Source organism: Nicotiana tabacum, chromosome 12, assembly GCF_000715075.1.
Source record: "Nicotiana tabacum cultivar K326 chromosome 12, ASM71507v2, whole genome shotgun sequence".
NCBI classification, from domain to species: Eukaryota; Viridiplantae; Streptophyta; class Magnoliopsida; order Solanales; family Solanaceae; genus Nicotiana; species Nicotiana tabacum.
Genome location: NC_134091.1, coordinates 30,381,910 through 30,453,998, shown reverse-complemented (window position 1 = coordinate 30,453,998; position 72,089 = coordinate 30,381,910). Strand labels below are relative to the sequence as shown.

At 38.2% G+C, this 72,089-nt stretch overlaps 2 protein-coding genes across 3 annotated transcripts; one reads left to right on the top strand and one right to left on the bottom strand.

Moving 5' to 3' along the window:
* The first annotated feature begins 16,366 nt into the window (after positions 1 to 16,366).
* LOC142166824 (uncharacterized) lies at positions 16,367 to 32,246 on the top strand. Of its 2 annotated transcripts, XM_075226286.1 has the most exons (6): positions 16,368 to 16,885; positions 17,182 to 17,561; positions 24,468 to 24,666; positions 24,865 to 24,957; positions 31,621 to 31,790; positions 32,010 to 32,246. In XM_075226286.1, exons 2-6 carry the CDS (start codon positions 17,473 to 17,475, stop codon positions 32,017 to 32,019), a joined length of 561 nt encoding a protein of 186 aa, XP_075082387.1. In that variant the 5' UTR covers positions 16,368 to 16,885; positions 17,182 to 17,472; the 3' UTR covers positions 32,020 to 32,246. The 2 variants fall into 2 exon arrangements, 1 of the variants encoding a protein (XP_075082387.1); XR_012697240.1 differs by lacking the exon at positions 17,182 to 17,561 and having other exon boundaries at positions 16,367 to 16,885; positions 24,345 to 24,666.
* A 9,805-nt stretch (positions 32,247 to 42,051) lies between these two features.
* LOC142167073 (uncharacterized) lies at positions 42,052 to 43,041 on the bottom strand. Its single transcript, XM_075227229.1, has one exon. It carries the CDS (start codon positions 43,039 to 43,041, stop codon positions 42,052 to 42,054), a length of 990 nt encoding a protein of 329 aa, XP_075083330.1.
* Between the last annotated feature and the right edge of the window lie 29,048 nt (positions 43,042 to 72,089).

Genomic DNA, 72,089 nt, shown 5'->3' with positions numbered 1-72,089 from the left:
TCCATTTCTATTTAACATGACGATCGAGGCACTGACCCGCTACATTCAAAGGGAGGTGCCATAATGCTTGTTATTTGCATATGACATTGTACTGATTGACGAGACACAAGGTGGTATAAATGAGAGGTTAGAGGTTTGAAGGCAGACCCTGGAGTCTAAAGGTTTCAAGTTAAGCAAGACCAAAATAGAATACATGGAGTGAAAGTTCAGTGGTGCGATTCAGGTAGTGGACAAAGACGTGAAGTTTGATTCACAAGTCATCCCTAGGAGAGAAAGTTTTAAGTACCTTGGGTCAGCTATACTTGTTGGGTCATCTATACAAGGGAATAAGGATATCAACAAGGATGTCACACATCGTATTGGGGCGGGATGGATGAAACGAAAGATTTCTTCCGGTATTTTGTGTGATAAGAATATGCCACCAAGACTTAAAGGTAAGTTCTATAGAGCGGTGGACAGATCGATTATTTTGTATGGGGAGGAATGTTAGTCAGTTAAGAACTCTCATGTCCAGAAGATGAAGGTGGCTGAAATAAGAATATTGAGATGGATGTGCGGGCATACCAGGTTAGATATAATTAGAAATGAAGTTATCCGGGACAAGGTAGGCGTGGCCCCTGTGGAAGAAAATATGTGGGAGGCGATACATAGATATTTTAGGCATGTGAAGAGGAGAGGCACAAATGCACCAGTGAGAACGTGTAACAGGTTGACTTTGGAGGGCCAACGGAGAGGTAAAGGCATGCCGAAGAAGTATTGGAAAGAGGTGATTAGGCAAGATATGACGTTTCTCCAGCTTACTGAGGACGTGATCATGGATAGGAAGGCGTGGAGGTTGAGAATAAAGGCAAAAGGTTAGGTATCCGAGTGATGTCCTTGTTTGTTACAGTATCTCTAGTACATCACTTAGTGACTTTTGTGTATTTTCGTCTTTTTAGACTTCTGTTATTACTTGTTGCCTTCGCTTGGGTTTTTTGATTGCATTACCTTGTGTTAGTTTGTATTTTCGCTTCGGATTTCGATTGGTTTGCTTATTATTACCCATTCCCTTTATCTTTCCTCAGCCAACGGTTTATCAGAAATAACCTCTCTGCATTCTTAAAGGTAGGGGTAAGTGTAGACAATCAATTGATTTCAAGTAATATGAGTGTACAATCTCTATGAATCATCTGATTCTTCTTTCCAATAGTAAATAAATCTAAGGGTCTTTGATCTTGATCTTGAATATGTAGTTGTTGCCATGAACAATGATCTTGAATTCAACTAGCACGAACTTTGATTTGAATTCGTACTCCTTGAATCTTGATCTGTTATTCGTTCTTGAGCTTGAACTTGATTTCTTGAAACTTGAAACTTGTAGAAAAATTTGCGGCGTTTGATCCATGAGCTCTCTCTTGCTTCTTGTTATAACTTCTGGTATATTTTCTGGGTTATGAAGACACCTATTTATAATTGTTGGAGGAAAGAGTTATGATAAAAATAAACTCTTTCTGACTAATCAAATTGAAGTATGACAAGGATGCATTTGATTGGCTAGAATATGTCACTTGCACACATGGCACAGTTTCATTGGCCTTTTAATGTGACTTGGCATACCTTGTAATTTTGACATGTGGCGTGATCCTATTGGATCTTCCGTTTGCTTAACGTGCTACGTCATTTGACACATGGCATTAAACTAGACCTCTAAGAAGATGGCATATTGGGCCTAATGAAGTCGGCTCATCATTTGTAGACCAATCGAATGGACTAGCCTAGTAGATTTAGACTCATTTATTTAACTCATATGCATTTGACTAATATAATTAATCTAATTATATTAGCCTATAATATTTATTTGGACTAATATATCTTGAATTTAATGTACAGTTCAAATAATTTTATGGATTTAAATCCAATAAAATTTAAATGTCTACAGTAAGGTCTACGTATACACTACCCTCCTCAGATCTCACTCGTAGGACTACATTGGGTATGTTGTTGTTGTTGTTGATGTACTCTTTTTTCCTCTCATTTCTATATATCTTTCAATCCTAAAGTTCCATTAGTACTTTGCCTCCTACATTATATGTTGAAGACCTTTCCATTTCAACTTATTTCGTCATTTTGGAGCCCAGAAGTCAAGTTTTCATTTGAATTAGTTAATAGTTGAGTAGTTCTAAATGTTTGCTGTCATTTCATATAGTTTATAGTTACGCTAATGAAATAGTTGACTTGCTTTTTTATTGTTAAAAAAGTTGAACTTGTTTCATTCCTTTTTCTCATTTCTCTTTTTTGTTTTTTATTGCTTTAGGCAATCGATCCCTAGGATAACCACCAATTTCCCTAAAAAAGCTTTTGCTATGCCAGAAATTAAGGGTTAAACTATCAGCCACCTTGCTAGGAAGTGCCACTAGATAGCTGGTAGCATTTTCAGTTTTCAAAATAGCAGATGACACAGAGATATCCGCTCTAGATCAAGGGCGGCGCCCTTTCATAAAGCAAGTAAAACAATTATTTTAGGCCCCACGTAAAGGCCCATTTTTCATTACAACTAATAGGCTATGTATAAGTTTAAAAAAGGTTATTTGAAGTGAAAAAGTTTGATTTCTTTCTTTAACAAGTATAGAGAGGATTTGCAACTGGTATGATTTCTGCCACGAAAATTGTACTTGAAATGAATATCAAACCCGAATTTCGTAAAAAACGTATGATATATAGGAAGTAACGATTTGATGAGAATATAGATAATAAAATCTCAAAATCTTTCGAATAGTCCTTTGGAGTTGATTACTTTATACATAGTAGACAAGACTATTTTTTTCAATTCAAAATAGATTTGAACAATTCGAAGTATATTAAAATATTTTTAATTTTCTATTTAGCGGTAAAAATTAAGATCACTAGATAATAAAAATTTGAAAGCATACTACATTTTGCAAAATATACTGCAGAGAATCATGCAATTTACTGAAGGATTCCGTAGAGGTGTTTACACTAAATAAACTCAGAAACCACTGCAAGGGCCTTTTAGATTTATGCCATATGGACCATAATATAATCCATGGCTGAGATCTATTCAAATCTCATAATTGTCGAAAGAACTAAAAAGGGCAATATTTATACTAACGGCACTAGTTAAAAATGAACCCACGTTCTCTCTTCTTTTTACTGCAATACTAAATAAAGCACCACATGAATTTTCTCAACAAAGAAATTAAGATGGCGAGCATCGGCTTCCCTACTTTTTTGACCCGTCAAAGAACCCATTTGCCATACTAAGCATTTTATAAATGTACTTAATTAAGTGAAGTACTGTTGTTACTCATGACAGTACTCCTATTCCCACAACAGTACTTTGTAGTGTGGCAAAACATTTTGGTTAAGTATGAAACTTTAATTGTGTTTTACATTAGATTTGAATACATTGTAGCCCGAGTACAAGTCTTTGTGACTTATGATCATCTGGAGGTTTTTCCATCATGTGAGATGGCAGACATTTCTTGAGTTGATATTAGTAAAAAGTAAATAAATTTAGTACTGATTTTTGTAGTTGTTTGTTTGGTACATTTGCTTTAGTTTGCAGTTTAAACGTAAGAAACGTATTAAAAAGAAAAAAAAAGATAAAAGAACCATGGGATAAGTATAAGATTTGGATAAATCTCAAGCCATGGATTATATTATGGTCCACATGGCGTAAATTTAAAAGGACCTTGAATATTACTTGAAGTAATTGTACTTGAATGGATCTTTTTCCCTAATGATTCTTGCTTTCTCTCAAATTTTTGTGCTGAAATGGAAAATGGAGCTCCTATTTATAGGAGACTTGCCAAACTTTGGGCCAATGAGAATGCTTGATTTCTTTTGTAATTTGCTTTGCAAATTGCCACCGTTCAGACTTGGTTTTGGTTTCAATAACGTGTTGCAACTTGCAAGATTCTTGTTTCTGCCGTTATTGCTATCTTTCATTTTTATTATTTTAATTATTCTAATTGGGATCCCACACATATGCCAACAAATCCCAAACTCGTATTTTTGGCATGCGAGAACTATCTACACTTCAAAGAAATTTCAGATCTATTGCTGACTTCATGGGTAAAATAAAATCTCTAGCAGATGAACTGACAGTGATTGGCTCCCCTCTTACTTGTGAGGAGTTGACTATTAAAGTTCTTAGTGGTCTAGGTTCATAATAAAAGAAAATCTTAGCAGTCATCCGAGCCCGGGACACACCCATCAGCCTTGAAGAACTATATGATAAACTACTTGGTCATGAATGAAGATGCCAAAAAGGAACAACTCAATATCACTGCTCAACTTAACCAGAGAAGCTCCTCAAACAATCGACATCGTGGTAACAATCTTAATACCAACTGCAGATCATCCTCCGCAAATGGATAGTTAGGCAATCAATCAAGACAACAAAATGGATATCCGCCAAGGCAATGTCAACTCTATGACAAATTCAGCCATATCGCCAAAGTTTAGTCGCTCAAAGTCTCACTCAGCTGCTAAAATACAAGACAACTTTGCTGCTCATATCAACTCATCAAATAATTATTGGGTAATTGACTCGGGTGCTTCCCACTACATAGAAAATTATCCTCAAAACCTCATGTCTGCATCAGACTTCACTGGAATAGAAGAGATCATCATTGTGGATGATAATGGTATCCCTATTTCACATATCAGACATACTACCCTCAAAGTCTAATTCTAATAGTCTAGTTGTGCTTAATAATATTTTGTGTGCACCTCACACACCAAAAAATCTAATTTTAGTAGCCTTGAATTTTTTTCAAATTGTGTTCTTGTGAAGGATTGAGAACGAGGGCATCACTTCTTCAAGGTCAGATTAACGAGGATCTCTATGAATGGTCATCACCATATTCCACTCAGTTTACAGTATCAACCACCCATACACCACTACATCTGTGGCATGCCCATTTTGGTCATCCTCAACCTGGCATCACAAAGTTGATGGTCTCCACATTGAACGTTCCAATCTCTACATCCAAGTCCTTTACCTTTTGTGATTTGCTTTTAATAAGAGCCATAGCTTCGCATTTGGAATTAATACTTTACAAAGTGTTCGACCTCTTGACATTCTTTATTCGAATGTTTGGGACCTTCTCCTATTCTATCTTTTGATAAATCTCGTTACTATATTGTGTTTTTCGATCACTTCACTAAGTATTCTTGGCTTTTCACAACAACAACAACATACCCAGTATTATTCCACACCATTGGGTCTGGAAAGGATAGTGTGTACGCAGACCTTACCCCTACCTTATGAGGATAGAGAGGTTGTTTCCAATAGACCCTTGGCTCAGGAAATCATAAACACCGCATTATTTAAAATATAGACAAGAAGGGAAAGTATCAAAAAGCCATATAAAAGCTAAATAAAGACAACAAGATAGTAAGGTGATAAACAATGAAACAAAATGACGGTTAGTCATAAAAACATACTACCAACAGAAAGCGAGACTACGTGCCAATACTACTGTTATGAACACCCCATACTACCTACTCTACTAACCTAATTCTAGACCTACATACCTTAGTGTCATGTCCTAGGTCAGCTGAAGTTGTGCCATATCTTGCCTAATCACCTCTCCTCACCTCTTCTTTGGCCTACTTCTACCTCTCTGTAAGCCCTCCAATGTCAACCTCGCATACCTCCTCACCGGGACATCTGTGCTCCTCCTCCTTACATGACCAAACCACCTAAGCTGCGCTTCCCGCATCTTGTCCTCAATAGGGTCCACACCCACCTTGTCTCAAATAACCTCATTCTGATCCTATCTAACCTAGTGTGCCCGCATATCCATCTCAACATCCTCATCTATGCTACCTTCATCTTTTGTACATGAGCGATCTTGATTGGCCAACATTCAACCCCATACAACATCATCGGTCTGACCACCACTCTGTAGAACTTACCTTTAAGTTAAGGTGAAACCTTCTTATCACACAAAATATCGGAAGCGAGTCTTCATTTCATCCATCCCTCCCCAATACGATGTGTGACATCTATGTCAATCTCCCCATCCCCTTGAATAATAAACCCAAGGTACTTAAAACTTTCTCTTTTAGGGATGACCTGTAAGTCCATCCTCACCTCACCTTCCCCTCCTTGAGTCTCACCACTGAACTTACACTCTAAGTATTCTGTCTTGGTCCTGCTCAACTTGAAACCTTTAGACTCCAGGGTCTACCTCCATACCTCTAATTGCGAGTTCATACCATCTCACGTCTCTTCAATCAATACAATATCATCTGCAAATAGCATGTACCATGGCACCTCCCCTTAGATGTGGCGCGTCAGTACGTCCATTGCCAGAACAAACAAAAAAGGACTGAGTGTCGACCCCTGATGCAACCTCATCATAACCGAAAAATGGTCTGAGTCCCCACCCACCATCCTCACTCGGGTCTTTGGTTTATCATGCATGTCCTTAATCAACCTAACGTAGGCAACAGGGACACCTCTAGCCTCCAAACATCTCCACAAAACCTCTCTAGGAACTTTATCGTATGTTTTTTCTAAGTTGATAAACACCATATGCAAGTCCTTCTTTCTCTCCCTATACCGCTCCATCAATCTCCTAACAAGGTGGATGGCTTCTGTAGTTGAACGCCTCGGCATAAACCCAAATTGGTTCTCAGAAATAAACACACACCTACTCACCTTTAGCTCTACTACTCTCTCCCAGACTTTCATAGTATGGCTAAGCAACTTGATACATCAATATTTATTGCAATTTTGGATATCACCCTTATTTTTGTATACATGAACCATCAATCTGAGTCTTGGCCACCGAACTCCTAAAGGTGACCAAGTGCTCCCTCTTCTTCAGGAAACTCGAGTTTGCTATCACCAAATCAAATGCTCTAGCAAAGTCCAGCAGAGACGTTCTCCACCGTTTCTATCTCCAAAACCAAAGCCATTATGCACATTATCATACCCCACAGTCGTCGCCCCAATATGGTCGTTGAAATCTCCTCATATGAAAAGCTCCCCAATGTGGCCGTTGAAATCTCCACATATGAAAAGCTTCTCGGTATGCAAGATACCACGCACCATCTCATCCAAATCCTCCCAAAACGCCTCTTGACTTTCTCATCCAAGCCTGTTTGGGGTGCGTACGTACTGATTATGTTCAAAGTAAAACCTCCAACAACTAGCTTAATAGTTATTAGCCTTTTCATTCACCCTCCTAACGTACTGGTTGGAGCTCTCTCGCCCCAACCAGAACCATAATCACTTTCTAAGCCGACATTCAATATTATCATTTCGAATATACCGTAATCAAACCTGATAGTACCGATTCTAGGTCCAATGACCTTTTATTATTAACCACAACTATCCCACAGACATGCCGCACCAATATAACTCAAGCCACAACTGCGCAATCCGTTTACCCAAAAATGGAAAATGTCTCAAAGAAGAGAATCGTATTGCAAGTTCAACAAGCACCACCACAACTGCAATGCTATAAGCTCATTATATAAAGTAGAACCAAGACACACGAATTTAATAACAGTAACCAGCTCTTCTAGAGCTCACATTAACATCATTCGCACGGACAACTCACCTGCTACAATATCAATATCTGGACCCGCACGAACAACTCACTTGCCAATAATATCAGTATATAGATCCGCAAGGACAACTCACGTGCCAATAATATAATCCGCCTGGCATTGTCACAGGCCTCTAGTCCAAGCATATCATACATGAGCAATCAAATAAGTTCACACATATATGATAAATGAATTAAGATTCTCATGCTCCTGGACTGGTATAAATAATACGCCATAGAGTAGGCAGGTGCAAAGTGCGTTATCACAACCCAATTCGGCAAGTTAATGCAGAAATAGCAATTATCAAGTTTATTCAGGGAATTAGCCTCTCTAAAACCTCAAGTATAGCCCAGGTAGTTCTCAACAAGGTACGGATATGAAATTTCACTCAAATCCGACTTCGAATCGACATTCAAATCCCAAATTTTTTTTTAATGAAATTTCTACAATTTTTCCCAAATTTTTATCTCAAAATACTAATTGATTGATGAAAATAATGATATATTCATATATATTAACCAAATCTGAGTTAGAATTACTTACCCCGATGAATTTCTTGAAAAACCCACGAATAATCATCACAAACCGAACTCCCAACGTCCAAATGTGAAATAATACCCTAACTCTCGGCTATATAGTACCACATCTTATCTCCTAATGTGCGGTCCGCACATTTTCAAGTGTTGTCCGCACATTTCTAAGCTCTGTGGCCGCAATCCAAATTGTGCAGTCAAACTTCACAATGGCTGCACTACCAGGTTTCAGTAAAATACTCATAAATTTTTGTACAAATGTTCAAATGATTAATTCTATATTTTTCTGGAAACTAGATTCAAAGGGCTACAACTTTTGTTTTTGAATCATCTCCCAATTCCTTGTAGATTAAAAGATATAAGCTTCCGAACTCGGACCAGCGAACCTGCGAAATCATCTTTTTGCGGCCGCGAGAAGAATTCTGCGGACCGCACAATTTCAACTGCGGTCCGCACATCTTCAAGTGAGGTCCACACAATTCCTACTGTCCCAGCACTTTAGGATTTTGCGGCCACACTTCTGCACTCTAAAATGTGCCCTCCGCACTTCAACTGTTCCATAACATCGTCAGAGTGCCGAAATGCCCGGACTCGCTCAAAATTCACCCCGGAACTCATTCAAGCCACTCGGAACTCTATCCGAATATACCAACAAGTCCTAAAACACGATAAGAACTTAGTTGGGCCCTCAAATCGCATTAAATACACGAATCACATTCCAATTCAAACCTATTAGAACTAAGAAAATTCCAACTTTTACGATCGATGCCGAAACCTATCAAATCAAGTCCGATTGACCTCAAATTTTGCACACAAGTCATAAATGATATAACAGAGCTATTCCAATTTCCAAAATCGGATTTTGACCCCGATATTGACAATTCAACTCCTCGGTCAAACTTTCAAACTTAACTTTCTATTTTAGCCATTTCAAGCCAAATTCAACTACATACTTCAAAATAATTTTTCGGACATGCTCCTAAGTCCAAAATCACCATACGGAGCTATTGAAATCATTAAAACTCCAATCTAAGGTCAAATACTAAAACTCAAACTTGGTCGACTCTTCCACCTCAAAGCTTCAACATAGAAAATTCATCCTTCCGAACAAATTCTGAAACACATTAAAACACAAACCGACAATTCACACAAGTCATAATACATCGTATGAAGTTATTCAAGACTTTAGATAGTTAAAAGGTGCGTAAATACTCAAAACGACCAGTCGGGTCGTTACATTCTCTGCCACTTAAACATACGTTCGTACTCGAACGTGCCAAGAGTTGTTTTCAAGCCATCAGTTCACTATCCCACCTTACCACGCACATATCCGGGGGTGATCCCACGCCACCTTATTCCATAGACCTAACAACACAACTCAATTGAGGATCATTACGTTAACCTTAGTTCGTAAAACTTAGAACCTAATTTCCAACATCCAGAATTTCTTACAAGACTTTTGTCTCACATCTACACACTTTATAAGTTTGAAAAAGTTGTATCAAGCCATAACCATAACCCAAGATACAATCACATAACATACTACACAACTTGCATATTAGCAGCACCATTCCCGATCATAGTAACTACTCAAAACCAGCCTAGTACTAGTATTAAATCCCATATCAAACAAAACCTCATTCCAAAACCTTCATACACTGCTGATAATGAAAGAAACAAGCGGAATCTCATGACCCCTTATCAGATAAATAAGTCATGGAGCTCTCTCGCCCCAACTAGAACCATAATCACTTTTTAAGCCGACATTCAATATTATCATTCCGAATATACCGTAATCAAATCTGATAGTACCGATTCTAGGTCCAATGACCTTATATTATTAACCACAACTATCCCACAGACATACCGCACCAATATAACGCAAGCCACAACTGCGCAATCCGTGTACCCAAAAATGAAAAATGTCTCAAAGAAGAGAATCGTATTGCAAGTTCAACAAGCACCACCACAACTGCAATGCTATAAGCTCATAATATAAAATAGAACCAAGACACATGAATTTAATAATAGTAACCAGCCTCGAACAGACAACTCACCTGCTACAATATCAATATCTGGACCCACACGAACAACTCACGTGCCAATAATATCAGTATATAGATCTGCAAGGACAACTCACGTACCAATAATATAATCCGCCTGGCATTGTCACAGGACTCTAGTCCACCCAGCATATCGTACATGAGCAATAAAATAAGTACACACATATATGATAAATGAATTAAGATTCTCATGCTCCTGGACTGGTATAAATAATACGCCATAGAGTAGGCAGGTGCAAAGTGCGCTATCACAACCCAATTCGGCAAGTTAATGCAGAAATAGAAATTATCAAGTTTATTCAGGGAATTAGCCTCTCTAAAACCTCAAGTATAGCCCAGGTAGTTCTCAACAAGGTACAGATATGAAATTTCACTCAAATCCGACTTCGAATCGACATTCAAATCCCAAAAATTTATTTTATGAAATTTCTACAATTTTTCCCAAATTTCCATCTCAAAATACTAATTGATTGATGAAAACAATGATATATATATATATATATATATATATATATATATATATATATATATATATATATATATATATTAACCAAGTCGAGTTAGAATTACTTACCCCGGTGAATTTCTTGAAAAACCCACGAACAATCGTCATAAACCGAGCTCCCAACGTCCAAATGTAAAATAATACCCTAACTCTCGGCTATATAGTACCACGTCTGATCTCCTAATATGCGGTCCGCACATTTTCAAGTGTTGTCCGCACATTTCCAAGCTCTGCGTCCGCAATCCAAATTGTGCGGCCGTACTTCACAATGGATGCACTACTAGGCTTCAGTAAAATGCCCATAATTTTTTGTAAAAATGTTCAAATGATTTATTCTACATCTTTCTGGAAACTAGATTCAAAGGTCTACAACTTTTATTTTTGAATCATCTCCGAATTCCTTGTAGATTAAAAGATATAAACTTCCAAAGTCGGACCAGCGAACCTGCGAAATCACCTTTCTGCGGCCGCGAGAAGAATTCTGCGGATCGCACAATTTCAACTGCGGTCAGCACATCTTCAAGTGCGGTCCACACAATTCCTACTGCCCCAACACTTTGGGAGTTTGCGACCGCACTTCTGCACTCTAAAATGTGCCCTCCGCACGTCAACTGTTCCATAACATTATTAGAGTGCGGAAATACCCGGACTCGCTTAAAACTCACCCCAAAACTCATTCGAGCCACTCGGAACTCCGTCCGAATGTACCAACAAGTCCTAAAACACGATACAAACTTAGTCGGGCCCTCAAATCACATCAAAAACACGATTCACATTCCAATTCAAGCCTATTAAAACCAAGAAAATTTCAACTTGTACGATCGATGCCGAAACCTATCAAATCAAGTCCGATTGAACTCGAATTTTACACACAAGTCATAAATGACATAACGAAGTTATTTCAATTTCCAGAATCGGATTTTGACCCCGATATCAAAAAGTCAACTCCCCGGTCAAACTTTCAAACTTAACTTTCTATTTTAGCCATTTCAAGTCAAATTCAACTACGCACTTCAAAATAATTTTTTGGACACGCTACTAAGTCCAAAATTACCATACGGAGTTATTGAAATCATCAAAACTCCAATCCGAGGTCGAATACTAAAACTCAAACTTGGTCGACTCTTCCAACTCAAAGCTTCAACATAAAAATTCATTCTTCCGAATAAATTTCGAAACACCTGAAAACGCAAATCAATAATTCACACAAGTCATAATACATCGTATGAAGCTATTCAAGATTTCAAATAGTTGAAAGGAGCGTAAATACTCAAAACGACTGGCCTGGCCGTTACAGTCCTAGAATCAAACTCCTCTTTAAATGACAATTATGGGGGTCATTGAAGGTTGTGTAATAGCAGGCTATGAATGCCATACTCTCTATAACGGACTGTATTTGATACTGCAGAATATTCTCAATTGAATGCTACCGGATGACAAATATTTATTTGTCTTTATGAGCAATATTCCATTCGGGGACAATCAAAATTGCTGCTCTCGGACTTGATTTCCACCTGCCTCGCTTTCCATCTGTCTTCGGCTCCATGTGTCGCTCTATTATACGAGCATTTAATGCGAACATATTTTATCCTATACAAGGGTGTAAAATTTGCACCTACCTTTCTTTTGGAAATCCCTTTTGCCCAATCTTTTCGTTTGGAGATGGAAATTTCAGTATCCATTAGTAGAATGAAAAGATTAGAGATAAATTTTCTATTTTCATTCCCTGCAATTCCTTAATCTCTTTATGGAGGAATATCTTTGTTAAAGAAACCACGTTGCAAAATAAAATTGGTTAGATTTAGTTTAATCTTCGATTGGTGGGTTTATATTTCCGATTATAATAATGAAATTGGTTAGTTTTGTTTAAGCTTTTGATTACTGGTTTACATAATTAACAGAGGATGTTGTTTGAGTTTAATGTTTAATTTGGAGCTTCTTCTTAGGGAGGAGGAGTCAAAAACGATACACTTTAGTTTTTGGATTAATATTAATGGAGTTTCCTGTAAAGGAGTTAAAATCGAAATTGCATTATAAGGAAAGCAAAGATTTGATATTCTCTTTCTGAAGAAATTCTGGTGCTGGATGGAAAGGAGAAAGAAGAGAAATGGACGAGTGAAAATTTGGAAGGATAAAAAAAAAACCCATTTGTTCATATGCTGCTGATATGATATTAGGAGTATTTATGAGAAAGCAAATATGTAACAACGCTAGTAAATTAGCAAAATCCTATATATATATCAGATATATATATATATATATATATATATATATATATATATATAAAACATACCCTGAGTCCCTGACATTGAAATTTGGTTCGGAACAACTTTGGATTTAAGCTTCATGTGAATATGAATGTTCTTTAAGTTAATGTTGGATTAGGACTACATTTCAATGTCGTTTTTAGGTGGGAAATTAATTTGAGATCTAAAATAAGTACAAATTAGGTGTCGAAACAATTCACATTGCGTTATTTAGTTGTCTAAGTGGGATTTGTATAATATCGAAACTTCACCTTTCATGACAAATTGTTATTTTTACTTGACTTCAAATCCTCATTATTAGTTACAATTTTATCCAACAAACATAATCTCTTTGAAAAAAAATATTTTAGTTTCAAATTCTATTATTAGTTGACTTTAAAACATCATTGTTTGTTAAAATTTTTGAGGGGAGGTTTGGTTGGTGAGATAATGAATAATAAAATATGGAATTATTATAATAAAAAATGTAAACCCAGCAATCAAAGATTAGGACTATATTTCAGTGCCGTTCTTAGGTGGGAGATTAATTTTTGATCTAGTAGAAGTACAAATAAGGTGCCAAAATAATTCACATCACGTTATTTAGTTGTCCAAGTAGGAATTTGTGTAATATCAAAACCTCTTCTTGAAATATTTTAAAAATCCTATTTTAACTTGACTTCAAATCCTCATTATTAGTTACAATTTTATCCAACAAACATTATCTCTTCGAAAAAAAAATATTTTAGTTTCCTCTCTCTATATATATATATATATATATATATATATATATATATATATATATATATATATATATATATATATATATATATAAAATTACCTCCATAAGGTAAAGCAATAACATTGTTTTCAGAGGATATGATGATTCCCCTGCGCTATGATCAAAAATAATAATATTACAGTCCAAAATTTGTCTAGAGAAAACAGTTCCTGCGATGTCTGCTCAAAAGCATGATTTGCAAACACCGGAGGAATTATCGTTAAACTAAGGCTATCAGAAAGTTCCTTCTTAGCACCCTCTTTTGCCATCAGGTCAGCTACTTTGTTCGTCTCCATGTAGCTGTACTTCACCACCACGTCTCATAGTATTAGGATGATTGACCTGCATTCAAAAATAATTGAGTCAAATACATAGTTTCCCGAGTTAAGCATTCTTATTACCTCAGTAGAATCTATGTTGATTTCTAGTGGTGTGAGCCCTCTTTGTTCAGCAATCTGCAATCCTCTTAGAACAACAAGAAGTTCTGCTTGTGTATTAGTGGTGTGTTGCAGGCTTCCCAGGAAACCTAGGACCTAGTTTCCGCTAGAGTTTCTGAAAACTCCCCCCACGCCTCCCTTTCGGGGATTCCCAATAGCAGCCCCATCAGTGTTGAGCTTATACTGATCTCTTTTGTGGGTGTTTGTTTAGTGAGATAGTGATATACTCAGTAGCATTTGCCAAAACAATGGTAGCAAGGACCATATCTTTCTTTTTGTATTATTATTCCTAGTAATTCAGATCTGCCAGAAGCTAAACGGGAATAAATCTTTCCAAGTGAGGATGTTATTGAAAGGCTTTCTTTTGAGAGTAGCCCATGTGGCAGGCCGTCCCTGCTATTGAAGGTGGGGTTTTGGATTTGTGATGCACTGGTACTCTTTGAGGGACGCGGCTCCCTTCCATTGCAGTATCCCTACAGTTTATCAAGTGCACCTTTAATTTTTATTACACCTGGCAACTTCTAGATCTAAGGGTCAATACTTGTTTAACGAATACACTATCTTAAACCATGGTTAAGACCCACTAATTATAAATTTTATTCTTTCCCTATTGGCACATAATATCTAGGCTAAAAATCTTGTTGCTCCTCCCGGAGATTCACTACTTACCAGCAAGAATAATAAAACTCATTTTCATGATTTTTTTTTTTTTTTTATGGTTCATGTCTCCAAAAATCAGTAAACCCCCCCACCCCCCACACACGAAAAAATAAACCCATTGATCCTTCTATATTCAGTTACTAGATCAAATAAAAAAAATATGGAGTAGGCTCATCAAATTTATGATTCCCAAGGAAAATTTTAATACATTATTATTCTTAAACTTAATATATAAATATATTTTTCACATGTAAATTTATTTGGTACGGTTCGGTATTTTTTCGGTTTATTTTTATAAAATAAAAAACATATCCTAATTATCGGTACGGTTATAGATTTATATAAAAATCTACGGTTTTATTAAAAAAACCTAAAAATCAGTTCGGTTCGGTTTTAAATATCCATAGGTTTTTATATAAATCGTAGGTTTGTACCGATAATTAGGGAATATTTTTTATTTTATGAAAATAAATCGAAAAAATACCGAACCGTACCAAATAAATTTATATGTGAAAAATATATTTATATATTAAATTTTCACTACAAGAATCATAAATTTGATGAGCCTACTCCATGTTTTTTTTATTTGATCTAGTAACTGAATATAGAAGGATCAATGGGTTTATTTTTTCGTGTGTGGGGGGTGGGGGGGTTTACTGATTTTTGGAGACATGAACCATAAAAAAAATCATGAAAATGAGTTTTATTATTCTTGTTGGTAAGTAGTGAATCTCCAGGAGGAGCAACAAGAGTTTTAGCCTAGATATTATGTGCCAATAGGGAAAGAATAAAATTTACAATTAGTGGGTCTTAACCATGGTTTAAGATAGTGTATTAGTTAAACAAGTATTGACCATTAGATCTAAAAGTTGCCAGGTGTAATAAAATTAAAGGTGCACTTGATAAACTGGAGGGATACAGCAATGGAGGGGAGCCGCGTCCCTCTTTGAGGTTAGATTTTGCTAGAAAGATTTTGCGTTTGGACACTCAAAGAAGATGTGGGCAGAGGTCTCAAGAGCCAGCAACACATTGGATCACATTGGATCCCAATATGGTGGAGGAAAGTCCTAGTTGGGAGCCTTTCATAGTAGAGAAGCCATATGAAGGATTTGATCTTATCGGGGGACCTTCAGTTTCCAGATCGATAAGTATTTATTGCTAATATTGTCCCCTTCGAGGAGGCACTGTTGGCAAGAAGAGTGTAGGCCAATTTGGTGCTGAAGAGGCCATTGCTAGTGTTTCCCTAGATCATCACCTCATTGTTTGTTAAAATATTTGATGGGAGTTTGGTTGTTGGGATAAGAAATAATAAAATATGGAATTATTATAATCGAAAATGTAAACCCAACAATCAAAGATTAGGACTACATTTCAGTGTCGTTCTTAGGTGGGAGATTAATTTGAGATCTAGTAGAAGTACAAATAAGGTGTCAGAAACAATTCACATTACGTTATTTAGTTGTCCAAGTGGGGATTTATATAATATTGAAACTTCACCTTTCATGAGAAATTTTAAAAAATCCTATTTTAACTTGACTTCAAATTCTCATTATTAATTACAATTTTATCCAACCAGCATTATCTCTTTGAAAATAAATATATTAGTTTTAAATTCTATTATTAGTTGATGGTGGGATAAAGAATAATAAAATATGGAATTATTTTAAAAGGTGAGATAGATAACTGGATATCCCAAACTTCCACCAACCTAACGACAACGTACTAAGTACAATTTTATCCAACAATTAGCCAATTAGAACCCAATCACATTAGGACTAGCTAGGAAGCAGGGAAATAAGTTGCATGCAAACTGTGGGCACAATTTGTAGCTTAATTATCTGTATGAATTGTTTACTTAATGGAGAAGGTACCTGTTATAGTTAGACTCAATCACTAAATGTATATGAAGGAGAGGATCTGAAACCGTCATATTTATTGAGCCACACTATATAAGGGCACAATTTGTAGCTTTAACAAGTGTTCACCCAATGGAAACAAAATGCAGGCTTAATTTCTTCTTCCTGCTTGCATCAGATCATTCAGTTTATTGTGACGTTCACTGCTGCATCCTCAACACTAGAAGCTAAGATGGTAAGTGTTTTAATGCATTCGCTGTGAATACAATACCTTTTTTGTTTAGGTTGCTTTGATAGCAGAGGTTGTTACTTGATACTAGTGGCGGCAAAAATGGATTAAAAAAATAATTATTCATCCATATTATTCACTAAATATGGATTGGATAATGAACTTCTTAAAAATGGGTCAAATATGAATAAGATCCATATTATCCAATTAAAAAATAGATATTTAATAGATAACCAATTGGTTTAACTTTTACATTTGGGGCTCAAATTTGGGTGACTAAAAACTCTTCCTTATTTTGGCAGGAAAGCCATTTTTTTCCCATTGGAGTAAAATGAGTTCGTGAGTAAAATATTTTTCAAAATATTTAAGCCAACCAAACAAGGGAAAACGGCAAAACAATCACCCTAACTTTTTGAATTTAGTTAGTGCAGCGCATATGTTTAGAACAGGAGACGCTTAAGAAATCACAACTTCGAATGATCTAAACCCCCTAAATAAGGTGGAATGTAACTAATGATCCTTCCTTTTTGAGGACCGTTTTGGGACAACCATTTATCTTAGCATATAAGGGGTGCTTAACATTGAAGAAGGCTATGAAACTTAAGCTTGCCCTTGCTGGAAGTCAGATGGCAAATGCAGGGATGTACATTCAGAAGACAGTGCAGGGAGCCATGGTGGAAAGGTAAATCGTAAACCATTAGCCTATATATACGGTCAAAACTGGTTTAGACCTTCGTACGATTGGTGAAGAAGGAAACATAATGGACCGAACAGCGTTTTCATAATATCGAGATGAGATCTAAAGAAGGCACAAGTGTGCTTCGAGTTTCGGGGACCAATCAAATACCGAGCTCGAAGTCATTATCGAGCTTGAGTCCAAATCGAACTATGATGAAAAGCGGTGATATCGAGCAGATCCAGAGACCAACCAATATCGAATCCGAGTCAATACCGGGCTCCGAGTCAATACCGAGCTCGAACCCACATCGAGCTCTAAACCTGAAAACCGACCAATACCAAGTTCGATCAAGATCGAGCCAAGAAACAATAGCCGTTACAGCCGCACTAAGAGAGAGAATCTCGGCGGGAATTAGGAAAAAGTTAATCTATTATGGGATCCCCACTATGCGTTTTTTATTATATCTAAAGTAGGATCCTTCCACTATAAGAAGGATGGCTACTATTTCTGTAAAGGGGGATATCCAACACATTGATACACCCTTATCTACAAAGATTACTGATATTCTCATAGATTATTTTTTTTGTGAGCTTTATACATCGATTTATCTCGCTTATCCATAAATCATTCTCCATTCAACTTGGATTGTATTTCATCCTTTACACAGTCAATACTCAATATATTTCTACTTATATTTACGATTTGTGCCAAGTTATACCACGTATCTTTAGAACTACATATAAATTCAACTCTATCCATTTTTCGGGTAAACAGTTTGGCACCCACCGTGGGACTAAGGACAACAGTGGTTATTTGGTACAAATCTCTGTAAAACGCACCATTTTACGCTTGCTCTTGGAAGTGTCTTTGATTTCAGGTTAGAAACAACGAATTCTCAATTAATGGCCCTGCCTATCGACAACGAAGCTGACCTTCAAGATGAAAATAACAACTTTAACTCCCGGAGGTGGAAGGCCACTCATTGATCCCGTATGAGCTCGGGTCTAAGAGCCAATATATGTTAACTCACATGCGGCCATCGAAGCGAACCAACGTTCCGACCCTGAAAATAGTATTCATGGTAGAACTCGGTCTGCAGCTCGAAATACCCAAAATGCTAAGGAAAACGGAATCAACTTGCGTATGATTTTCGAAATGCTGCAAGCTCAACAAATAGCAATAACCCAGTTGCAAAGCCAAACCCAGGAACCAACCAGACTCGAGCCTAGTCCACCCTAAGAAGTCACCCACAAAACGGGGCCAACCATAATAAGGTCAAATGAGTAAGAATCGGGGACTAATCCCGAAATTGTTAAGATGTTCGAAGAACTAACAAAACGAATAGAGTCAAGAGAGAAGAGGATCGAAGCAAACGATAAAAAAGTGGAAACGTATAACTCCCGGGTCGATCAGATCCCAGGGGCACCACTAGTGTTAAAAGGGTTGGATTCCAAAAACTTCATGCAAAAGCCTTTTCCCCCGAGTGCAACTCCAAAACCGATCCCCAAAATATTCCGCATGCCCGAGATTCCTAAATATAGTGGGACGACCGACCCTAACGAACATGTCACCTCTTATACATGTGCCATTAAAGGGAACGATCTAGAAGACGACGAAATCGAATCTGTGTTATTGAAAATATTCGGCGAAACCCTTTCGAAGGGAGCAATGATACGGTATCATAATTTACCGCCTAACTCTATCGATTCTTTTGTTATGCTTGCAGATTTGTTTGTAAAAGCACATGCAGGGGCTATAAAGCCTATGGGCTACTCGTAAAAGCAATCACTCACTCGGGCATAAAGCCTACGGGCTACTCTCACTTCGAGTTCGAGCAATCACTCACTCGACTATTAAGCCTAAGGGCTACTCTCACTTTGAGTTCAAGTAATCACTCACTCGACTACTAAACCTGCAGGCTACATTATATTGAGTTCGAGCAAGCACTCACTCGACTATTAAGCTTAAGGGTTACTTTCACTTCGAGTTCGAGCAATCACTCACTCGGGCATAAAGCTTACGCGCTACATTACTTCGAGTTCGAGCAATCACTCACTCGACTATTAAGCCTAAGGGCTACTTTCACTTCGAGTTCGAGCAATCACTCACTCAGGCATAAAGCCTACGGGCTACTTTCACTTCGAGTTCGAGCAATCTCTCACTCGACTACTAAGCCTACGGGCTACATTACTTTGAGTTCAAGCAAGTACTCACTCGACTACTAAGCCTACGGGCTATATTACTTCGAGTTTGAGCAAGCACTTACTCGACTATTAAGCCTAAGGGCTACTTTCACTTCGAGTTCGAGCAATCACTCACTCGGGCATAAAGCTTACGGGCTACATTACTTCGAGTTCGAGCAATCACTCTCTCGACTATTCAGCCTAAGGGCTACTTTCACTTCGAGTTCGAGCAATTACTCACTCGGGCATAAAGCTTACGAGCTACATTACTTCGAGTTCGAGCAATCACTCACTCGACTATTAAGCCTAAGGGCTACTTTCACTTCGAGTTTGAGCAATCACTCACTCGGGCATAAAGCCTACTGGCTGCTCTCACTTCGAGTTCGAGAAATCACTCACTCGACTATTAAGCCTAAGGGTTACTCTCACTTCGAGTTCGAGTAATCACTCACTCGACTACTAAGCCTGCGGGCTACATTACTTTGAGTTCGAGTAAGCACTCACTCGACTATTAAGCCTAAGGGATACTTTCACTTCGAGTTCGAGCAATCACTCACTCGGGCATAAAGCTTACAGTCTACATTACTTCGAGTTCGAGCAATCACTCACTAGACTATTAAGCCTAAGGGCTACTCTCACTTCGAGTTCGAGCAATCACTCACTCGACTACTAAGCCTACATGCTACATTACTTTGAGTTCGAGCAACCACTCACTCGACTATTAAGCCTAAGGGCTACATTCGCTTCGAGTACGAGCTAACACTCACTCGACTACTAAGCCTACGGGCTACTCTTACTTCGAGTTCGAGCAAGCACTCACTCGACTATTAAGCCTAAGGGCTACTCTCACTTCGAGTTCGAGCAAACACTCACTTAGTTATAGAGACCACAAATTCCGACTTCGATCGAATTGCCTAAAACCTCGAACTTATGAAAAATTTCATAAGGCATGAATGAAACAAAATCTTCATAAGGCAGAAACAAAGACAAGTCGGGAAAGGAATCTCTCTTTCTATATATATATATATATATATATATATATATATATATATATATAGAGTATTTACAACGTCCGATCAAGACCCTACACAAAAAACCAAAATAGAAAAAATCCTAAGTTTCCTGGTTATCACCACGGGTGGTCTCTTCTACATCGGGCCCCTCCCCACTCTCAGACCTACTCTTGCTCCCATCATCATCATCATCGGAAGCTCGGACTTCAGCATCAGCTTCAAGCTCTTTAGCCTTTTTATATCTTTGGTAAGATCGAAATCTTGAGCATGGATCTCCTCGAGGGTTTCCCTTCGAGATTGGCATCGAGCGTGTTAAGCAACCCAATGTGCTCGAGTTTAAGAGGTCTCAGCTGCCTCTCTCGCTTGTACCTGAGCGACCTCAGCATCGGCCCGATAGACGGCCACGAATGTATCCGCATCGGCCTTTTCTTTTTCGGCTTCAGATTTGGCCTTGGCAAGTTCGGAACCCAACTGAGCCTCAAGCTCCTATATGTTTCTTGCTTGAACCGAGCTCCTCTCCTTCATGCCTTGAAGTTGACTTTCGGCCGATGATAATTGGGCTCGAGAAGTTTCTTTTTCTACAGCTAGGCGGTCCATGCCATCTTTCCATCCCAAGGTCTCCGCCCTTATCACAAAGCTTCCCAATCACCTCAAGCTTCTGCTGCAGCTGTGAGATCGAAATATTATCCACCGTTCTAGAATTGAGCCCATGGGTTTTTAAGATTATCATTACCTGCTCAATCAGGTCGGCCTGGTCTTGATGAGCCTTGGCCAACTCGGCTCGGAGGTCCCTGATTTCCTCTTCCCTTTGCCCGCAGAGGAGTTTAAGGGCGTTTCTCTCCTCCGTGACCCTTCGGAGGTCGGCCTCATACCGACTCAGCTCATCTCGAGACCGAGAACATGCTTCTCGATGAACCATTGAGGCCTATGAAGAAAGAAGAAAAGAAGTTAGAAAATAAAAACAAACATAAAAGTGGTATCAACGAAGGGAGTTAAAACTTACCCGATTCAGAGCTTATTGCACTTCGTAGAAATATCCTGACACATCACTAGGGCCAGAAACATCCTCGACACCAGTAAACAAATCATGAAACGGGTCCTCTCCCTCATGAGACCGGCTTACCTTGAGGGTCCCCAAAGCTTGGGCTTCCTGAATCGCCCCTTTCAGAAAAAGCAGGGAGAGCAGGCGAGTCTTTGATTACTATTGCACCAAGCGAGTCTCTTGGGGCGTTCTCCTCACTTCGAAGAGCTTCAGGAACAGCCCTTTCAGATATACCCACCGATTGTTGACTTAGGTAGGAGGCATCCTCAGCTGCCTTTGGGGCATCAATGGTTTTCTTCACCCGGGCCACCAATATGGAGCCGTCGTCTTTTTTTCTTCTTCGTCTTCATCCCTTAGACGCTGAACAGATTCTTCGGTTAGAGGTATGTCTTTGTCTTAAGCTCTGGATCCTCGAAAGTAGAGGCCTTTTTTCTCTTGTTGTCCTTCATCGATTTCGGAACTGGGGCCGAAGTATCTTCCTAACCAGACGGGGCCCTCATAACCGCATCTTAGCCCAGGCCTACACACAAGAAAATTGGTTAAGTATAATAGAAACATCTTATTCGAATCATCAGAGGCATGTGAAAGAATCTTACCATGATTTTTGGCCTCCCATCGGCCCTTTGATAAATCACGCCATGAGTGCTCGGCATAGGTGAAGGTCGAAGCCAGGTCCTGTACCCAGCTCTTAAGGTTAGGAACAACACCGGGCATCCAAGCAACCACTATATCACGAAAAACGATATCGATAAGAAAATAAAAATAAAGTAGAATTATACTTACGCTTCATGTTCCATTCCTCGGGAAATGGCATCTTCTCGGCCGGGATCAGATCAGAGATCATCACTCGAACGAACCTGCCCATCCAACCTCGGTCCTTGTCCTCGTCTATGCTCGAGAACATCACTTTGTTAGCCCGGCGCTGGAGTTTTATTAACCCACCTCGATAGAGGCGGGGGCTGTACAATCTGATGAGATGGTCGAGGATGAAATGCATCCCCTCGATTTTGTTCATAAAGAAGCGAATCAAAATAACGATCTGCCAAAAAGAAGGATGGATTTGGCCTAGGTTTATTCAGTATTGGCGGCAAAAGTCGATGACAACAAGGTCGAGCGGGCCCAACGTAAAAGGGTAAGTATACACACTTAAAAACGTAGTAATATCTTCTTCGAGAGCCGGGATTATCACTTCCTTGTTCTCCCAGTTGCAATCTTTCTTTAACTTATCAAGATGTCCTTTGGTTATCGAGCACATATACCTCGATACGGGCTCACATCGACCGAAAACCGGCGAGGCTTTGTCGATCTTAAAATCAGAGGTAAGGACGCACCCCCCGGGAACGTACTCCTCAGGTCGTGGCTCCACTGGCGTTTTGTCGCCGGCGGGCCGCTAAGAAGAAGCTTTCTCTTTTTGAGGAATGGTTTTTGTGGTTTTCGCCATTTAGAAAGAGATGACAAAGATTTGGTATTTTGAAGAGAAATTTTGCAAGTGAGAATCACAGATTCGCAGATGAGAAACTCAGAAGATGCAAGAAAGAACTTAGAAAATTTGGAAACTGGAGATGTAAAAGTGATAAATGGTAAAAAGAGGAGCTATTTATAGATTAGGCAATGGAGGTTCAATATGAGTAGTGGCCGACCATCGTCTGACGTACATTTAATGCCTTGGTAAACTGAACCGACGGGACAACTATCACACGTACGTCATGTTCGGGCTCGATGCAAATGTCAGTGTATATCTAATCGAGCCGTTGAAAAATCATGTCGTTTCTCGCCACATCCTTCCTGAGAAACGAGGGGACTATCTGTATACGGTCAAAACTGGTTTCGACCTTTGTACGATTGGTGAAGATGGGAACATAATGGACCGAAGAGCGTCTTCATAATATCGGGATGAGATCTAAAGAAGGCACATGCGTACTTCGAGTTTCGTGGACCGATCAAATATCGAGCTCGAAGTCATTATCGAGCTCGAGTCCAAATCGAACTATGATGAGAAGCGGTGATATCGAGCTTAAGAGCCAGAGACCAACCAATACCAAGCCCGAGTCAATACCGGGCCCCGCGTCAATATCGAGCTCGAACCCACATCGAGCTCCAAACCTGGAAACCGACCAATACCAAGTACGATCAAGATTGAGCCAAGAGATAAGAGCCGTTACAGCCGCACTAAGAGAGAGAATCTCAGCGAAAATTAGGGAAAAGCTAATCTATCATAGGATCCCCATTATGTATTTTTTATTATATCTAAAGTAGGATCCTTCCACTATAAGAAGGATGGGTACTATTTCTGTAAAGGGGGACATCCAATGCATTGATACACCCTTATCTTCAAAAATTACTGATATTCTAAGAGATTATTCTTTTGTGAGCTTTATACATCGATTTATCTCGCTTATCCATAAATCATTCTCTATTCAACTTGGTTTGTATCTCATCCTTTACACAGTCAATACCTAATATATTTTTACTTATATTTACGATTTGTGCCAAGTTATACCACGTATCCTTAGAACTACGTATAAATTCAACTCTATCCATTTTTTAGGTAAACAACCTGACTTTCCAGATCTCTCAATTGCTATGTACAAACTAAGACCATAGTTTAAGGATTTTACAAGTAACAACTTTTTTGGAAAGCAAAATTTGCATTGTTGCCTAGCTTTTGCAGTTGGTCACTTGGGAACTGGCATTACCTAAAATGTCCGAGAAGGAATGGAAAATGTTGTTTGAGGTTCACTAAACCTGAGGATTTTGAACTAAGCCTTGACATAGAAGACACCATAGACCCGACTAAGATCTCTAGTTTTCACGAATTCAAAGTACTGAAGCGCAGGAAATGGCATATCTTCAACAAAAAACATATTGAGGTAAATTATAACTACACTTCTTTTTTCCAATTTTCAGTTTCAAAGCCCTTAAAATTTTGCAAAGCTTGTGCTTGAAGGATAAAATTTTGAGCTAAAAGCGCCTTCCTATGTAACATTAAGAAATGAATTTCAGCAAGTTTGTAAATCAAATTTTGAGTGTTTTATTTACGAATATGGGGTCATTCACTTTTTTTCTAGGTGCATGGACAAAGAAAAGTGAAGAAAGAAGTTTTATCGAGAGATTTCGGTATGGAGGATCTTAAAGCAGAAATGATATCCTCGGGATTTAAGGTGAATTATAACTTATGATTACACTGTTATAATTCTGTATTGCTGTAATAAACAATTAAACTTTCTGGAAAAACAAAACAGAAAGTTAGTAATACTTGTTTAACGAAATAAATTCTGGAAAAACAGTATAGGAATAAATCGAGCCCACTGAATACAAGTGTGTCCTTAAAGAAATTATTCCCCTCAAGTACCCAAGGTGCTGGAATATATCCTCCCAGGATAGAATGATTTAACTCACCGGAGTGTTGGTACCAAAATGTCGGTGAACAGCGAGCCACTCGAAGGCTGTAAAACACACTAGAATTTTTGTGCAGAAGAAGAAGAAGAAGAAGAAGCTCAGAAAATTTCATAAGGAAAGATTCTGGGATTCAAACTCTATTTATAGAGTTGCTGGCATTGTTTCTGAAAAGGTTTGCAACCTTTCAGAAATAACCATGGCCGTTGGAAAAGGGGTGTTTAAAATATTGCGGGAATAAATATATTTAAAATAATCCAGGAAAGAAAACGGGCCTGACCGAACCGGGTCGCGGGTCATGGGTTATTCCGGATTGAATTTTTTGTTAATTATTTAATTAATTAATTAAATAATTGAAAGGAATTTTGTCCAAAAAGATTAATCAATCAATCTTTGACTAGCCGAGCCGAGCGAGCGACGACGATGACGGCGCGAGGCTTACCTTTTTCTTAACTCTTTAAGAGTTAGAAGAAGAGCAATTATATATATACCCATCAAAAGCCTTTTCTTCCTCCGATATGGGACAATGTCCCTTTTCCAAGGGAAACTCAAATATTTTATTTTTCCTCCATTTTTCATTCACCCTCTTTAAGATACACAAGCTTAAAATCCCAACAACCCCCTACATGAATGGGGAATGGCTATAAAATAAAGGAATGCACGGATGCGTGTGTGTTTTACATGCAAGAATTAATTGCATCTGGATAAGTAGGTTTCCCTTTGAACTTTTCGTGGTGAACTTATATCGGATATACTCGGTCAATTGGTAGATTTGATATCTTTAAACCGTCGAGCTTTGTTGTATGCCTAGACAACATAAGTCATACAATCAATCCTTAACCATCTATGGTTCTCACGATTGTGTTCGTTTCAGCCATGAACACCGCCTGGTTTCATAAGTGCTTAGAGAATGGGCCTTTACTTTCATTCCCCTTGAAGCGACTTACACTTTACACTCACATAGGTGATTTCTAAACGTGTAATCCTGTAGACACACTATCTGGTCATATCCTGCCAGACTTAGCAAATCATTAAAAAAACCTTTAAGCTTTGTTGACTCATCAAAAAGCCTTAATGCTTTACCTCCATTTCTGAACATTGTCTTCATCACGAGAATGGGTTGAGTTATTTGACAATGTTAAACCGTCATTCATAACTTTGTTTGATCTCTTTAAACCTAGCCCGTGGAATCTCCAGTCTGCTAGGTAGAGTTACCGTCATGATGACTTGTCCTAGACCTTAACCCCATTCCCTTTGATGATCTTTCAACTGCCTCTCTAGATAGGCCTTTTGTAAGTGGATCCGACACGTTATCTCTTGACTTTATGTAGTCAATTGTGATAACACCACTAGAGAGTAGTTGTCTAACGGTATTGTGTCTCCGTCGTATATGATGAGATTTTCTGTTATACATAACGCTCCCTGCCCTGCCTATTGCCGCTTGACTATCACAATGTATACAAATAGGTGCCAAAGGTTTGGGCCAAAATGGAATATCTTTCAAGAAATTTCGGAGCCATTCAGCTTCTTCACCGGCCTTATCTAAAGCTATGAATTCAGATTCTATTGTAGAACGGGCGATGCATGTTTGTTTGGATGATTTCCAAGACACTGCTCCACCCCCAATTGTGAAAACATATCCACTCGTGGATTTAACTTCAGATGATCCAGTGATCCAATTTGCATCACTATATCCCTCGATCACGGAGGGATATTTGTTATAATGCAAAGCATAATTTTGGGTATGTTTGAGATACCCCAAAACTCGTTTCATTGCCATCCAATGTATGTGATTGGGATTACTTGTAAACCGACTCGGTTTACTAATAGCACATGCTATATCTGGTCGTGTACAATTCATGATATACATCAAACTTCCCAATACTCTTACATAATCCAGTTGTGAGTCACTTTCACCTTTATTCTTTTGAAGTGCATAACTCACGTCAATTGGAGTCTTGGCAATTTTGAAATCCAAATACTTGAACTTGTCAAGTACCTTTTCAATGTAGTGAGACTGTGATAATGCTAGACCTTGTGGAGTCTTGTGAATTCTGATTCCTAAGATCACATCAGCAACTCCTAAGTCTTTCATATTGAATTTGCTAGCCAACATGCGCTTAGTAGCATTTATATCTGCCATGTTTTTGCTCATTATCAACATGTCATCAACATATAAACAAACAATGACTTCATGACCTGGAGTGTTTTTAATGTAAACACATTTGTCGCACTCATTGATTTTAAACCCACTTGCCAACATTGTTTGGTCAAATTTGGCATGCCATTGTTTGGGTGCTTGTTTAAGTCCATAAAGTGACTTAACAAGTTTGCACACTTTCTTTTCTTTACCAGTTACCACAAAACCCTCAGGTTGTTCCATGTAAATCTCGTCCTCTAATTCTCCATTTAAGAAAGTTGTTTTAACATCCATTTGATGGATTTCAAGACCATACACGACCGCTAGTGCCACTAACACCCTAATAGATGTTATCCTCGTTACTGGCGAGTAAGTGTCAAAGTAATCAAGGCCTTCCTTTTGTCTATAACCTTTGACAACATGTCTTGCCTTATATTTGTCAATAGTGCCATCAACTTTCACTTTCCATTTAAAGATCCATTCCGAACCTAAAGGCTTATTTCTCGGAGGAAGATCTACCAATTCCCATGTTGGTTATCCAAAATTGGTTGAATCTCACTATTGACTGCCTCTTTCCAAAATGTTGAATCAGAAGATAACATAGCTGCTTTAAAAGTTTGAGGCTCATTTTCAAGCAAGAATGTCACAAAATCTGGTCCAAAGGAGGTAGATGTTCTTTGACGTTTGCTACGCCTTGGATCTTCTATACTTGGAGTATTTTCCTTTGGTTCTTCCCGAGGTCGTTTGGGTCTTTCACTTAATGACTCACATTCAGTTAAAAACTGACATGCTTTACTGTTTGTAGCATATCCAATAAAAATGCAATCAACAGTTTTTGGTCCGATTTTAACCCTTTTAGGTAAAGGAACTTGTACCTTTGCTAGACACCCCCACACTTTGAAATATTTCAAGTTGGGTTTTATTCCTTTCCATTTTTTATATAGAATAGATTGCGTTTTGCTGTGGGGTACTCTGTTAAGTATTCGGTTAGCTGTAAGGATAGCTTCGCCCCACAAACTCTGCGGTAATCCGGAACTTATTAATAAAGAATTCATCATTTCTTTTATTGTCCGATTTTTCCTTTCCGCAATTCCATTGGATTGAGGTGTGTAAGGTGCAGTAGTTTGATGGATAATTCCATATTCCGAACATATTTCTACAAATGAAAATTCATATTCTCTACCCCTATCATTTCTAATTATTTTGATCTTTTTATTCAATTGATTCTCCACTTCATTCTTGTATTGCTTAAATGCTTCAATTGCTTCATCCTTACTATTAAGAAAATAAACATAACAATATCGAGTGCAGTCGTCAATAAAAGTAATAAAATACTTTTTCCCACCTCGAGATGGTGTCGACTTCATATCACAAATGTCAGTATGAATTAAGTCTAAAGGATTTGAATTCCTTTCAATAGACTTATAAGGATGTTTTACAAACTTAGACTCAACACATATTTGATATTTTGATTTATTACACGCGAATTTAGGCAACACTTCTAAATTAATTAACTTCTGCAAGGCTTTGTAATTGACATGTCCTAATCGAATATGCCATAAATCATTTGACTCCAATAAATAAGAAGAAGCTGCAATTTTATTCATACTGTCAACAACCATTACATTTAGTTTGAAGAGGCCCTCTGTGAGGTAGCCCTTTCCAACATACATTTCATTCTTGCTTACAACAACTTTATCATAAACAAATACACATTTGAATCCATTCTTAACAAGCAAAGAAGTAGAAACTAAATTCTTCATAATAGTAGGAACATGAAGAACGTTGTTGAGCGTTAACACCTTGCCGGAAGTCATCTTCAGGAATATCTTCCCATAACCTTCAATCTTGGCTGTTGCAGTATTTCCCATGGAAAGCTCTTCTTCGGGACCAGCAGTAGAGTAAGTCGCAAATGCTTCCTTGACAACACAAATATGTAGTGTGGCTCCAGAGTCAATCCACCACTCCTTCGGATTTTCAACTAGGTTGCATTCCAAAAGCATTGCACACAGATCATCAATGTCATCATTCTTCTCCACTATGTTGGCCTGTCCCTTATTCTTATACTTTTTCGGGAGACAACAATTAGGAGCTTTGTGACCGGTTTTTTCACAATTGTAGCAGCTGCCCTTGAATTTCTTTTTGTTCTGCTCCTTAGTCTATCCAGAAGACCTCTTTCTCTTCTTACTTTTTGGAGCAGTCTCCTCAACGATATTAGCTCCCATGATCATTGAATTTTCACGAGACTTCTTCTCGGCTGTTTTGTTGTCTTTCTCAATCTTAAGACGAATCACAAGATCTTCCAACTTCATTTCTTTGCGCTTGTGCTTAAGATAGTTCTTGAAATCTCTCCACGAAGGAGATAATTTTTCAATCATTGCAGCCACTTGAAATGCTTCATTCACGACCATACCTTCAGAAATAAGGTCATGAAAAATAAGTTGAAGCCCCTGAACTTGGGTTCCAATAGTTTTACTGTCTATCATTTTATAGTCTAGAAACTTGGCAACCACGAACTTCTTCAAGCATGCATCTTCAGTCTTGTACTTCTTCTCAAGTGCGTCCCATAATTCTTTCGAAGTATTCATCGTACTGTACACATTGTATAAGTCATCCTCTAAAGCGTTTAAGATATAGCCTTTGCAAAGAAAATCTGCATGCTTCCACGCTTCAACAATCATGAATTTCTCATTGTTCGGCATGTCCGCAGCAGGCACTGGAGGTTCTTCGCTAGTGAATTTCTGTATACCAAGTGTGGTAAGCCAGAAGAACACCCTTTGCTGCCATCCTTTGAAGTTGGCTCCGAAAAATTTTCCCGATTTCTCTGCCGGTGGAACAGCAGTCCGACTTGACGAGGATATCGTCGTTGCCGCAATAGTCGCAGAAAAATTTCTGTTATCAATTGCCAATTCTCACTGTAAACAATAGAAGAGTTCAATTAATGGCAAAATCAGAACAGTAAACAATACTGTTATTAACAAAAGCAGTATGTATAATAAATAAAATCGAAGGTTTTATATACTGTTTCACAGAAAAATGATGAAGTTTTTATGTTCTTCAAATCGTTTTACGAATTTCAATACTCTGATGAAGTTTTTATATCTTCAAATCAGAATAGTAAAATTCAGAAGGAGTAGAAAATCACACAGGTTTTAATCTCCACAAACAAAATACAGAATATAAAAAAATTAATTTCCTTAAGAATGTTATAATTCTGTATTGCTGTAATAAATAATTAAACTTTCTGGAAAAACAAAACAGAAAGTTAGTAATACTTGTTTAACGAAATAAATTTTGAAAAAACAGTATAGGAATAAATCGAGCCCACTGAATACACAGTGTGTTCTTAAGAAAATTATTCCCCTCAAGTACCCGAGGTGCTGAAATATATCCTCCCAGGATAGAACGATTTAACTCACCAGAGTGTTGGTACCAAAATGCCGATGAACAGCGAGCCACTCGAAGGCTGTAAAACACACTGGAATTTTTGTGCAGAAGAAGAAGAAGAAGAAGCTCAAAAAATTTCGTAAGGAAAGATTCTGGGATTCAAACTCTATTTATAGAGTTGTTGGCATTATTTCTGAAAAGGTTTGCAACCTTTCAGAAACAGCCATGGCTGTTGGAAAAGGAGTGTTTGAAATATTGCGGGAATAAATGTATTTAAAATAATCTGGGAAAGAAAACGGGCCTGATCGAACCGGGTCGCGGGTCATAGGTTATTCCGGATTGAATTTTTCGTTAATTATTTAATTAATTAAATAATTGAAAGGAATTTTGTCCAAAAAGATTAATCAATCAATCGATCTTTGACCAAATCCAAATCCGAAGCCGAGCGAGCGACGACGCGAGACTTGCCTTTTTCTTAACTCTTTTAAGTGCTAGAAGAAGAACAATTATATATATACTCATCAAAAGCCTTTTCTTCCTCCGATATGGGACAATGTCCTTTTCCCAAGAAAAACTCAAATATTTCATTTTTCCTCCATTTCTCATTCACCTTCTTTAAGCTACACAAGCTTAAAATCCCAACATACACTTCTTTTGCTAATTTTCTATTCATAGACCATTTTCAAGTCTCTTAATATTTTGGTAAAGCTTGTACTTGGAGGATAAAGTTTTTAACTAAAGGTGCTTAACCACGTAAAATTAAGAAAGAAATTTCAGCAGGTACGTAAATCAAATACCAATTGTTTTTTAAGTATATGGAGTCATTCACTACATCAACATAGGGTAGGTCTGCGTACACACTAGACTTTTGTTGTTGTTGAGTCATTCACTTTTTTGCTAGGCTCGTGGGCAAAAAGAAGTTAAGAAAGAAGTTTTAAGGAGATATTTCACTATGAAGGAGCTTGAAGAAGAAATGGCATGCTTGGGATTTGGGGGACCTAACAACCATTTCAAAGATATCATTTTGAAATTAGTTCTCCCTCGTACCTTACCGCGGGATTTATCAAGAGAGTAAGTATTCTTATCAAATTAGATGGTTTGATAAGAATTCTTATCAGCAAAGATATCTGTTTCTTTGCTGGTTTAGTTTTTTATTCAACTTGTTATTTATGGTCTTTTTCTGTCATATAGTGTGACTATATTGTAGAAGAATTCTTATTTTCACCGAAACTTGATTTCTCCTTTTCCTTCCTTTCCCCCCCTTTATAATGTTGTATGCTGTATGTGCAGGCTAGTATGACTGTTGAGTATGATGCGAAGGGAACTGGATCTTGGTTCCTAAAGTTGTAAGATTTTGAGATTTCTCCTTCCCGCCCCCACCCTACATCCGCAGGGAAGACAAAACAATAATGATTCAAACTATATTTGCTCCACAATTTGTATTATTTTGTGGTTTAAACTAATAATAATCTAAGATTTTAAGATGTGCATCATGTGAGTGGCAATTTGAGCCCAAACCCATCCAACCCGCCCAGAGATTAATGGGTTGGGTCGGGGTGAGGTGGGTGGGGTTGGGGTATGGGGGTGGGTTGGTGGGGGTTGGTAGGGATGTGAAATAAGGTAGGGAAGGTTGAGAAAAAGTTTTGGAAAATGTTTTCCCTTCTGTTGATAGGGAAATTATTTTTCTTCAATTGGAGAAAAATGAGATAACGAGGAAAACGTTTTCCAAAATATTTAAGCCAACCAAACATGAGAAAATTGAAAAATATTTTCCTTGGTACCAAACACACCCTAAGTCTCATCTACTATGATATAAATACTACTATGCCGACATCTTATGAATCTCAATATCTACAGGAAAGGGATGATTTCATTGACTCAACTATGTGCCTTTTTATAGTACATTCGGAAGGTAAATCTAAATAGTTAAATACAATAGAGATATTCACAAGAGTTTAAGAATGAGTAAAACTAGAACTTAGTAAACAATATTCACAACAAAATAGAGATATTCACGTTGACGAGACTAATTTGTTAGGATTTGGATTATCTTTATCATTGCCCCGCATTATCTAGTTGACTTGTTGGAAGAATTGCCTCTTAGGAAGAGCCTTTGTTAGTGGATCCGCTAATTGTTCACCTGTTGGTATATGTTTCACGACAAAATTTCCCTTGGAAACTTAATCGCGCAGAAAATGAAAGTCAATGGCCATATGCTTCATCCTAATATGGAAAAAAAGGATTTTTACAAAGATAAGTGGCACCAATATTGTCGCAACATACAACAAGTAATTTTAACTGGATTGGCGAAAGTTCATGCAAAAGATTAGATAGCCAATTTATTTCTGCAACGGTTGTAGCCCCTACTTCATAGTCTTCTTTAGTGGATGGTTTAGCAACTGTACTTGCTTTTTGGAAGACCAACTAATGGATTAGATCCAAGAAAAATTAAGTAGGCTGATATGGACATGTGATCGTCATAGCTGCCAGCCCAGTCGCCAGTCGGCGTCTTGAGAATGTTGTTAGCGATAGAGACGAAGACTTCTTGAAGTGTAAGCCATAGGAAATAGTGTGTTTGAGGTACCTAAGAAGCCTTTTGACAGCTTGCCAATGGTTAACTATTGGAGAATGCATGAATTGAGCTAATTTATTTATTGCAAAGCAGATAGCTGGATGAGTTGGTGATAAGTATTGTATGGCACCAATAGCTCTTCGATATTCTTTGGCATCTGTTGGGGCGGAGACCTCATTGAGAGACAAATCTGATAAGGAAGACAGTGGAATGGATGCCCCTTTGGCATCTAACATATTGTGGATCCAGTATATCAAAAATGTACTAGCGTTGTGTAAGAATTAATCCACTATTGTAGGGAGTAACCTCTACTCCAACGAAATAGTGCAAGCAACCAAGATCTTTAAGAGAGAATCGAGGTGCCAACTTTGCTATAATAGACTGGACATCATACTTTGAGTTGCATGTGATAATAATATCGTCTACATAAACTGGAAGGAAGAGAAGAGAGTCACCACAATGATAGATGAACAGTGAAGTTTCAGAATGAGTATTATTATGAAAGTAAGTAAGAACGAAGCTCCATGTACAAAGCACGAGGAGCTTGGCGGGGACCATAAATAACTTTCTTCATGAGCATACATGATCAGGAAAATGAGGATCCGCAAAGCCTTGAGGTTGTTTTGTAGAAACAGTGTCATGTAAAGAGCCTTGTAAAAAGGAACTATTAACATACAACTAGTGGATAGGCCAACCTAAGATGGAGTCAATCAATGGAGATAATGACATGATTAGTTGTGTGCTTAGCTACGGGGCTGAATGTGGAGTTGAAGTCAAGGCCTGGTCGTTGGGTATATCCTTTAGCGACAAGTCGAGCTTTGTAGTGTTCTATTGTGCCATCAGGATTGTGTTTGATTTTGAAAATCCATTTTCATCCTATGGCATTATGATGAGGAGAGGGGGTACCAAAAAACATATTTGACTGCACTGCAGAGCATCAAATTCTGCTTGTAATGTAAACATCATTGAGGATGTCGACTAGCTTGACAATATGTACTAGGTGCCAACAAAAGAGGGATGAGCATGTTGTAGCCAAATTACCAAACACCTCTTTTAGTTTGAAAATATTGTTCATTAACCGTGTCACTGGTCGATTGAGTGATGAATCATGCTAGTTAGATAGCAGAGTCTGAGATGCAAGTACCGGAAGAGGAAGGATATGTGGCTGAGTTGAGTCCTGAGATTGAAAAGTTTCATTTCCAGTAGTGTCGGCTGTAGAAGTAGGACTAGTATATGCAGCAAGTGAAGCCGATAAAGGAGACGATAGGGATGAAGAAGTTACATGTGATGGTGAGACAGTGATCTCGTCACTAGTCAAGGCAGAGTTACGGGAAACTCTGCTTGCTGGAACTGTTGATATGTCATTAGGCAAGGAACTTGTAGAAGGAATTGCCACTTCTCCCGTAGGTGGAGAAGGTTCAGTGGTATGGATTAGACAAGACTTCAGATCTGTAGGATTGACGCGAGGAAGATAATTTTGGTAGTTAGTTAAAGGAAACACTGACTCTACAAAAATCACATGTCGAGAAGAATATAAATTCTGAATTTTAGGGTCGTAGCAGATGTATCCACTTCACATGTTTGCATACCCCGTAACGATACATGGATTTGATTTGCTATCTAATTTGTGGTTTATTTATGGCTTGATCCATTAATAGCATAAAAAACATAATACGTGGAGTTGTGAGTAGTTTGGAGCAAACGCTTCATATGAAAATTTATTTTTAAGAGTGGGTGTGGGTGTTGGATTGATCAAGTATATGGCTGCTTGACATGCCGATGGCCAGAAATGAAGTGGAACATAAGCATAGTATAGTAATGTAAGGGTTGTCTTGGATACTACGCTGAGAGTGGGGTCTTGAAACATAGGAATTTTGACTGAAAAATCTATAGAGTTAGCAAAGATTCTCGAGAAAAAGAAGATTAATATAAATTGTGTACATGAGACTAGGTGGGTAGGAGATAAGATGCGTGATATAGACAAGTTCAAACTATGGTATTCTGGGAGGGTGGGGGAAGGAATAGGTTAGGTATCTTGGTTGATGAGGACCTCCATGAAGTTTCAGAATTTGTTCGGAAGGATGAATTTTCTATGTTGAAGCTTTGAGTTGGAAGAGTCGACCAAGTTTGAGTTTTAGTATTTGACTTTAGATTGGAGTTTTAATGATTCCAATAGGTCCGTATGGTGATTTTGGACTTAGGAGCGTGTCCGAAAAATTATTTTGAAGTATGTAGTTGAATTTGGCTTAAAATGGATAAAATAGAAAGTTAAGTTTGGAAGTTTGACCGAGCAGTTAAATTTTCGATATCGGGGTCAAAATCCAATTCTGAAAATTGGAATAGCTCTGTTATGTCATTTTTGACTTGTGTGCAAAATTCGAGATGAATCGGACTTGATTTGATAGGTTTCGGCATCGATCGTAGAAGTTGGAATTTCCTTAGTTTTAATAGGCTTGAATTGGAATGCGATTCACTTTTTGATTTATTTGAGGCCTGACTAAGTTCGTATCGTATTTTAGGACTTGTTGGTACATTCAGACAGAGTTTTGAGTGGCTCGAATGAGTTCCGGGGTGAGTTTTGAGCGAGTCCGGGCATTTCGGCACTCTGACGATGTTATGGAGCAGTTGAAGTGCGGAGGGCACATTTTAGAGCGCAAAAGTGCGGCCGCAAACTCCCAAAGTGCTGGGTCAGTAGGAATTTTGCGGACCGCTGTTGAAATTGTGTGGTCCGCAAAATTCTTCTCGCGGCCGCAGAAAGGTGATTTCGCAGGTTCGCTAGTCCGACTTCGGAAGCTTATATCTTATAATCTACAAGAAAGTTGGAGATGATTCAAAAACAAAAGTTGTAGCTCTATCAATTAGTATTTTGAGATGGAAATTTGGGAAAAATTATAGAAATTTCATAAAATGAATTTTTGGGATTTGAATGTCGATTCGAAGTCAGATTTGAGTGAAACTAGTATAGTTGGACTCGTAATTGAATGGGGACTCCGCGAGGAAGCACTTGCACCGGAAGCACGTCCGATGATATCCGTTCGGGTAAAGGCCTTCTGCAGTAACCTCATCGCATCTGCGTGATCAGCCAAAACATCCTCCTCGGAGACGGTAACAGAGCCCTGCAGAAGACCTGAATTCAACATAAAGAAGAAAAGTTAGCCACTTTTCCTATATGTGAGATAAAAACAAAACAAGTTCAACTTGCCATGATTTTTTGCTTCCACCTGCAAGGGCCAAATCTTTCCACCGGCGGGTCTCAGGCATGGTGATCCCCAAAATCTTCTGGACCCACTGGTTCAAGCCTTCAACCCTTGGTGGTGTCCACCGATTTGCTAAAATAATGAAAAAAGAAGGATCAGTGATGGCATGGGACAACCTTTAACCAGAAGAAAGGACAGACCTTGAACTTACGTGTACCATTCATGATTCAGGAAAGGATGGAGTTTCGGTCGGGATGATGTCCTCGGTGGTAACTACAACGAACCGCTCCATCCATCCATAATCGTTGTCATCATCCATGCTGGTGAGCAACGCATGATGACCACGTTTGCTGAAGTTAATCATTCCCTCACGGAAAATCTTGGGGAATCTTTCATCAGTCGAGCCAGGGAGAGCTCTTCCCCCGTCTCCTGGCATTGACGTCGAAGATAGGCTACCGTCTACCACACAAAAGGGCTCACCTGTGCCAAGCAGACCTGGTAACGGAAGCAAAACTCCAAGATTATGGAGTCAAGTCCCTCGCTCAATGAGAATGGTCCCAAAGTGAAAGGATATATATAAACGTATGTATAACCCTTCTTGGGGAAGGTTAATCGCTCCGCTAGTTCAGGAGCGATAAGGTTCAAATCATGGTAATCATAGTCTTCCTTCACAGCAGGGATGCTAGAAGGACGGATAGAAGAAGGATATACACCAACATCCCAGGTGCGGGAGTTAGCAGAAGGGAACTTCTTTTCGAAGTCCTTAGCCGTAGTAAGCTTTCTGGGGATAATGGTTCTCACCGTAAGAAGAGCAACATCATCAGTTCTTCCTTGTTCTTTGATGAACATTTAGTTTTTCGAAGAGGAGGCCATAGTTAGCAGAAGGAAGTAAGGGTTTCTCTGAAGAAGAAGGTTAAAAGAAGTTGAAAGCAAGAGTGAGTTGAGTAAAGAAAGTTTGAGAGAGTTCGAAAAACTATAAAGTGTAAAAGAAGAAGATTTAAGTGTATAAGTAAAGGGATATGCAACTAAAATCATGGCCATGATTACCTCGAGAACCGGCAAAAATATTGTTGAATCATGGGATGACACGTTTTTGGAGCATTAAATGCGTTAAATGCGGAGAGATGTACATCTAATCAAGCGTCAGAAACTTTTCAGAGGGGATCAGAGAATTTCCCGCCAAGAAAGGTATTGGTATCTTCACCAACTTCCCGGTGACATAAGGATGTGCCATCGGAAAGCAGGGGGACTATCTCTATAGGGCAAAATCTTTTCACATTAAATGCCCGCATAATAGAGCGGCACGTGGAGCCGAATATAGATGGAAAACGAGGCAGGTGGAAATTAAGTCCGGGAGCAGCAATCTCGATTGTCTCCGAAGGGAATGTTGCTCATAAAAACAAATAAATGTCTGCCATCCGGTAGCATTCAATGAAGAATATTCTGCAGTATTAAATACATAGTCCATTATAGAGAGCAAGGAATTCATAACTTGTCGTTACACATTCTTCAATGCCCCCCATAATTGTCATTTAAGGGAGGCTTGATCCTAGGATCTTGTTTCCTAGGTACAACTATAAATAGCGAGTTCAACAGCCATTAGAGGGGGACGAATTTTCTGACAAACTCATGCTATATACTATTCAAAAGCTCACTAACATTTTATTTTTTGCTTATCAATATTGCTATTGCTGCCTTCGAAAGCTCTGCTCCCGGAACCAAGCTATCTGTTGTCTTATCTCGACTTCAACGCTAAGTTTTGTATTCTTATTTAATTTATTTATCATTTTGGGATTAAATCGATTCGCTTGCCTATAAACCACATTTAAATTTAACTGTATCATTTTACGATTAAACAAACCTCCCGCAAAATCCCACAGTCAAATTTTTAGGCAGAATGTTATTTAGAACTATTATTATGGAGTTCGATATTTTATTCGGTATTGCTTTATCATTGCTAAACTTTTTGCTTTCGTTTAACGGTTTAACCATAGCCGATGGAAAGGAGGAGGAAAAACAGATGGTGGAGGAGTTTTCATTTTTTGGAGAAAAGACAACAAAGTCCCTATCATTTTTCTTATTTAAAGTGTTGTTAGTGATTAAGAAAGCAAATATGTATACAATGCTAACCTAATACATGATTGTAGTAAGATATTTTGCACTCTCTAACACTAGGAAATACATCTATTTTTTCCTCATGCTTATACTTTTTCCTCTTCGTTTTGTATAACAAGCCCAAAAGTCATGTCTTTTGATCATGTCCATTAGTAAAAGAAACAGTTCCAACATGACTATTACCCTTCCAACCATTCCATCGAAAGTTTAGAAGGTGAAGAGAATTACTGGCTTTTCAGTTTGTCATCTTTAATTTAATATTTATTATACAATATTTTGGGAGTTTTGAGAATAACCAATATTAGAAGGCATTCGTGAGATATGAGAGAAAGTTGCAATGAAAGCTAAGGCTCCATCTTTTTTTTTTAGTACTAACACGATTTTATATATTATTTACTAAAAAGAGTTTAACATATTACAATCCGTAGAGTCACCTGTGGTGACATTGGGGTTAGGTATCCTCTTAGAAAACACGTGATTATCACATACAATATTTTTATTTCCTAGAGTTGTAAGCATATGACAAACTGAAGTAGGTAGTTGTTTAGAAAAGTTGCATTCCCCGCTCATGTCCGTACTTAATTGTTGCATCACAAAAAAGGGCGGTTCAGCAAACAGTTTTGATCTTTCGGATTTATATTGCTTGTTTTCTAAGATTTTTTTGGCATCTTTAGCTAGTGCATCAGCTACTGCATTTCCTTGTCTGAAATTATGCCGCCCTTCTCCTGGCGCATTAATGACCTGCAAGAGTAGATAAGATTAGCAAGAACATCGTGCCAATTGTTTAGTGCATTTATCACCTCCGTCGAGTCAGTTTCCACTTCTAATGGGAATAGATCAAACCTTGTCGCCAGTTGCAGCCCTTCCTGGAGTGCCTGCAGTTCAACATGTAAAGGAAAGAGACCATTACAATATTTTTGGAATCCTAGTATCCATTTGCTCAAGTCGTTTCTAAATACTACACCTAAGCCACATTTTGCTTGATGTTTTTGGATTGCATAGTCTATGTTAAGCTTTATCTATCCTTTCTGAGGTGAATGTCATTTTATTTGAATAGTTATATTGGTCTGGGTGGGTGTGCCCTTGGATGCCACGAAATGGTATTCCGGGGTATGGTTTAGGATTTTGTGGAAAGAAGGACAAAGGTTAGTATTGTTATTGTTCCTGTTGATCCATATCCCCCAAATCAGAAACGGAAAAAGATTTGTCCAGCTGATGAATTGTGATTCTAATTTTGGGTTAAGGTTTTTAATGTAGATGAGCCAGTGAGTTGTGAAGGTTAAGGGCAGAGATTCGATTCCAAGTTTTCTCCAAAGAGGTTGAACTAGGGGGCATCGAATGAAGATATGTACAATAGACTTTACTTCCTTGTGGCACATGGGGCAAGTACAATCAATATTAATTCCTATGTGCTGCAGGTATTCTCGATAAGGCAGCCTGTTATGGAGACATTTCCATAAGAAATATTTTATTTTGCTTGGACGGTGCAATTTCCAAATCCACATGAGGTCATGTTGTCGATCATGTGTGTTGTTGATGATACTAAAACACGATTTGCTGGTGAAGCATCCATTGTTATTGAGGTTCCAGATTGGTGTGTTTTTGTTGCCAGTCTTTAAAGGTAGTGGAATTTGATCAATTTTGGTCCTAATATCCCTAGGTATTTCAAAGGAAATTTTTGTGAGGTCCCACTGACCATCGGAATGGATATCTTTTACCTTGGTGTTGTCCTCTTTTCTACCGAGGGAGCCTTCTATACAATGTCTTAGTGGCGGAAGGTCCGGGATCCATTTTGATGACCAAATGTTAAGACTCGAATTTTTTGCTGGTTGCCATGTGATTCCTTTTGAACAAATCGTCCATCCTTTGAAGATACTCTTCCAAATGAAGGAGGTGTTAACTTTTGACCATGTAGTCGTGGGGTTGGTGAGAAGCCTCCAAGCTAGACTGCTTAGTGTAGTCATATTTTTGGTGTTGATTGTTTTTAGCCCAAGCCCACCTTCTTCTTTAGTTTTGGTGATATTTTTCCAACTCATGTAGTGGACCTTTTTGGTTTCATTAGTGGAGCCCCAGATAAAGTTACTCTGGATGCGTTCGATTTGTTTGAGAATTTTAATAGGTAGATGAGTGTATTGCATGGCATAACTCGGAATTGAGTTAAGTGTGGAGATTGCTAGAGTTGTTCTGCCAGCTATATTGAGAAAGTTGGCTTTCCAAGTGGTCAGTCTACTTTGCATGTTATCAATTATGAATTGGTAGTTAGTTGGTTTTGGATGTTTGTGTAGGATTGGTAATCCTAAATATTTCCCAAACGTGTTACTTACTTTAATGTTGAATTTGCTTGCAACATTTTTGGCAATATTAGGTTGACAATTTTTTGATAGAAGGATCTTGGATTTTTGGAGATTAATATTTTGGCCCGATAGTTTACAAGAGGGAGAGGTTATTTTTGATGGAGTTTCAAGATTTCTCATTCACCCTAACCATTAATGTAAGGCCGTCCGCAAATAATAAGTGAGATATGCCAGGATCTCGTGGGCTAAGGTGCATGGGGTCCCATTGATAAGTGTCTACTTGATGGGAGATGAGTCGCGAGAATATTTCCATACAGAGTATGAAGATGTAGGGGGGAAGGGCACCCTTGTCTAATACCTCTGCTAGGGCTGAAGAATTCAGTCGTTGTACCATTGACTAAGATTGCAATATTGCTTGTGCAGATGCAGTGCATGATTAGTTTGGAGATAGATGAAGGGAAATTGAAGTACTTGAGGGTAAGGTAAATGAATGACCATTCAAGCATATCGAATGCCTTTTATAAATCAAGTTTGAGGATCATATTGGCCTTTTTCCCTTTCATGTTTTTAAAATTATTGATTATTTCCTGGATGATGATAACATTATCACTAGTTCTCCTTCCTTTTATTAAGCTAGCTTGGAATGGGCTAATGAGGTCATTGAGAAAAGGTTTTAATCTATTATCAATTATTTTAGTGATAACTTTATAGATCGTATTGCAAAGGCCAATTGGACGGAAATATTTTAGGTTATTAGCATTATGGATTTTTGGTATAAGGCAAATGTAGGTATTATTAATACCTATTGGAAGGGTTTTGGTGTGGAACACTTGGAGACAAAAATTGATAACAGATGGGCCAACGATATTCCAATATTTTTTGTAGAAAAAGGGGTGTATACCATCGGACCCTGGTGCTTTAAAAGGTTTGAAGGAGAATATGGCATTTACTACTTCAAACGGCAGTATAGGTTTGTCCAAGGATGCGAGATTAATTTTTGTGAAGCTTGTGGGATCTTGGCGAATACTTTGCGAGTCAGTATTTTGGTGAGAGGTCGTGAATACATTGCGAAAATATTGATAGGTATGTTGAAGAATTGCCAAGGGGTCATTGATCCAGTCCTCCGCCTCATTTTTGAAGTACGTGATTTTGTTTTATCGTTTTCTGTTAGAAGCCATAATGTGACAGAATTTAGTATTTGCGTCTCCGTCTTGAATCCAAGTGATTCTAGCTCTAAGTTTCCAGTAGTCATCTTCTATTTTGAGGTAGTTATTGTATTCTGCTTGTAAGGATTGTTCCAAGTTTTGAAGAAAGTCACTGTTAGGGTAGTGCTCAGATTCTTGAATTCCTTTAAGCCTAGATACGATTCTTCTTTTCTTTTTAAAGATATTTCCAAAGACTTTGTTCTTCCAGGTTCTCACATTTCCTAGAAAGATGTTGGATGCTTGGTGGTAGATAGACCCTTTCCAACTATCCTTAACAAGGTTACTGAAATCTGAATGTCTGCACCAAAAACGTTTCCAGTCTAAAGGGTTTCTGAAGGGCATGTTAGTTTTAGGGATTATTTGAAGGAGTAAGGGATTATAATCAGAGTGCGTTTTTAGTAGATGAGTCACTATTGCATTTGGAAAGTAACTAAACCAATCGTTATTGGCAAATATTTTGTCTAGAATCTCCATAATAAGTCTTTTGTTTTTCCTCCTATGATTCGACCAAGTGAATTTGCATCCCTTGAAGCCTAGATCAATAAGATTACATTTATTTATACAGTCCCAAAGGTACTTAGCACGATTTCTATTGACACGGTTACCACCTAATTTTTCATTTGAAGTTAATACATCATTAAAATCCCCGCCTACAAACCAAGGGCCTTTATAGTTAGCATGCATATCAACTAAGTTGTTCCAAAGCTGATTTCTACAGTTAACATTAGTGCTAGCATAAATGGAGCTAAATAACCAAGATTTGTGAGTAGAAATTACGTCAATGGTAGCACTAATTTCTTGGCTTCTACGGACAAAGCTATGAACATTGACAAGTGTGTGATCCCAGAGAATGACCATACTACCAGATTGGCCTTCAGCTGGAATTTCAATCATGTCAGAAAAACCATATGGCTTTAGAAGGGGCATGTGGTTATCCATTCTAAATTCCAAGAGGGTGAACATGCAAGGGCGATATGATAAAAGAGATAGCCCTATTCATGTTGATGTTCCAGTTGTGTAGATCCCCATTCTCCAGCACTCTTGGTGCATGCACTGGGTTCCTTCGCTGAAAGGGAACCAAGATCATTGCATGTTGCCCTACTGTTGGGTCTGCTGGTGGTCTTATGTCCATTATGCACTTGTAAAGTGCCATCGGACAATTGAGAATTTGCCTATGTTCTTGCATCTCCGTGAAGAGAAAGATTTTTACCTCATCGAGATTTGAATCTTCAATTATCGATTTTGGTATTAAATTGATGGTTTCCACTGCCTCCTCCATCATTTCCTCCTGGTGTGACATATTTGTGTGTGAGTGTGGCTGTGGTGGGCCCTGATGAGCCATTGGTGGTGCATGTTGAGCATTGTGAGTCAGTGTTTGGTTTGCATGTGCACCCAAAGGTGTGAATATTGGGTTGATGTTTGTTACAATCTCCGGAATGGAGAATGGTAGTTCTGTCACTAGGTTTAGGTTTTGGATCGGGACAAAGTGTGGTGGCAAACTCCACTCTCCCATCATCATCTGAGTAACATTGGGTGTTACATTTGGGGTTATGGGTTGGAGAACATTGTTCAGCCAAACATGGTTCATGTAGTTTTTTATTGCCATACGGATGCCCTCCAAGATTAGTTGAGCGAGATAGTGGGTGTTTTGCAACAAAATCACTGTCTCTCTTCCATTCAACATGATGTTGAAGGAGAAGGCATGCCCCATCAGTCCCAACTCTACCTAAGATAGAGGTTGATGGTTCTCCGGTAGTGGAGGTTGAACTAATATTGTGGGAGTGTTCATGGTCTTGGACTGTGGGGGTGTTTGGTTTGCCATGGTTTGTGCTCTGGATTTGGATAAGACGATAGAGTCTTCTGGTATAGGTGGTAATAGAACACTGTTACCAATGAATATTCACTGATGTTCCTGAATATTCACTGGATGTTCCTCAATGATTGTGGGTTCTATTTGCATGCCATTTGAGAGGGATAGCGTGAGGGATTTATTGAGGATGGATGCAGATTGGTTTTGGGGTACGTGTTCCTTGGCATTGGCCATTTGGTTAGTAGAAAGTTGTTGGCATGACAGGTGTTTTATGTCATTAATGGCATGCATGGAGTAATTATGGAGATTAGTTGAGTGATTTGGGTTAGTGTCATGATTATTATCATGGAGGTGAATTTGTTGATTACTGCCGCTTAATACGTTGTTGTCATAGTGCATGCAAGTAGAGGAGTTACTGTAAGTGGTGGACACGTGTTCCTTTGATGTGTCTGTTTTGTGAGACTCATTGGTTATGAAATAATTTTCTTTTATTTTTCCAGTCGACTGGTTGGTGGTATTTTTCAAAACCATGTCATGCTCCATTAGAGCCGAAAAGTGGTTTTTTGTTTGGATATTGTTTATGTCTGTGGAGTATTCCCCAGAGATAGGTGTTTTACCTATTCTATTTTCAACCAATGGGTGGTGTTTTTGACGAGTTTTGCAGTTTAGTTTTTAAGAGGTAAGAAACTTACATGTAATGGCATCAAAGATGTTGACATCAATACCTGCTGCTTGTGCTGCTTCTGAGATCTCATTTTTTGGTGTCTTTTTCTTCCCTTTGTGGAATGTAACAGTTTTCCATTCTCCATTTTCGTTAGATGGTCGATCTTGTATCAGTCCACCATGTTCCTTGTCACCCTTTTCCTTTGTTACTTGATTGGTTGATTGCTGTCGAGAGTTTGTGCACTGCCCTGTTGAATGACCAAGATGACCACAATTTTTGCAAAGTAGCTTGTCGCCTTCATATAGGATTTGTTGCTTGTGGGAACCTATCAACACAAATGGTTTCATAGGTTTGTTTAGAGGCAGTTCTAGACAGAGTCTGGCATATCGTCCTCGTAGAGCAGCCGATGTACAAGCTACGACTTTGAGCAATCTTCCAATTGTGTTACCCACTGTTTTTAGGATTTTCCCATCATAGAACTCTGTGGGGAGATGGGGTTGGCGTAACCAAATAGCTGTGAATGTTTGTTTAGTAGTCGAAGTAACAAAATTTGGTTCACAACGTTGCACTAATAGAAAATGTCCAAAGAGCACTAATAGAAAATGTCCAAAGATGAACAAGTGTTGCGGAAGCCGAATATATAGAGAGTGATTAAATTACAACAATTATATCTAAAGGTAGCTAATAAATAGTAAATGAGAAATAATAATAAAATGAAAACCAAAAATTAACGAGGTTCATCAAAATTTGATTTTTTCCTAGTCCTCGGACACAATCAACTCAAATTTATTTCACTCCAAAAATACAAGTGAAATACTACAAGAGAGAAAGAAGATTCAAATGCCTTAGGAGATAAGAAGGTAAGTGAGAGATGTTTACAAATGAACAAAATATTTGCTATTTATAGAAGAGAAATGGCCTTAATAATGTCATACATGACATCATATTAAGTGTGAACATATAATGTAAATGCATCTACCAATTTCTTCCTAAAAGGAGGTTTCAAATGTTCATACTAGTTCACATTAATCTTGTCAAAATTCAACAAATCTCTACCTTGGCAAGATTCCACTTTTGCAATTTTCTCTTACTGATAAATTTTGATTGTGTTTTCAACTCCAATCTTTAAAGTTGAACAATGTTCATCAAATTCAAACAATGTTGAAACTTGATCGCAGTCACTACTTTTGTTAGCATATCGGCAGGGTTGTCTGTAGTCCCAATTTTCTGCACCATGACTCCACCTTCTTCTATAATATCTCGTACAAAGTGATATCGAACATCAATGTGCTTCGTCCTTGCATGATAAACTTGGTTCTTTGCTAATTGGATAGCACTCTCACTATCACAAAATAGTGTGATATTTTCTTGACCAATACCAAGATCTCTAAGAAACCCTTGAAGCCAAATTGCCTCCTTTACAGCCTCCGTAATTGCCATGTACTCTGCCTCAGTAGTAGACAAAGCAAACGTTGACTGCAAAGTAGACTTCCAACTAACTGGTGCATTTGCAATAGTGAAAACATAACTAGTAGTTGATCTACGCTTGTCCAAATCACCCGCATAATTCAAGTCACAATATCCAACCAGATACTGACTATCTTCCTGCTCAAAAATCAATCCAACATCTACAGTATTACAAATATACCATAAAATCTATTTCACAGCTTGCCAATGCTCCTTTCCTGGATCATGCATATACCTGCTTACAACTCCGATAGAATGTGAAATATCAGATCTTGTGCAAACCATTGCATACATCAAGCTATCAACGGCATTCGCATATGGCACTCTTGACATATACTCTTGTTCAGCTTCATTCTTCGGCGACATAGCAACACTAAGCTTAAAGTGAGGAGCAAGAGGAGTGCTAACCGACTTCGTATTCTCATTCATGCCAAATCGATCTATTACTCTCTTCAAGTATTCTTCCTGAGATAGATAGAGTTTCTTTGAATGTCTATCTCTTTTTATCTCCATGCCAAGAATTTTCTTCGCCTCACCTAAATTCTTCATCTCAAACTCCTTTCTTAGTTGAATCTTCAACTTCTCAATTTCCTCTTGACTTTTGGAAGCTATCAACATATCATCAACGTATAGGAGAAGATATATGAAGGATCCATCTTCAAGCTTGCGCAAATACACACAATGATCATATTTGCTTCTTTTGTACTTCTGCCGCAACATAAACTTATCAAATCGTTTGTACCATTGTCTAGAAGATTATTTCAATCCGTACAACGATTTTCAAGTTTGCACACCATAGTTTTCTTTTCAGCAACTTTGAATCCTTCTGGCTGAGTCATATAGATTTCGTCTTCTAAGTCTCCTTGTAAAAATGCAGTTTTTACATCTAACTGAACTAATTCCAAGTTCAACTGTGCTACCAAAGCCAACAAAACTCTAATGGAGGAGTGTTTCACGACTGGAGAAAATATCTCATTGTAATCAATTTTCTCCTTTTGAGCGTACCCTTTGTCCACCAATCTTGCTTTGTAGCGAACATCTTCTTGGTTAGGAAATCCTTCTTTCTTTGCGAATACCTATTTGCACCCAATTGCTTTCTTGCCCTTTAATGACAATAACAAAGACAATGAAAGTTGATAATAACGGCAATTAAAGAAGATAAAGAAGACACAAATTTAATGTGGTTCGGTCAAGGTGACCTACGTTCACAGGCGGAGAGGAGCACTTTTACTATACCAACAAGAGTGCAAAAGAGAGTACGAAATTAGAGTAAATACTCTAATTAATCCCAAATACCCCAAGAGAATAACCTCATAAGATCACTCCAAAGACAGGGTTCACATAAGTATTTCCCAACACTAACTCTCTTACAAAATACTCTATAATGAAATAAAGGAGGAGAAAGAAAGACAAGAGTGAAAAGCTCTTGAATTAGTGTGTTTGCAAATGAGGAGAAACTCCTCTATTTATAGCAAGAAATCCTTGGCCTAATAATGGATATTATGTCATGGCAAATGTCATGATCCACAAATTTGTTATAATGGATATTATGTCATGGCAAATATCATGAAAATTTGGCCATATTACAACTACAATATTAAATGATTCGCGAGACATTGCTCGCGTTCGCGATGAAGGAAAGACTGACTCCCCCCGCAGTGCCTAACACTACGCGTTTGCGATGAGCTTGTCGCGTTCGCGAAGGGTAGCTCCCCCATCGCTTCACGTTCGCGACCTAGCCTTTGCGTTCATGGAGAAGAAAATTCCAACCTGGCCAGCTTACCCTTTGCGTTCGCGAGAGAGCCTTCACGAACGCGAAGAAGGACATACCAGAACACGTCCTGCAGTAAAATACCAGATTTTCTAAGTCCAAAACATCCTGTAGCCTATCTGAAACTCACCCGAGCCCTCGGGGCTCTAACCCAAACATGCACACAAGTATAAAAATATCATATGAACTTGCTCGCGCGATCAAATCGCCAAAATAACACCTAGAACTACGAATTTAGCACCAAATCAAATGAAATTCTCAAGAACTCTTTAAAATTTCAATCTTCTCAACTGGACGTCTGAAACACGTCAGATCAACTCCATTTCTCACCAAATTTCAGAGATAAGTCTTAAATATTATAATGAACCTGTACCGGGCTCCAGAACAAAAAATACGGACCCGGTACTAACAATGCCAAACATCACTCAATTCTTAAAAATAAATAATTTTCAGACTTTTAATTTTAATCAAAAATTCATAACTTGAGCTAGGGACTTCCGAATTCGATTCCGGGCATACGCCCAGGTCCCATAATTCGATACGAACCCACAGGGACCATCAAAACACAGATCCGGGATTGTTTAGCAAAAATGTTGACCGAAGTCAACCAAAATCAACTTTTAAGGCAAAAATTCTTATTTTCATCAATTTTCAACATAAAAGTTTTTAAGGCTTAAGAGGGCAGAATCGAGTTCTAAAACATAAGATGGCGGTCGGAATTTTTATATGTGACAGACGTAGCAGTGTTTCTTTGTTCTGAGATCACTGTTTCCGACCGATGGTGGTCGGTATCTTTGTGTGAAATTTATTTTTTGACTTTTGCGACCAATTTACCTATTTTCCGACCGATTTCGATCGATTTTTCTTCCGATCGATTTTGGTATGTTTGTTGTGGACAGTTTTTGACAGTTTTTAGTAGTGACTAATTCTATTACAGTTTTCACGAATAAAATATATTCACATATTATTTATACTCTTAGACTTTGATGTGAACTCTTCTCTATTAAACAACTTTTAACTATTACTTTAATATTTTCATCCATCAGTACTAATATATACGCCAATCAAACTAATAATTTAAACTCTACCAATGAAATATGTGGCATCGATCATATTAAATGAAATGGGAGAGTATTTAATTATATATTCAAGTTTTAATATCTACCAATAATATATATAAAATTTATTTTCAAGCTTTTTTTCTAAAAAGGAAATGTCAAACAACAACAGCAAATCTTTCAAGCAACAGTGTCAAATCTCTGAGACTTCTGTTGTGGTTCCCTTTTAGTTATTTATGTTCATGCACTAGCTAGGATACCCTTCAATGATGGAAAAATATTCCACCAATTTTAAACTAGAACCGTAAACAATATCTGGACAACTAAACCTAAAATATAGAACTAACCAAAATTAATTCCTAAATAGAAGAATTATTATTGAATAAAATAGAGCTACCTATAGTCCTTAAAAGAGTAAAAACTATTTGAAGCAGAGAAGGGTGACGCATTTAGAAATAAAAGATAATAGATGATGCAAAGAGGACAAGCTTTTTCCGGAACGGGATTAACCCCCGAACTCAGGAAAAAGCATATTCAATTTCTTATTGATAACATAGATTGTTTTGCTTGGTCCCATTTAGACATGACAGGGATCCCATCGGAGATAACGATGCATCGACTAAGCCTGGACCCTAGGTTCAAACCGGTGAAGCAAAAGAGAAGACCCCAATCCGAGGTTAAGCACGCATTCATAAGGATGAGGTAACTAAACTTCTCAAAAGTCCATTCAGGAGGTGAAATATCCCGAATGGTTAGCCAATGTAGTTGTAGTCCGTAAAAAAGGGAATAAACTTAGAATATGTATAGATTATAAGGATTTAAACAAGGCATGCCCCAAAGATTCTTTTCCACTGCCTAACATCGATCGCATGAACCCGGAGTTCCTTACTTTTCTCGATGCCTATTCCAGGTACAATCAAATCTAAATGAACCCGGAGGACCAAGAAAAGACTTCATTTATCACCAAGTATGGAACATACTGTTATAATGTAATGCCCTTCGGGCTAAAAAATGCAGGAGCTACTTACCAACGCCTTGTAAATAAAATGTTCAAAGAACAAATAGGTAAATCAATGGAAGTTTATATCGATGACATGCTACTTAAGTCCCTGCGTGCAGAGGACCATTTGGCTTATTTGCAGGAAACGTTCGAGATTTTAAGGAAATACAACATGAAGCTCAACCCCAAGAAATGAGCTTTCGGGGTCGGTTCGGGCATGTTCCTTGGATTCATGGTATCGAATCGGGGGATCGAGATCAACCCCGATAAAATTAAGTCCATCGAAGACATCACCATCGTGGACAGTGTAAAAGCCATGCAGAGGCTAACTAGATGGATACCTGCCTTAGGCCGATTCATTTCGAGGTCGTCAGATCGAAGCCATAGATTTTTCTCTTTACTCAAAAAGAAGAACGATTTCACCTGGACCCCGGAATGCCAACATGCATTAGAGGAATTAAAGCGATACCTATTGAGACCACCACTGCTTCACACTCCAAAGGCAGATGAGAAATTTTACTTGTACTTGGCAGTATCGGAAATCGCGGTAAGTGGTGTCCTAGTTCGAGAAGAGAAAGGTACGCAATTTTCCGTTTATTATGTAAGTCGAACCTTAGGAAAAGCAGAAACTAGATATCTACACTTGGAGAAATTGGCCCTTGCACTGATAAACACCTCTAGAAAGTTAAGACCATACTTCCAATGTCACCCCATATGTGTATTAACCACATACGCACTTCGTAATATTTTGCACTAGCCCGAACTATCGGGCCGATTGGCCAAATGGGCTGTCGAACTCAGTGGGTACGATATCGAATATCAACCCCGGACGGCCATCAAGTCTCAAATTTTAGCGGCCTTCGTGGCCGATTTCACGCCAACCCTCGTACCCGAAGTTGAAAAAGAACTCTTGTTAAAATCGGGTACATCATCGGGGGTATGGACCCTTTTCATAGACAGTGCTTCGAATGTGAAGGGGTCCGGGCTAGGCATCGTTTTGAAGCCGCCCACGGGTAGCACTATTAGGCAGTCTATCAAAACTTCTAGGTTGACTAACAATGAAGCCGAGTGCGAGGCCATGATTGCCGGTCTCGAGCTAGCTAAAAGCTTGGGAACAGAAGTCATTGAAGGCAAGTGTGACTCTTTACTGATGGTGAACCAAGTAAACAAAACCTTTGAAGTTCGAGAGGATAGATTGCAAAGGTATTTTGGACAAACTGCAGGTAACTTTGCACCATTTCAAGGAATGGACTTTACAGCATGTACCTCGAGAACAAAACAGTGAGGCCGATGTACTTACAAGGGGTCATCGGTCGAGGAAGATGAGATCAGCTCGGGGACTGTTGTTCAACTCTCGAGATTCGTGATCGAGGAAGGTCATGCCGAGATAAATACTACAAGCTTAACCTGGGATTGGAGGAATAAATATATCGAATACTTGAAGAAAGGAAAGCTCCCATCGGACCCTAAAGAGTCGAGGGCCCTACGAACCAAAGTTTCTCGATTCACATTGGCTGAAGATGGAACATTATACAAAAGGACATTTGATTGACCATTGGCAGTATGCTTAGGATCAGGAGACACCGATTATGTTTTACGAGAGGTCCATGAAGGCACTTGTGGCAACCACTCCGGCGCCGAATCACTGATTCACAAAATCATAAGAGTGGGATACTACTGGGATAGCATGGAAAAAGACACTAAGGAGTTTGTTCGAAAATGTGATAAATGTCAAAGGTTTGCACCAATGATCGATCAGCCCGGAGAATAACTTCATTCAGTCATATCCCCATGGCCATTCATGAAATGAGGGATGGATATCGTCGGCCCTCTACCATCGGCCCCAGGTAAAGCTAAGTTCATTATATTTATGACTGACTATTTCTCTAAATGGGTTGAAGCACATGCATTCGAGAAAGTGAGAGAGAAAGAGGTTATAGACTTCATCTGGGATCACATCGTATGTCGATTTCGGATACCCATCGAAATAGTGTATGACAATGGAAAATAATTTATCGGCAGCAAAGTGACGAAATTTCTCAAAGAACACAAAATAAAAAGGATATTATCAACACCGTATCACCCTAGTGGGAACGGACATGCCGAATCGACGAACAAGACTATGATTCAAAACCTAAAGAAAAGGTTGAACGGCGCTAAGGGGAAATGGAGAGAAATTCTACTCGAAGTCCTTTGGGCATATCGAACAACATCAAAGTCCAGTACGGGGGCAACCCCGTTCTCCTTAGTATATGGCTCCGACGCCTTGATTCCAGTCGAAGTCGGGGAACCCAGTACCAGGTTTCGACATACAACAGAAGAGTCAAATCATGAGGCTATGAATACTAGCCTCGAATTATTGGATGAAAAATGAGAAGTCGCACTCGTTCGAATGGCTACACAAAAGCAACGAATCGAAAGATACTACAATAGGAGAACCAACCTTCGCCACTTCAGAGTCGGAGACTTAGTCTTGAGGAACGTCACCATCAATACTCGAGATCCTAATGAAGGGAAGCTCGGCCCAAATTGGGAGGGACCCTACCAAGTCCTCGACATCGTCGGAAAGGGATCTTACAAGCTCGGCATGATGGACGGCGAACAACTGCCAAATAATTGGAACATATCGCTTCTCAAACGGTATTATTGCTAAGACATCAAGACTTCAAGTTTTAAAGCACGCGTTGCACTCTTTTTCCCTTAGATCGGTTTTTGTCCCAAATGGGTTTCTCCGACAGGGTTTTTAACGAGTCAACAATTATGTGCTACCTGAGGACAATTTAACAGTATCCAAGGATTCTTTACAATCAACTTTGAATACTTGGGGGCATCACCCTCGGATGTTACACTTTCGAGGAAAATACTTCGTGTTAAAGGGTCTCGATAGAGAAACTTTGTAATGGGCCTAACGATCGAATGAACCGTGTTCATATAGATTAGTCAAGCCCCAATGGCAAAACATGTACGCATGTATAAATTATACAAAGAAGCATTCTTTCTATATCAAACATCTTGTGTCTCAAAGAAAATTTTCTACTATACAAGCTCCATACTTATGATTTTGTGAGAAATGGCTCAAGGTCCAAGTGCAAATATACCTCGTACAATCGAGGACTGCCGTCGACGATCGACATATTCGAGTAATCTAAACTCAAATTCATAAGACCTCAAAGAGGCACCCCTCGATCTATAGGCCAAGGACATCACTCTCGGGGACTAACACTTCGAACAAGTTTGAAGTGTTATTGGGAAATAAGCCCAAGAGGCATACCCAAAGGCTACAGCCAAATTAAGGCGGCTCGGAGACGTCCGAATCCCGCAATAAAAATAGGCCTTCAGATTCTTTGAAAAATCGGTTAAAAAGGCTACCCTCGGCAAGTAATCAAAAGGGCTTCGATGGAACCAGCCCTCGAAAAACCTTAAGAAGTATCAAATTATCTTAACACAAACGTGCTAAGGCACAAAAAGCAAAGGGGTTTCAATTGACATCGAAACCTCAAAAAACCCAATGGGTAAAGAATATGTGTTAAGTCATAAAGAACTTTTTTACTAAGACTTCTAAGCCGAAAAAGGGAAAAAATAGCCATCTTTTAGAGGCCATATCAGCCCAATCGAAAGAGCCTAAGGGCCAATACACTTAGAGTTCGAGATTTTGTTCTCACTCAATTCGGACCTAAGGGTTCTACTATTCCAAGCTCAAATAAAACTGACTTGAATATAACTCGAGGATTCATCATTATTTGATATAAAACCTTAAGGGGTCTATTACTGTAAGTTTGAAACATACTCGAACTCGACTATAAAAACAATACAATTACGACTTAGATCAAGCGCATCCGAAATCAAAATCCTAAACATATTGTTGAGCTCGGGGACTCGCCCTCGCTTAACCAAAAAAACCTAATGGTTTATTCTACTCTGAGTTCGACCTATTGCTCGCTCGATTATAGAGGCTACAGCAACCCGATTGCAACAAAGTTTTCACAAGGCAAATGCAAAACAGAAATCAGAGACAAATCGGAAAGATAAAGGATCTTTCATATATGCAAAAGTATTTACAAAGACCACTCAGGGTCTTACACAAAAATCAAAAGTATTTAAAAGTATTTATAAAGACCACTCGATTCTAAGTGCCTAATCCTCCTCGGGAGCTTCATCTTCATCTCCTCCTCTCTCGGATCCACTCGCGCTCCCGGAGTCACCATCATCAGAGAGTAAAGCTTTGGCTTCGTCCTCCACTACTTTCGCATTCTCGACATCGGCCGTGAGGTCAAAGCCGCGAGCATGAATCTCTTCGAGAGTCTCTCTCCGAGAATGGCGCTTAGCATGCTCGGCAACGCAGGATAATCGAACCTGAGCAGCATCGGAAATTTCCTTTACTCTAGCATTAGCGGCTTTAGCATCGGCTCGGTATACGGCTACGACCGCCTTCGCCTCGGATGTGGCCTTTGCATGCTCAGCGGTCAACCGAGCCTCGAGTTCTTCAATTTTCTTAGCTCGGGCCAAGCTCTCCTCCTTCATGCTTCGGAGTTGATGCCCAACCGGAGACAGTTGGGCTCGAGCTGTATCTCTCTCTGAGGCAAGGCGGTCCATGCTCTGCTTCTACCCCAAAAGCTTTGTTTCTTTCACCTTAGCCTCCTCGCAAAGCTGCTCAATCTTTTCGGCCTTCTGTTAAACCTGCAGGATCTAAGTGTTAATCGCCAATATCAAATTAATATGTCAAGCTCCCTAAAAATTTACGTTACCTGCTCGATGGGATCAGCCTGCTCTTTATGAGCTCTTGCCAATTCGGCTCGGAGGTCCCTGATCTCCTCTTTTTTTTTGCACATAGATGAGTTTGAGGGAATCTCTCTCCTCCGTAAGACTTTTGAGATCAGCCTCACACCAGATCAGCTCAGATCGGGATTTGGAAAACACTTCTTGGTGGAGCATCACAGCCTATGGAGAAAGGAAGGAAATCAAACAAAAGGAAATAAAAGCAAACGCAAACCTAATAACGGGGTTGAAGTTTACCTGGCTTAGGAGTCGCGGAGCCTCATCAAAAATGATCGTTGCATCCAGGTCGGAAACGATATCGACACCCGTGAAGCAACCACGGAATATGTCATCCCCTTCGTGGGCCATTCCCACATCAAGGATCTTAATAGACTCAGCCTCCCGAAATTGACCTTCAGAAAATATGGGGCCAGGCGGCGAATCATCAATATTGATTGCCCCAAGCAAGTCGCTTGGGGCACTTTCTCCTTTTCGAAGGGCCTCGAAACCTGTTCGTCATGACGGGAGACGGCATCAGCCCTCGATGACTCGGGGACTCTGCTCAGACCATCTTCCGATACCTTCTCGACCATCACCGACTCAGCTGGTTTCGAAGCTTCGACACTTCCCCTCTTTCGAGCCACTAGCACACTGTCGGCATCTTATCCCTCCTCTTCTTCACCTCATAGGTTTTGGGCTGTAGAGTCATTCTTCGACTTACGAGCCTTGCTCTTCTTAGGCTTTGGAATATCAGAAGGCGAGGATCTTCTCCTTTTCTTATCCTCGGCCGGTTTCGAGACCTCCCCTTCCCCAGATGAAGGTGGCCTCATGACGGCTTTGTCTCCAAGAACTGTATGGGAGGAAAATAAGTGAAAATAAAGCATTTCATAGGAAGGCATCGAACAACGATAGAAAAGCTTACCATGATTTTTGGCCTCCCATCGGCCCTCGGCCAAATCGCGCCACGAGCGCTCAGCTTACGAGAAAGTCGAGGCCAATTCCCGAGCCCAGTCTGCAAGGTTCGGGATTGCACCGGGTACCCAAGAGACCCTGCACCATAAGGAAGGATGTAGATGAGAAAAGATAAAGGAAGCAAAATAATCAACAAAAGCTGTTGGTGGGTTTGTAATTACGTTTCGTGTTCCATTCCTCAGGGAATGGCATCTTTTCGGCTGGTATTATGTCAGAAGTCCGGACTCGGACAAACCGTCCCATCCATCCTCAATCTTTATCCTCGTCTATGCTCGAGAACAGCACCTTTGTGGCTCGGCGATGAAGCCTTACTAATCCGCCTCGATAGAGACGGGGGATGTATAGTCTAATGAGATGATCGAGCGTGAAAGGCATCCCTTCGACCTTGCTCACGAAGAATCGGAGCAAAATAATGATGTACCAAAAAGAGGGGCAGATTTGGCATAGGGTTATATGGTATTGGCGGCAGAAGTCGATTATAACGGGATCGACGAGACCCATCGTGAAAGGGTAAGTGTAAATACTTAAAAACCCTTTCACATGAGTGGTGATATCCTCCTCGGGGGTAGGAACCACTACCTCTTTGTCTTCCCAGTGGCAATCTTTTTTCACCTGCTCGAGATCGCCTTCAGTTATCGAGCATACATATCTCGACATGGACTCACATCGGCCGGGAACCGATGAGGGTTTTTCAACTTCAAAATCAAAAGTGAGGTCGCATGACCCGAGAATGCACTATTCGATGCGTGGCTCCACCGACGTTTTATCACCGGCCGGCCGCGATGAGGAAGCATTTCTTCATTCATTGCAATCCTCCACTTATCTTCTTCTGAATTTTGGACTGCGTCTTTATAAGTGGTAGTAACACCATCAGCTACAATTGAGGCTGCACAAGCCACCATCTCTATGAGACGAACAGGTTTCTTTATTGTTCTTTTTGGCTTGCTGGTTGCTATTGATTCAAGTTGTTGTTGGGGTTCCTGAGTTAAAATCTCCCCTTCCACTGACTCTTCTTCCAGGGGAAAATCTTCTATTGTTTCCTCATTTTCTCCCTGTGTTGGAAAAATTAATTTTCCCTCAAACTCCACCTGCTTTAAAGCACCATCAGTTTGTTTGACATCTTCAAATGTCACCTTATCTATTATGACAAATTCATCAAATGTAACATCTCTGCTGAATATAACTTTTCTTGTCTCTGGACACCATAATCGATATACTTTGACTCTGAAAGTAATCCCCATAAATATAGCTTTCTTTGCCCTCGGATCCAATTTTGACTCTTTCACATGATAGTATGCAATTAAGCCAAACACATGCAAAAAATTATAATCTTCAGTAGGTTTTCCATACCATTTTTCAAATGGTGTCTTGCCTCCAATAGCGGCAGATGGTAGACGATTAATGAGGTGGCATGCATATGTTATTGCCTCAGCCTAAAATTCTTTGCCCAAGCCAGCATTGGATAACATACACCGAACCTTCTCTAACAAAGTCCGGTTCATGCATTCTTCCACTCCATTTTGTTATGGTATTTTTTTTACGGTGAAATGTCTCAAAATGCCATCATCTTCACAAATCTTATTGCAAAGATCATTTTTCTATTCTCCACCATTATCTGTGCGAAGACATTTTATCTTTCTGCCTGTTTGAGTCTCTATCATCGCCTTCCATTTGAGAAAATTCCCAGCACCTTATCTTTGGTTTTCATAGTATACACCCATACTCTCCAGAAAAAGTCATCAATAAAGGTTACAAAATAGTGTTTTCCACCTAATGAAGGTGTTTTGGAAGCACCCCAAATATCAGAGTGAACATAATCCAAAATACCTTTAGTATTGTGGATTACTGTTCCAAATTTAACCCTTGTCCGTTTCCCCCTAACACAATGCTCACAAAACTCCAAATTGCAAGTCTTTACTCCTTTTAACAATCCTTGATCTAATAAAATCTTCAAGGATTTTCCTCCAGCATGTCCCAAGCGCATGTGCCATAGCTTGATTGCTTCTGCCTCCTTGTCATCACTGGATGTCACTGTTGCTGTCCCAATAATTGTACTACCGCGATAGTGGTACATGTTATTATTTCGCCGGATTCCCTTCATTACCACTAGTGCACCAGAGTATATTCTCATTACCCCATTTTCTGCAACGACTTTGAGCCCCTTTGACTCTAGGGCTCCTACAGAAATGAGATTTTTCTTCAATTCCGGTACGTATCGAACATCTATTAATGTTCTGATAAATACATCATGGTTCCTTAATCGGATTGAACCAATACCATATGCGGTAAGAGGATTGTTATTTGCGATGTGAATAACTCCACATTCTCCTTCTTGAAAATCAACGAACCAGTCCTTGTTGGGACACATATGATAGCTACAAGCTGAATCCATCAGCCATATGTCAGATGGTTTGAATGGCTCAGTTGTAACTAGCGAGAAATCAGAGTCGTCACAATCAGCTACATTTGAATCCATGATAGCCTTTCCATTGTTAGGTTTGGCCTTGTTTTTAACTTTGGACAGTCTTTCTTCCAACGCCTCTTTTCTCGGCAAAAGGCACATTTATCTTTGCTGGGTCTGGATCTTGACTTGGATCTTCCTTTCTTCGTTCTCATATGATTTTGAGAACGACCTCTCACGACCAGTTCTTCTCCTTCTCCACTCTATTATTTTTCTCTCTTTCTTTGTTCATAGCTGTACAAGGCAGAACAAACTTCTTTGAGAGACACTTCATCATTCCTATGAAGTAGAGTAGTTTCGAGGTGCTCGTACTCATCGGGAAGTGAACTTAATAACATTAAGGCCATATCTCCATCACTAAAAGTCACATCCATATTCTGCAAATCTGTTGCCAACTTATTAAAGCTGGTGATATGATCATTCATTGTAGTACCAGGAACATATGTGAAGCGTAACAATCGTTTTTTCATGTAAAGTTTATTTTGACTGTTTTTCTTCAAGAATTTATCCTCCAACGCATTCTACAATTTACTTGCAGAAGTTTCTTTTGTGTATGGATACTTCTGTTATCTTGCGAGGTAAGATCGAATGGTACCACAAACAACGCGGTTGATAATCTTCCAATCTCCTTCTCCGATATTGTCTGATTTTTTTTCTTCTATGAAAATATCTAGCCCTTGTTGAAAAAGGACAGCAAGAACCTCAGCTTGTCACATCCAGAAATATCCTGACCCGTCAAAAATTTCAACCGCAAATTTCGCATTTGACATAATTCTTGTCATAAGCGAAGATGCCAACGACGTATTACTGACACCCGATGTGGACTCTTCATTATTATTATCTCCCATTTTTGCTACAGATACTATTTATTTACTGACAGTACAGAACACAAAAATAATTCTTTTCTGATGTAGAAGTTCAGTCTATGCTGCAACCACAGAGCATACTAAGATAGAACCTTGTCTTTGATACCAATTGTTGCGGAAGCCGAATATATAGAGAGTGATTAAATCACAACTACTATATCTAAAGGTAGCTAATAAATAGTAAATGAGACAATAATAAAATGAACACCAGAAATTAACGAGGTTCATCAAAATTTGATTTTTGCCTAGTACTCGGACACAATCAACTCAAATTTATTTCACTCCAAAAATACAAGTGAAATACTACAAGAGAAAAAGAAGATTCAAATGCCTTAGGAGATAAGAAGGCAAGTGAGAGTTGTTTACAAATGAACAAAACCTTTGCTATTTATAGAAGAGAAATGACCTTAATAATGTCATGCATGACATCATATTAAGTGTGAATATGCATGAAAAATGCATCTACCAATTTTTATTCCTGAAAGTAGGTTTCAAATGTTCACACTAGTTCACATTAATCTTGTCAAAATTCAACACCAAGGTCCATTTTGTAGTGCGTTTTCCATATTCTCCTCCTTGTTGAATCTCACTATGTACTAGTCTTCCCCAAGATTAATTAGTGGGAAGGCCTCTGTTGGTTTTCAAAGGTCTGTCAATTTACGCTTTAGGATTTGGTGAAGAAGTCTCTTTCCTTGTAGTTTAATTATTATCGTGAATCGCCATGGGTAATAAATACGCTGTTTATCCTCCCAAGTTATAGGGACATTGTAGTTTTTTTCCTCGGCGTCAGTGTCCCGTTCATCTTCTTCTTCATTAGTAACAACATCCATTGGGGCTAGGTGAGGAGGTGGGACTGATATTGAAATGCTTTTTCCTGTTCATTGGTCAATAACCTATCCTTGAAGGAGTTGGTTTCAGGCTTATTTAATGGCTGAGGCGATTTAATGCCCAGTGGTTTGGGAGGAATTTTCCGTCGGGGTGTTGGGCCATGGTTTTCCACTTTACAAGACTGTTTTGGGGATGTGAAGGGTTTGGTTTTTTAGTGAGAAAGTTAAGGCAACATCTAATATATATGGTTGAAGCAAAAATCTTCTCTATAATTTTGACTCCTCTAGTAAAATCTTATACTCTTTTTTTGTTGCTTCTAATGAAGAAGTATTCATCTGTTTTACTTCTAATGAAGAACGAAAAGGAACTTTAGTGGCCAGCAACAACAAAATGAGAGAAGACTGCTAACTTTATAGATTATCTTGTTGACCGAAGAAATTGTTGTGTGATTTGTGTCAGAATTTGTATGTCTCTTGAGATGCTCCTCACTTCTTTAACTATTCTTCATTTGCCGTTTCTCTACCCTCCCTATTCCCAAAGGATTGACTACTTTTGTTCTTCCCCTTCCTTCTTTCTTATTTGGATAATAGGCCAGCAGTTAAGTCATTAATAAGTAAGAAACTATACTTTATATGCGATAAGATTAATTTGGTAGGGTCCTTTTGCTGATGTTTCAGAGCATCCTTATCCAGGTACGTGTAATGCATGAATTACGTACCATTTTATTTTATGTACTATACATTTGAGTACATAACAATTCGACTGTCCAAATCACGTAGTACAATTCAAAGGAATTTCTTTTCTTCTTTCTCTGCAGGGGACAAATTGAACTTATTACTAACCCTTTCCGTTTTTGTGAACTTATTTCCTTTTTGGTCCGTTCAAAAAAGAATGACCTTTTTCTAAATTTGGAAATAATTTTGCTTAAACTTATAATTCTACCCTTAATGAGAAGTTTTTATAACCACACAAATACTCTAGGCTCCTTTTTGAATTGCTTAGGAGCACAAATTTCAAAAGTCTTCATCTTTTCTTAAACTTCGTGCCCAGTTAAACAAGTTCACATAAATTGGAACGGAGGGAGTACCAAAATGTGTAGGAATAGTTTTCGAATAATTAAACTGATAATTACTTCAGAAATTAATATTATTTGGTAGCGAGTCTTGAATATTTATCAATACGAGAAGCAAAAAAGGGAGAATATTTGTTGATAGTGCTGATTTCATTGATTTTTTGTTAAAATCTAAGCAGATAACCACTTAACCTTTATCAAGTAAATAATTGCAGCATAAAATAAAAGTTTCATGAAACAATCAAAGTATGGAACGTTGTATGTATACAATGGCATAATATATATAGGTGACTATTCAGCGAAACATCCCACCTATTATCACAAAATGTCACCTCATTAGCCCAGATAATCAATTATTAGAGGCACAACTACGTAAACTTTGGGTTGGCGGACAAATTTTCATATTTGCTTACAATTTTATATAAACAAAAATGAAGTCTGTATAAGTATGAGTATTGTTGTTTGGGATTATCCCTAAATCTACTTCAAATGAGCTCAAATTTGAAACATAACCTTCAAATATCATCAAGAACAAACCCCAGTATTTGTCAAAACAACAGTAAATCTAATGAATCCATTTTTCAATTAAAAAAATGAAGAAGAAAAAACCCTAAGCAGTAGTAAAAAATAAAGTGACACAGTAGCTCACCATTATAAAATATCATAAACTACCTTAAAATATTTTACAAACACCATATAAAATTATTGTAAGAAGAAGAAGAAGAAGAAGAAGAAGAAGAAGAAAAAAGAGGAGAAAAAGGCATGACTTTGTTTAAATTTTGGGTATACTAGTTAAAATTTTTTAAACTGTCATATAGTTTCAAATTTCACAAATAAAATTAAATTCCAGGACACTATCATGAAATTTCATCTTTGAAATTGAAAACTCCATAACATTAGCTATTTTTCAATCGCATATCCCACACTATTACTACCATGGCGACATGGAACATTTGACATTCGATCATTAGTTTGGATTTTAAAATGAGCTAATAGCCATTTGAACATCGGTCTTAGTGAAAAGGACTCGTCTCTTGGAGTCCAACTAAATGTATTAGCTCAAATAAAATTGTACTTCAATTAAAAATCATGGTGAATTTAAATAAAAAATAATTACGCGACACATCATATATTTATACTGTATTTACTATTCGTAGCTATACTTTCAGTAAATTTACCATTCGTAGCTATATTTGAGTTCTATAGCAAATCCATGAAACAAGAGATTAATTGTTTTGAACTAAAACAAGAGAGCAACAAGCTCTCGTAGCTCAGTTGATTAGAGCGCTAACTTAGTCAGCGAAGGTCTTAAGTTTGACTCTCAAAAAAATTATTTCGCCTTAGTTGTATTCATTGCACGAACAAATAAGTCGATACATATTGTATCCTTTGTATACACATGTCATGACCCAAAATCCTACCACAGGCGTCGTGATGGTACTTAGTCTCTAAGACTAGGTAGGCCGATTTTATAACAATTCAAGTCATTTTTTATATATATAAACCAACAACGGAAATAATTATAAATATAACAACCTCTCAAGACTGGTAATACTGAGTCACGAACTCTAACTGAATACATGAAATGATCTCAAGGATCGAATACTCAATATTGTTTGATTAATAATTAACAGTACAATAAAATAAAAAGACTTCAAGGGACTGCGACGACCAAGCAGCTCTACCTTGAATCCTTGCGATCACACTTTAACTCTATCCGAGTCTGATAGCTCCAATACCTGGCTCTGCACAAAAATGTACAGAAGTGTAGTATGAGTACACCACGGTAGGTACCCAGTAAAAATCAAAACTAACCTCAGTGGAGTAATGACGAGGTACAGTCGAGACACTCACTAGTCTAATAACATATGCAATATAATATAAAAAAATAATAGGAAACAAATAACAATGATGGAAACAATAATCAACCAGTAATATACACAGCAGGGCGACAAAAATACCATAAATCACAGCAAATAATAAATACAAGTACAACCAATTAATCAAGTCCTTCAAATATAAATCTTTCCATGGATTCAAGGGACTGCGACGACCAAGCAGCTCTACCTTGAATCCCTGCGATCACACTTTAACTCTATCCGAGTCTGATAGTTCCAATACCTGGCTCTGCACAAAAATATGCAGAAGTGTAGTATGAGTACACCACGGTCGGTACCCAGTAAGTATCAAAACTAACCTCATTGGAGTAGTGACGAAGTACAGTCGAGACACTCACTAGTCTAATAACCTATGCAATATAGTATACAAAAATAATAGGAAACAAATAACAATGATGGCAACAATAATCAACCAGTGATATACACAGCAGGGCGACAAAAATACCATAAATATTGTACAGCAAATAATGAATACAAGTACAACCAATTAATCAAGTCCTTCCAATATAAATCTTTCGCCTATATGTTTTTCAAATAGAAATCTTCAGGATATAATACTTTCAAATAAATCTCATTCAAATCTCTTTCAAATATAGTTCCTTCAAATAAATATCTTTCAAATAAAATTCTTTCAAATAAATCTCTTTCGAATAAAAGTCACCTTGTGACATATCATTTCAAAATCATAAAATACGGGTCTCAGTCCACTTTCATATTTCCACGGCACTGCACCTCATGCCAATTTCTCTATCAAAATCGCACGGACAACTCACGTGACAAATATCATCATCATTTAACCACGGCACATCGTGCCGATATTTCATATCACAACTGCATGGACAATTCACGTGCCAATATCATCATTATTTACTCATGGCACTTCATGCCCACATTTCGTATCACAACTGCACGGACAGTTCACGTGCCAATATCATCATTATTTACTCACGGTACCTCGTGCCCATATTTCATATCAAAACTGCACGGACAGTTCACGTGCTAATATCATCATTATTTACTCACGACATCTCATGCCCATATTTCATTTCATAATCCGCCTGGCAATAACCACATGCTCCCAATTTCAACATAGATCAGACTATTATCAATTTACCAACAACAAGACAAATTGCACAAGGTATAAAAATAAACACAAGGAAAATCACAACATCACATGAAAATTACCAACGCAATAACCCCACATCATCACATATCATTCCTGACAATAGCTACCTTTATCTCTCCTATAGCCACCCTTATCAATCCTATAATAGCCTTCCTTATCCATCCGCCTTGACAATATCAATAGCCATCCTTATTGCTCTTATAGCCACCCTTATCGCTCAGCCCAGACAATATTCCAACACACATAACAACAGTGAAATGCCACTATTATACCCATATAATATCAACAGTGAAATGCCATCCTTATATCCTCAAAATAATAACTCAAATAACATAACAATTTACACGGAATATTATCACGGCAACATAACAAAATCAATTCATATCACAATTTGCCCAATGGCCCACAACTAATTCCAAAGATTCAATAAAATTAATTAATTTCACAACAAATAGACCAAGGCTCCACACAATGTGTATAACATCTCAAAATAACAACAGAGATATACCAACACATTCATTAATCCAAATTCTTGATAATTATATAACGCTTCGATTTAAACTTATTTCATTAATTATTTGTAGATGAAAAATCCATAATATAATTATTTTCAGGTAATATCAAATCACCAAACTCACGAAATTTACATAAATATTCAAGTAACAATCGCATCAAATTGTCATATAAAAACAAATTCAACAAACAAGGATTGAGGCATGGAGAATAGATGATTTAATAAATGTCAACAATTATTCAATTTACTACACAATAATGCCTAAGACTTTAACCCAATAAAATTTACACATATAAGCCCGAGTACGTACTCATCACCTTGCGTACATAACTTTTCACATTTCACAAATGTCACATAAGACTCGATGCCTAAGGGGTAATTCCCACACTCAAGGTTAGGCAAGATACTTATTTTTTTTTGAAGTTAGGTCGATATTTCAAAATTGCCATCTTGCTTGAATTGACCTCCGAACAGCTTAAATCTATCCAAATTAATTCAATTCAGTCAATACTAATTATAAGAATTAATTACGTACGAAAATACTAATTTTCCGACAAAATTTAAAAACTAACTCAAAACTAGCTTGTGGGGCCCATGTCTCAGAATCCGACGAACCTCACAAAATTCGATAACCCATTCAATTACGAGTCCACCCATATCAATTTTATCAAATTCCGATAATAACTCGACCTCCAAATCTAAAATTTTCGTTTTTGAAAGATTTTGCAAAAATCCCAATTTTTTTCATTTAAATCCGAATTAAATGATGAATATAACCATGGATTTATAAAATATAATCACTTTTGGATATAGGACACTTACCCAAGTTAAAGTCATGAAGAAATCCTCAAAATCACCCAAGAACCGTGCTCCAAAAATCTAAGTCGAAATGAAGGAAATGACCATTTTTGGTCCTTAAGTTTCTGCCCAAAAAATACTATTCTAGTCGCTAAAAATCCTATCCCATCGCTAAAAGTGTCAAATCTGGTCGCTAAAGATCCGCACCAGAACTGTTTACACCAGCAGTTTTGTTTTCACTAAAAAGGCTCTTACACCATCATACAAACTCGGAATTCGATGATTCTTATTCCTATAAGTCACAAATAATAATACAAACATACGCATTCAATCGAAACTCAATTCGGAGCTCATTTGCTCAATATGATACCAATTTCGCTCGTTAAACAATTAACTCATGTTTCGCGCTAAAAACCCAACCGCGACTTGATGGAATTAGACCAAACTTTCCAAATCACTCCTATAATTCCTTATCAAAATTCGAAAAGTCTCGAAATCAAATTTCGATCTCTAGAATTAAAAATGGACCTTTGGATCATTACATGCTTATGCTGAAAATATCAAACTCTTCCAAAATTCTTCCCGACAGTCTGTAGTGTATCAATCATAACTTCTTGTACTCAACTCCAACTGCTAAACGGTTTACATTTCTGCAAACTAGATACAAAGGGCCACAACTTTCATGTTTTACTCATCGCCCAAGTCCTTATAGATTATGAGATATAAGCTCCCAAAGTCAGCCCTGTGCAGCAGATATTTCTGGCGATGCACACTGCTGTAGCCAAAATCTACAGTACTAGCTTCAGTTAATCGATCATAACTTATTGTACAAATGTTTGAATGTTGAATGGTTTATCATTTTTGAAACTAGAATCAAAGGGGTACAATTTTTATGTTTTGATAATAGCCCTGCGCATCAGAAAATTTGCACATTACTATAAAAGAAATCAGCAGTTAAAATTGACCCGAAACCACTTCGAAATTCACCCGAGGCCCTCGGGACCTCAATCCAATACACCAACAAGTCCTAAAATATCATACGAACTTAGTTGAAACCTCAAATCATATAAAACAACGCTAAAACTACGAATCATACCCCAATTCAAGCTTAAGGAACTTAAGAATTTTCAACTTCTACATTTGATGCCGAAACCTATCAATTCAATTCCGATTGACCTCAAATTTTTTACACACGTCATAAATGACATAACAGATCTATAAAAAATTTCAGAACTGAATTCCGACTCCGATATCAAAAAGTCAACTCCCCGGTCAAACTTCTCAAAAATTCAACTTTCGCCATTTCAAGAAAAGTTTCACTACGGACTTCTAAATATTTTTTTTCGGACACGCTCCTAAGTACAAAATCACCATACGGAGCTGTTGGAATCATCAAAACTCCATTTCGGGGTCGTTTACACATAATTCACTATCCGGTCAATTATTTCAACTTAAGCTTCCAAAATAAGAATTGTTCTTTTAATTAAATACTGAATCATCCGAAAACCAAACTTGACCACCCTCGCAAGTCATAATACACATTTCAAATCTGCTCGAGACCTTAAGCCATCGAACGGAGCGTAAATTCTTAAAACGACAAGTCGGATCGTTACATCCTCTCCCTCTTAAAACATACGTTCGTCCTCGAACGTGCCAAGAATTATTCTAAGGACACTAAATTTCTGAGTGTATTGTTACACACATACTTGCGGGTGATTCTACATCACCACAATTTAGCATGGGTCCGACAACACCATCTTAATTGAGATTATTTCGTTTATCCTCATTTATAAACTTTAAAGCCAACTTCTTACACTCCAATTAATTTCAAAAGTCCTTATTATCACATCAACACACGATATTAGTTTCAACCAGCTATAGCAACTCGTGCCTACACACATATCAACGGATTCCCATAACCACATCTCTGGTCATAATAACTGTTTATAATTAATTCCAGCATCCTCAATTAATCTCATATTAACTAAAATCTCATTTTAAAATTTTGCAACACTGACAGCAACACGCGAGGCTTAAGACCTCATAATTATTTATCCGAATCAACGAGTCGCATTTAACACCACATGGGTACTCACCTTATAGGCTAAAACGAAATATTTACAACACGAATATGGCTAAATATGCACAGAAACATATAAAAAAATTATCAAATAAGCCTAACAGGAATGACTCCCCATTAATACTATCGTTCAAAGTTAATTTCACAAAGGGAGAATTTAAAACACATGAATTTAACCACAAGGATCTCATTCTGATATAACTTCCATTGCGGCACGTAAACCGGGTGAAACATATCAAATCACATTAAACCGCGAGGATCCCATCCTCAACTCTAACTCACGAGTACTTTGCATATTGTGCCAACTGAAATTTTCTATTTTAAAAAAAAAAAATTCCGTGAAATAATTTCACAACACATAATGAACCCCCATACCGGTAAGGCATATAATTCCTAATAATGTAATCAATTATCCCGAAATTACATCAAAACCCACTGTAGTAAGTAACATAAAGTAACTTTTGGACTCAAAACCCTCAATAGTGTGCAAAATAATATGATAGACACGGGATAACACCATCAAATCTTCCAACAGGGATAAACACGCGAGTGGAGTACAAATTCACAAACTCACCATATAAGGAGCATAAAAGAAGCTTTCACCTTGATAATCGAAGTCGAATCAAAATAAGAATAGTGCTCCTTTATTATAAATTAAATCATACTTGTAAAGACACCATCTGGTGTATCGGCCTCAGCTAAATCATAGCAATTATATCAACGGGCCGGGCCTCCCACTCTTAGGCGCCCTCTACCCGTCGGTCCTCCACCCCTAACTGGTTGTGCACGTCGAGTATTAACTAGAGTAAAACTTGTAGCCTGAGTATTCTGATGAAATTCACCTCTTCCAAGTCTGGACAATCTCTCATGATGTACCTAGTATCACCACACTAATAACAACCCCTTTGCAGGTTCGGCTGCATATTGATTCTGTGCCGGATAACTGGAATAACCATTATAGGAACCCCGTGCCGGTGGTGCATTCAAAGAACTTACTAGAACACTCAGAGTATTCTGAAATTGTTTCCATGACCTCGCTGATACTGAAATATAGAATTATTAAGGACGCAGGAATACCACAAGTCCCAGCATAATCCCATACAAACCTCAGCTCTTAATCATATACAAATTTTGGAGAACCTTTCAATACCACATAAATACATCTCAGGCCAAAACTGATATAACACATGACCCCGCAATCTGATCGTTGATATTGGATTCCCCTCACTTGGCACAAAGTCATAGGACACAATCCGATGATCCACAATACTAACATTCACCGCTCGTACATCACCAGTCATAAGACACATCAAGCCATTTATTGGGCGCATGTCATCTTAGTGACAGTCAAAATTGATTCCTCGAGTGCCTTGACTACTAGTATGTACCTTTCACTAAATGAAAATCCCATACGAACTACATAGTCTCTAATACCACCAACTATCTTCAGATCTACATCCACCTCGTGACCCTACCACGATTGTGACGATTAGGTAATTAATTAAACTTTCTTAAGATCATACTTATCCACCAGATGTCAGAACCTGTTGCACCCCCATGTGCACAACTGAATGATCTCTCAATACTTTTGCATCCTCAATCTAGACGACACGTTGTAACAATGGTTGAGCAACCCTGGCTCCCTTATGACCACTCTATAATATCACGAATTGTTGGCATATAGTTGATATCGAGTGCGCAATTTCATACACGAGTAGATGCAAAAGAACAAAAGATATATGCTTCAAGCTGAATAAATACCGCACGATAAAGAATGAAAGAAGTAAAAATATTTCCTACTAGCTCTGTAGCCTCTCGAAGATAAGTACAGAGGTCTCCGTACCGATCCGCAAGACTCTACTAAACTCGTTTGTGACTCGTAGAACCTATGAACCTAGAGCTCTAATACCAACTTGTCACGACCCAAAATCCCGCCACAGGCGTCGTGATGGCACTTAGACTCTAAGACAAGGTAAGTCGATTTTATAACAATTCAAGCCATTTATATATATATATATATATATATATATATATATATATATATATATATATATATATATATATATATATATATATATATATATATATATATATAAACCAACAGCGGAAATAATTACAAATATAACAACCTCCTAAGACTGGTAATACTGAGTCACGAACTCTAACTGAATACATGAAATGATCTCAAGGATCAAATACTCAATATTGTTTGATTAATAATTAATAGTACAATAAAATGAAAAGACTTCAAGGGACTGCGACGACCAAGCAGCTCTATCTTGAATCCTTGCGATCACACTTTAACTCTGTCCGAGTCTGATAGCTCCAATTCCTGGCTCTGCACAAAAATGTACAGAAGTGTATGAGTACACCACAGTCGGTACCCAGTAAGTATCAAAACTAACCTCAGTGGAGTAGTGACGAGGTACAGTCGAGGCACTCACTAGTCTAATAACCCGTGCAATATAGTATACAAAAATAATAGGAAACAAATAACAATGATGGCAACAATAATCAACCAGTGATATACACAGCAAGGCGACAAAAACACCATAAATATTGCGCAACAAATAATGAATACAAGTACAACCAACTAATCAAGTCCTTCCAATATAAATCTTTCGCCTATATGTTTTTCAAATAGAAATCTTCAGGATATAATACTTTCAAATAATTCTCTTTCAAATCTCTTTCAAATATACTTCCTTCAAATAAAATTCTTTCAAATAAATATCTTTCGAATTAAAGTCACCCTGTGACATATCATTTCAAAATCATAAAATACGGGTATCAACCCACTTTCATATTTCCACGGCACCTCATGCCACTTTCCTTAACAAAACCGCACGGACAACTGACGTGCCAAATATCATCATCATTTAACCACGGCACCTCGTGCCCACATTTCATATCACAACTGTACGGACAATTCACGTGCCAATATCATTATTATTTACTCACGGCACTTCGTGCCCACATTTCATATTACAACTACACAGACAGTTCACGTGCCAATGTCATCATTATTTACTCACAGCACCTCGTACCCACATTTCATATCACAACTGCACGGACAGTTCACGTGCCAATATCATCATTATTTACTCACGACATCTCGTACCTACATTTTATTTCATAATCCGCCTGGCAATAACCACATGTTCCCAATTTCAACATAGATCAGACTATTATCAACTTACCAACAACAAGACAAATTGCACAGGGTATAAAAATAAACACAAGAAAAATCACAACATCACACGAAAATTACCAACGCAATAACCCCACATCATCACATATCATCCCTGACAATATCAATAGCCATCCTTATATCTCCTATAGCCACCCTTATTCCTCCGCCCTGACAATATCAATAGCCACCCTTATCACTCCTATAGCCACCCTTATCTCTCCTATAGCCACCCTTATCGCTCAGCCCAGACAATATCCCAATACACATAACAACAGTGAAATACCACCCTTATACCCACATAATATCAACAGTGAAATGCCACCCTTATATCCTCAAAATAATAACTCAAATAACACAACAATTTACACGGAATATTATCACGATAATATAACAAAATCAATTCATATCACAATTTGCCCAATGGCCACAACCAATTTCAAAGATATAACAAAATCAATTAATTTCACAACAAATAGCCCAAGGCTCCACACAATGTGTATAATACCTCAAAATAACAACAGAGATGGAAAATACTCAGTATAGTGCAATACCTTCATTAATCCAAATTCTTGATAATTATATAACGCCTCGGTTTAAACTTATTTCATTAATTATTTGCAGATGGAAAATCCATAATATAATTATTTCCAGAAAATATCAAATCACCAAACTCACGGAATTTACATAAATATTCAAGTAACAATCACATCAAATTGTTATATAAAAACAAATTCAACAAACAAGGATTGAGGCATGGCAAATAGACGATTTAATAAATGCCAATAATTATCCAATTTACTACACAATAATGTCTAAGACTTTAACTTAATAACATTTGCACATATAAGCCCGAGTACGTACTCGTCACCTCGCGTACATATCTTTTAACATTTCCCAAATGTCACATAAGACTCGATGCCTAAGGGGTAATTCCCCCACTCAAGGTTAGGCAAGATATTTACTTTTTTTTGAAGTTAGGCCGATATTCCAAAATTGTCATCTTGCTTGAATTGACCTCCGGACAACTCAAATCTAAGCAAATTAATTCAATTCAGTCAATACTAATTATAAGAATTAATTCCGTTTGAAAATACTAATTTTCCAATAAAATTCAAAATTTAACTCAAAAATAGCTCGTGGGGCCTACGTCTCGGAATCCGATGAAACTTAATAAATCCGACAACCCATTCAATTACGAGTCTACCCATACTAATTTCCGATAACAACTCGGCCTCCAAATCAAAAATTTCCATTTTTGAAAGATTTTGCAAAAATTTCAATTTCTTCAATTTAAATCCGAATTAAATGATGAATATAACCATGGATTTATGAAATATAATCACTTTTGGATATAGGACACTTACCCAAGTTGAAGTCAAGAAGAAATTCTCAAAATCGCCCAAGAACCGTGCTCCAAAAATCCAAAACGAAATGAAGGAAATGACCATTTTTGGTCCTTTAGTTTTTGCCCAAAAAGACACTATTCTAGTCGCTAAAAATCCTATCCCGTCGCTAAAAGTGTCAAATCTGGTAAAAGGTCCGCACAAGAACTGTTTACACCAACAGTTTTGTTTCCACTAAAAAGGCTCTTACACCATCATACAAACTCGGAGTTCGACGATTCTTGTTCCTATAAGTCACAAATAATAATATG

What these genes read in the sequence shown, in the direction of transcription:
- LOC142166824 (XM_075226286.1), top strand. Translation starts at nt 17,473, where the DNA reads ATGAAACTTAAGCTTGCCCTTGCTGGAAGTCAGATGGCAAATGCAGGG. An exon ending in CAGGGAGCCATGGTGGAAAG is followed by an intron (nt 17,562 to 24,467) that starts GTAAATCGTAAA and finishes TAGCTTTTGCAG; the next exon opens with TTGGTCACTTGGGAACTGGC. An exon ending in TGATATCCTCGGGATTTAAG is followed by an intron (nt 24,958 to 31,620) that starts GTGAATTATAAC and finishes CTTTTTTGCTAG; the next exon opens with GCTCGTGGGCAAAAAGAAGT.
- LOC142167073 (XM_075227229.1), bottom strand. Translation starts at nt 43,041, where the DNA reads ATGGATAACCACATGCCCCTTCTAAAGCCATATGGTTTTTCTGACATG.